The 60,948-nt window shown below is 42.3% G+C and overlaps 2 protein-coding genes and 1 long non-coding RNA gene across 4 annotated transcripts; all 3 read right to left on the minus strand.

Annotated features, from left to right (window-relative positions):
• Positions 1–32,398: 32,398 nt before the first annotated feature.
• LOC134574551 (oocyte zinc finger protein XlCOF7.1-like) lies at positions 32,399–46,632 on the minus strand. The gene is made up of 4 exons (XM_063433672.1): positions 46,402–46,632; positions 45,149–45,337; positions 44,944–45,067; positions 32,399–34,454 (listed from the first exon to the last, which is right to left on the minus strand). The coding sequence occupies exons 1-4, from the start codon at positions 46,477–46,479 to the stop codon at positions 32,899–32,901; spliced, it is 1,947 nt and encodes a 648-aa protein (XP_063289742.1). The 5' UTR covers positions 46,480–46,632; the 3' UTR covers positions 32,399–32,898.
• A 1,478-nt stretch (positions 46,633–48,110) lies between these two features.
• LOC134574594 (uncharacterized) lies at positions 48,111–48,932 on the minus strand. Its single transcript, XR_010085465.1, has 3 exons — positions 48,816–48,932; positions 48,664–48,702; positions 48,111–48,626 (listed from the first exon to the last, which is right to left on the minus strand). It is a non-coding gene; the product is annotated as an uncharacterized LOC134574594 (long non-coding RNA).
• A 2,621-nt stretch (positions 48,933–51,553) lies between these two features.
• LOC134574546 (oocyte zinc finger protein XlCOF7.1-like) lies at positions 51,554–60,650 on the minus strand. Of its 2 annotated transcripts, XM_063433666.1 has the most exons (5): positions 60,586–60,650; positions 59,056–59,190; positions 56,562–56,708; positions 56,354–56,480; positions 51,554–53,925 (listed from the first exon to the last, which is right to left on the minus strand). In XM_063433666.1, the coding sequence occupies exons 2-5, from the start codon at positions 59,131–59,133 to the stop codon at positions 52,196–52,198; spliced, it is 2,082 nt and encodes a 693-aa protein (XP_063289736.1). In that variant the 5' UTR covers positions 59,134–59,190; positions 60,586–60,650; the 3' UTR covers positions 51,554–52,195. The 2 variants fall into 2 exon arrangements, with proteins under 2 accessions (XP_063289736.1, XP_063289737.1); XM_063433667.1 differs by lacking the exon at positions 60,586–60,650 and having other exon boundaries at positions 58,616–59,137.
• Between the last annotated feature and the right edge of the window lie 298 nt (positions 60,651–60,948).

Genomic DNA, 60,948 nt, shown 5'->3' on the forward strand with positions numbered 1-60,948 from the left:
AAACATTCGTTTGAAGGTTCCTTCTATGAAATTCGCTCCTCGTTACATTGGCCCTTACAGGGTTCTGACTCGAATTAACCCAGTTGCGTATCGCCTAGCTCTTCCAGCTGCCTTACGCATTCCTAACTCCTTTCATGTTTCTTTACTGAAACCGCTAGTCTGTAACAGATTTTCCTCCACTATATCCTCTCCTCGCTCTGTTCAGGTTGAGGGTCAGGAGGAGTATGAAATCAACTCCATCATCGATTCTCGAATCTCCCGGGGGAAGTTACAATATCTTATTGACTGGAAGGGATATGGCCCTGAGGAGAGGACTTGGGTACCTCAGGAGGATGTACATGCTCCTCGCCTCCGCAGGGCTTTTCACTCCCGTTTTCCATCTCGTCCCGGTTCCTTCAGCCCGGTGGGCGTTTCTGAGAGGGGGGGTACTGTCAGGGTGTAACCGTGGGCGGTTCCCTTATTTACCTCTATAATGTCTTAAAGCATAGAACTTAGCAGGGCTAACCATACAGATATCTTAGCCATAATGTTATATAGTTAGTAAGAGATCCTCTATTTAACATATGTAAATAATTGAGAATACAATATAAAATAAGGATTGTCTTGGAAGCAATAGTTTTGTCTTTTAGATATTTATTATATAAAAATATAAATATAGACATATAAAATCCATTATAGCAGAGTTTATAAGATGAAATTAAATGCTTGCAAATATCATTAATAGGTTAACATACCCTTCTGAACATGTCATCATGTCAGCCTCTCAGTCATTTTAAGATGGAGCAGCGTCTGTCTCCAAGTCTCTCCTCTGTTTCTTAACATTTTAAAAGTACACCTATTTATACCTTAAGTGTCGTCATTTTAGAGTCACCATAGTTCATATATGAAAAAGTAACTTGTCTACTTTAAATCAATTTAGGACCTCCCTTAATTTGGCAAAGATACAAGGCAATAACTAAAGGGTGCATACGTCATGGAAATTTTCCTGACTTAATTCAAGATGGCATCTTAAAGTCTGAATAGCTTATCTGTTGTTTATACTAAGACGTAAGTGCACAGTCGTGGGAGATTCACGGATTTGGGGAAGTTCCATTAACTTGGGGTTACCACAGTATATTGTGTACTGAAAGAGTCGTAGTATAGCCTTGAAGCTTGTTTATGCATTATTGTTATTGTAATTCGTCTGGGACAAAATGGCACAAACATATTATGCACTGAGGTTATTGCTTAAAGAAACATCTATGAAAAACAATATGTTCCATTTCTAACACCTTGTCAGTTTGCAATATCTCTTATAGACAAAGTACACAGTTTAAAGGGACTCTATAGTCACCATATAAAAGCAAGAAAGACAGGTCCCCCAGCCTTCCTTCTTGCTTTTATATGAACTTTCATTCATTAAAAAAAAAAAAATCGGTGTTTTTATATTAAAAACTTACCTCCGTTCCAGCGCCGAGCTCCCCGCTAGGCCGCGCCCCCTTTTTCGTCAAAATGACGAAATCGCGGGGCCCAATGGGACGGCTTCGCGCTGGACCAATCGCGTTCTTCATAGAGCGGCATTGAATGCCGCCCTATGAAGAACCTGAGCGCTTTACCGCGCATGTGCGCGGAATGCGCGTTCGCGAGCTGAGCTGTCTGACTGACAGCTCAGCTCGCTTTCTAAAATTATCAATAATAATTTAGGGCCCCCACCCGCCCTGTGCGGCGGGTGGGGGCCCTAAAATTATAAATGAGGGGGGGGACCTACTGTCCGCCCCCCGGCCCCCACCCCTGTGCGGCGGGTGGGGGCCCTAAAATTATCAATGAGGGGGGGACCTACTGTCCCCCCCCCGGCCCCCACCCCTGTGCGGCGGGTGGGGGCCCTAAAATTATCAATGAGGGGGGGGACCTACTGTCCCCCCCCGGCCCCCACCCCTGTGCGGCGGGTGGGGGCCCTAAAATTATCAATGAGGGGGGGACCTACTGTCCCCCCCCCGGCCCCCACCCCTGAGCGGCGGGTGGGGGCCCTACAATTATCAATAAGGGGGGGGACCTACTGCCCCCCCCCCGGCCCCCACCCCTGAGCGGCGGGTGGGGGCCCTAAAATGATCAGTAAGGGGGGGGGACCTACTGTCCCCCCCCGGCCCCCACCCCTGTGCGGCGGGTGGGGGCCCTAAAATGATCAATAAGGGGGGGGACCTACTGTCCCCCCCCCCGGCCCCCACCCCTGAGCGGCGGGTGGGGGCCCTAAAATGATCAATAAGGGGGGGGACCTACTGTCCCCCCCCCCGGCCCCCACCCCTGAGCGGCGGGTGGGGGCCCTAAAATGATCAATAGGGGGGGGACCTACTGTCCCCCCCCCGGCCCCCACCCCTGAGCGGCGGGTGGGGGCCCTAAAATGATCAATAAGGGGGGGGGACCTATTGTCCCCCCCCGGCCCCCACCCCTGAGCGGTGGGTGGGGGCCCTAAATACAAAGGGGGGGGGACCCTAGTTAACCCTCCCCCCCCCCAAAAAAAATATCTCCCTACCTACCCCCCTCACCCTAAAAATAATGAGGGGGGACCATTAACTAAAAACCTGTAAAAAAATGAGATAAAATCAACTTACCATTCGATGTTTTCTTTCTTCTAAAATCTTCTTTCTTCAGCCCCAAAAAAGGCCAAATAAAAATCCATAATAACCGACGCAATTAAAAAAAAAAAAAAAAAAAACCGAGCGCAAAAAAAAATAATGACACAGAGCAATGTGATTGGATGGCTTGAAATCCATCCAATCACAGTGCTCTGTGTCATTTTACAAGCGTGGGAAAATTCCAAAGAACTTTCCCACGCTTGTAAAATGACAAAGAGCACTGTGATTGGATGGATTTCAAGCCATCCAATCACATTGCTCTGTGTCATTTTACAAGCGTGGGAAAATTCCAAAGAACTTTCCCACGCTTGTAAAATGACAAAGAGCACTCTGATTGGCTTAAACCCACCAATCAGAGTGTTCTTAGCCTAATTGCAGGGCGGGGCAAGGCTTTATAAGCCTTCCCCCGCCCTGCGGAGCTCAGTCTGCGCGGAGCCCTCCATGGGTGAAGATGGATTATTTTTTTTGCGCTCGGGTTTTTTTTTTTTTTTTTTTTATTGCGTCGGTTATTATGGATTTTTATTTGGCCTTTTTTGGGGCTGAAGAAAGAAGATTTTAGAAGAAAGAAAACATCAAATGGTAAGTTGATTTTATCTCATTTTTTTACAGGTTTTTAGTTAATGGTCCCCCCTCATTATTTTTAGGGTGAGGGGGGTAGGTAGGGAGATAAGTTTTTTTTTTTTTGTGGGGGGGGGGGGGGGTTAACTAGGGTCCCCACCCCCTTTGTATTTAGGGCCCCCACCCGCCGCACAGGGGTGGGGGCCGGGGGGGGACAGTAGGTCCCCCCCCTATTGTGAATTTTAGGGCCCCCACCCACCGCTCAGGGGTGGGGGCCGGGGGGGGGGCAGTAGGTCCCCCCCCTTATTGTGAATTTTAGGGCCCCCACCCGCCGCACAGGGGTGGGGGCCGGGGGGGGGACAGTAGGTCCCCCCCCTATTGTGAATTTTAGGGCCCCCACCCACCGCTCAGGGGTGGGGGCCGGGGGGGGGGGCAGTAGGTCCCCCCCCTTATTGTGAATTTTAGGGCCCCCACCCGCCGCACAGGGGTGGGGGCCGGGGGGGGACAGTAGGTCCCCCCCTTATTGTGAATTTTAGGGCCCCCACCCGCCGCACAGGGGTGGGGGCCGGGGGGGGACAGTAGGTCCCCCCCCTATTGTGAATTTTAGGGCCCCCACCCACTGCTCAGGGGTGGGGGCCGGGGGGGGGGCAGTAGGTCCCCCCCCTTATTGTGAATTTTAGGGCCCCCACCCGCCGCACAGGGGTGGGGGCCGGGGGGGGACAGTAGGTCCCCCCCTTATTGTGAATTTTAGGGCCCCCACCCGCCGCACAGGGGTGGGGGCCGGGGGGGGGGCCAGTATGTCCCCCCCTTATTTTTTATTTTAAGGCCCCCACCCACCGCACAGGGGTGGGGGCCGGGGGGGGACAATAGGTCCCCCCTTATTGATAATTTTAGTGCCCCCACCGGCCGCACAGGGGTGGGGGCCGGGGGGGCAGTATGTGCCACCCTTATTTTTAGGGCCCCCACTCACCGCTCAGGGGTGGGGGCCGGGGGGGGGGAGGAGAGTAGGTCCGTCCCCCCCCCCCCCCCCCCTTCAACCACTATTGTGGCCAGACAGCATCCCTGTGGGTTCGGGCTTCAGCTGTCAGCTGAAGCCACGCCCACAGCAGTGCTGACAGGCTGTCAGCACACAAAGCGCGTTCACAGTGCTTTGTGTGCTGATAGCCCGTCTGATGCATTCACCCAGAATGCATCGGACGAGAGGCCTTTTTAGGGCCTCTGAACTCGGAAGTCCCTCTGGTGGCCGTCTGATTGACTGCAACAAGAGGTGTTCCAAGCTTCCAATGTAAACACTGCATTTTCTCAGAAAATACAGTGCTTACAAGAAAAAGGCTCCGGGTAGCTGTAGCACTCACCTAAACAACCTCATTAAGCTGAAGTTGTTCAGGTGACTATAGTGTCCCTTTAAGAAATACAACATTTCATTCTAAAACTTGTAATATTTGCATTTGCCCATAACACCCTCTCCATTAAACTGTGGACATTGTAGACCATTTCTTCCTTAAATTAGTGAACCAAAGTTCTCCAACAGTCTAGGTTTTTTGTGCTCCCAGCATCTTTGATCATTGTTGTAACAGTAAAATATCCGTAGTGTGATCTTTTCCTGTAAAGGTGGTTGATTAAAATGAGCAAAGCTTTTGTCTAGGAAAGAATTGAAAAGAACACAAAGTTCCAGAGTAAGATATTCGGATACGAATTGTAATCCAAAGTTAAAAGTAGTAATTGTATTTGTAATCCAAAGTCTTTAAAGGCCTGTAGAAGTTTACATTCCTTAGATACATTGCTGGAGGTTGTGTTTGTAGAATACCCGGGTATTTGTTGTAGAGTATAGGTTGTAGAGTCCAGCTTTCCAAATATTTGGCTAGAATTGGTTGCAGATATTGAATCGGCATCATCTGTTATCACCGTGGTGATGGTGTTGGTATTTGTCTTTGTCTTTGCTTTTTTTGTTTTGTTTTTTCATGAAATATCTTTACACCGATTATGATGTGTATAGATTGGATACTCTCCGATATTCTTTTACGGAATAAATTAATTGACAGCATTTCCAAGACATTGTCTTAAGTGACATGGTTCCCATTATAGTAAATGTTATGTTGATACAGCAATCGAAGTGGATTCTCAAGAACGCCTCTTTTTGCTGTACTGGAATCTTTGTAACATCTCAGTGATAGACATCTCAATGACATCAGGTGCTGTTGTGCTAAAAATGTTAACAGGTAAAATCTGTGGAAAAATCTTTACATTTGTTATACTTTGTATAATAATGATAGATGAAATAGTAACATAGTTAATCTTTCTAGTGTTTTGTTTTAAAGATAAACACCCTTGTATATGATTTAGAGATATAAGGATAATTCGAAGCAGCAACGTATTTACCGCCTTTGTTCACAATGGTATGTAAAATTACATTCTCTTTAAATGTTAAAAAACTCTTTTATTCAAAATCTCTCAATATATTTAGAATAGTTGCTAATTGGAAATATGACGTTAATTATCTTTCTTGGTCCTGTTAGGTAGAAGACAACCTATTCCCTAAGTTACAATTAGTAAATATAATAACTATAGTTATTAGTGGCTTAAAATACCAGAAACACCCAAATATTGAATTTTTTTTTTTTTTTTTTTTACCAAGATCTGACAGCCATTGTGGAAAGTCACGTTCGTAAGATTGGATGCTTAACAATGAGAATCTTAATTTTTTAAATATATTTACCAGCGGCTGTTGGGTGTAACTTAAGATGATTTGGATATTTATTATTTCTAAAAGTGAGTTAAGAAAGCACTCAGATACAATATTGAAGGTATTTATATTTTAACACTACCTTTGTATAGGTGGCTTTATGTACCTTTAACCATCACAAACCAAATAACATTTCCTTGGTATTTGAAAAACCGATAAAATATTTGATTATGTGTATTTTAATATATATACATAGAGTGGTATGGATGTTGAATTTATATCTTTGACATCTTTTCACCAGTTTGCAATAGGTGACCTAAATGATCAATTTCCAAAATCATCATGTATCTCACTCCATTGGCTGGCCTTAGCTATGGCAGACTGAATATGTTTATCATTATAAATAAACTTTATGATAGGTGAAGTAAAGTTTCTGCCTGTCTTTCAGTTAAATTTTAACTGTTGAAGTACTTCACTTATATTAATTATACCACTCTGCAAACTTATACGGATAACGAGTAGTTTCTGATTTAATAAGAACAGTTCACATTTTCTTCTAAGGTTTAAACGTTATTGCAGTTGTTATTGTAATCATATGATCTTTAACTATCATGATTCAATTATTTATCTGGGTAATTAGCTGTTATGCTCTCATACTTTATCTAATATATTTGTTTGTAGGCCATACTGCAGCTGCATTTGGCATTTTAGCAATAATTTCCAATTGCGTTTCAGATATTCACAAAGTCTATCCACCTTTGTAATTAACACATTATGTGTTTATTTGATACCATTAATTATAGTATCTGTATTATATTACACGTTGTCACTGACACATTTCTGATACAGGGAAACAAATAGCATGATTGCTTTAGTAATTATAATTTTTCTGTCCATGCACCACATTCCTGGAAGTCCAGAATATAGCAAAAATCCTTTGTCGTTTGATTCTATGGAGCCATTTAACGTTTTGATTGGTATAGTTATACCAAAAGAGCAAGGAGTACATCGGTAGATCACATCTGCAACAGAACCATGACAGATTCCTTGTTGTATCAATGTCTCTGTGTTTATGTTTACAGGAGTTCTTTGCTTTGCAAGTATGTAAATAATATGTAGAGTTTAAGAAAAGCTGCAAATCGTGCTTTAGTACAAGTGTCCCATGATGTCAGGTTTCTGAAAGATTTTGCTGGCCTTTTATATTCCATTCTGTTGGCAGGGCATCTGCTCTTAGTAGGCCTGTGTTGTTATTATTTATTAATTGCATCAAGGTTTCTTTCGTTAATTGATATGTTTCTTCCGAATTCAAATTCATATGCCACCAAATGTCATTGTAAAGTTCATTGTTACAGAATATTGTTCCAGCATGGTTTTCACTCCAGTACGAAATCTATATTCCTCTTCTTCTGCTCCTTCCTATTAACCACGTTTTCTGAGTTGTAGGCAACAATCTGTGTCTTGTACTGTGAGGCGCTTTGATAGTCAATCAGGTTTTCTCAGTACCATGTTCCATCTTGAGAAACAGCTGGGTGTTGACAATTATCAGCCTTTATTTCTTTTTCCGGTCATCTTCTGTCTGGATAATAGCAATGTCCAGAATTAACATAGCACTTCTTTTCAGCATAAGAAGGCTGTTTGCGGTAGTCATTCAATGATAAACTATATTGCATAGTCTTTTCTTACATCACCTTCATAGGTGCATCCAAAGTCTTTCACAAGCATCTTTTTCTGTTTTCAGCATGCTTTGCCATCATCGTTGAGTCCATTATTAGGATTTTAAATAGTCCAATCACATCTCTCTCATGTATAATCGGTTTTTGGAATGATCTCAGTAGGTTCCTTGTAAAATACCAGTGTATTCATTTCACTGTGAGCTGTGTCTCTCCTTTTGAGAAGGTTCTTGGAGGTAGTCCTCACGATCAAAGAACTTGTATAGTGTGCAGTCCAATTCAGTTCAGGTGCTTCCTGCTTGTTAACATAATCCCAATGCAGTTTTAAAACGACAGCTAGGGTTGATGTTATGATAATGCTGCAGATTGTAAGAAGGAGACACCATAACCAATTTTCTAGCATCCTTTTGCTTCCATCTTTGCATTTCTTTCTTACTGTATAAGATAATTCAGGTTCAGTCTCTGTTTTCTCCAGTCTTTCTTATAATGATGTTGATGATTAATTTTTCATACATTCCATGTTCACTGGAATCTGTCTGTTCATCCTTCTCCTTCACATTTGCAGGTTCAGATGTCAGATCACGATTCAGTCTGTTACGTGGCTATGATTCTGGTGACTTTTCTGTCGTCCTCTATTTGTTTTATCTTGTCATCTTTAACAGCATTCACTGTGTCAGCAGTCAGTGGTTCTGTGAACGTCCTGTTAGTAAAATATCAAAACTTACTGTTCTCTGTTGGCTCTGATTGTTCTCTGTAGTAAAAGTTCTCGGAGTCACCCTCTCCAGGACAAACTGGCCAACAGTAAGAAAAAGTTGGTGGTGCATGGTGAGATGGGCTGAAAAAAAAAATCCCCTAAATTTCTCTAATAGAACCAATGTTCTAAGCTCTCCCTGGTGCAGAGATATGTTTGTCAGTGAAAAACATGTAACATTTCATATGGTGTTTCACCATTTGTATCATCAGGTATGTTGTGAATGCTCACATGTACCATAGGAATAAATAGATACCACTGTAAGTAACCCAAATGTGGTTGCCCAGTTTTAGGTTTCCTTTGCAGTAACTGCAGGACCACCATCCAAATGGATGGTCCTGGGATTATCAAATGCATACTAAGGAAGTGAGACTAGAAAACGTGGCATCAGAGGTTGCACTTCGCACAGGATATATCCAAGTAAACCTGGTACATGCATCAACACATACAAAAGCATATTCATAACCATGAGATGTTGATAACTTCCAATGTATAGTAATTCAAAAAGTACGTTAGATATTAATATTTCAATAAACAGTACATCAGTAATGTGGCAATAAGCAAATGCTTATGATTACTAAATACATGAATTACAGTATTTCCCATATTGGACCACCAATATTCCTTTTCAGGAGTCAGAAGTACATTACCTCTCTCTATAAGAGCTTGTCCTAGCCATGAAAAAGCTTTTGGGCAAGTCTATCTTTCCTCTATAGGAAGAACAATCAACATATTACCTTCAATGGTTATTATGTAATTAACCCCTCTAAACGATAGGAGTATTTATGCGGATACCAGGTGGATAAGGTCTGGATATCCTTGCAAGCATAAACTCTGCATCATGACTGAGAGATAGGGTATGCTTTTGTGATCCAGTGACCACAGACACATTGCATCAAAGTGCCTGTTAACGGACAACTATATGAGGAGAGGGCCCATGCTTTGTTATAAGCATGTCCATACACGTATTACAATGCCAGGCTTTCAATTGTTTCCACAAAGCAACATGCAGTTGTGGATATAAACACACGACGTAGCGTAAGAAAAACTATTTGAACACCAGACTGAGACTCGAGATCAGTGGACCAAAATAGATAAATGAAATCCTATCAATTAATATACTTTCTCTAAATTACTTTATCCTCTGTATTAACTATGAAATATTAAAGTTAAAACAATAACATTTAAAAGCCAACTTTTAGTGTGCATAGGAATTACAAGGCCGTTCGTAGCGTGAGATAAAGAACAGCTTTTTTAAAATCCGAATAGTCTGTGAACACAAAATGACCTTGCGCTGAAAATTCACTTGCAGGGGAAAAGAAAAACAACTTTTTTTCTTTAGTAATTTAATTAATTAATTAATTAAACGTAGTTAGAACTTCCCTCAAAGTCCCAATTACTTTGCAAGAAACATGTCGTCCTTAAATACTTGGTAAGTCTATTAAACAGTGAAATAGCATTTTCTACTCTGTATATTAGTTTGTCACAGCTATACTGTGCATTATAACAAACTATTTTATAAGTGTTGTGCAAACTGTTCGTTAAAAGCCAGTGATCTAGCGAGATATAGAACATTTATTTATTTATTCTTTAAAGCTCTGACCTCAATCGGTAAAGCAATATTGTAATGGTGTCCATTGCAATCTGCTATCTATACTTGTTGCTCTCAAAAATTCTGAATATGTTCAGAGATTTCTCGGGCAATAATAAATCCCCCACTTCTCATTAATGCTAAACCTGCCTGTTGTAAACGGATTCGGTATATTTCTTGACATAAGTACTTGTACTTAAATCTGTTTAACAAAGCTGTTTATATTGTGGTAAAAATATATATATTTATTATTATTATTATTTATTTTATTTTTATTTTATTTTAAGTGTGAAATCTGATTCCTCTTAGGATGAGCACCCCTCCTCAGCCCCCCAGTTTCAGAGACCCCTTTGGAGGTGACCACAGAAAAGTATAGATTCTATAAAATAGATGTGAGGGGGCTTTGGACAGCAAAGTCACTTTAATTATACTTTTCATATAGCAGATATGTGATATGCAATGGGATTTAATATATCAGAGTAGTATCACTTTAATTGACACTGCATTATTCTTTATGCATTATGATTTTTCTTAATTTTTAATGTCTGTTTAGAATATTGCTGGCTTTGCATTATCACATTAATTTTGCAGTATATATATTCACAATGCTCTTACAACATATTATTAAAATTAGCCTCCTTCAGTATTAGCACTATCTACCACTGGAATTAGTGTAAGATACACCAATATGTGGTGGAACTGAATCCCCATATATGAGATTTGAAACTGTATTTTTATTTCTACGCTGTGCCCTAATCTGTATTTATATACATAATTGTGGCAGCATATAGCTTTTAAAGAAGCAATTATTTCCCCCATCATGTGTGGTTGACTGTGGACTTTTTAAAACCTACTTTTTATTTATTTATTTATTTTTAAATCTGTTTCTGGCTCTGAGGGAGCAGGCTGCTGAATGCATGTAAATGCTCTTATTACCTAGTCTATATACATTTATTTATAAACAACATTGGTGTATTTATTTTATTTTATGTGTTATGAAAACCTAGTTTATAAAATTCACTGAGATTACATGTGTCTGATCTGATTAGAGTCAGTAGTACAATATCATTGTTCTAATTTCCTTACTGCTAGCAATACAGGTACAGTGGGATAGTACCACTTATTTAAGTAAGCTTTACCTTTTAAAATTGGTGGATTTTAATCCTGCCATTGCAATAGACTAAAGACTGTACCTGAGTAAGCAAAGTCATTATGTGCAGGAATTGTGCACTTTAAATAGTAGAATACTTATGCTATTCTAGTGAATTGGGCTGGCTGCTTAACACATCATTTAGTATATTTTGGTTACATTTAAAGCTGTAAATGTATTTAACATTTTATTTAAATAAGCCTTTAATAATTTCAGTTTAAAAGTTATCAGAGATCCTGTATAGTTACAATTTTATTTTGCCCTGATTTATCTTACATATATATTATTTTTAATCATTTCATAAATATTTATTTTTGCAGAGCATTTAGGGAAGCAAAGGATGTATAACCACCGGTTGCATTTTTTCTAGGAGGGTAGTATAATTTCAACTCTGTTTAGGAACAAATATGAGCTAGTTAGCATATATTATATAAAATATATGCTGCAGTGTACTGCATTGTAAACTAAAAATAAAAGGTGAAATTATTACTTGAACCGGGTGTTTTAGTACTGGCTTGCTAGCTATGCCGTAAGGCGAAACGATTATGCTTAAGTTGGTGACTGGTGAGGCCCTGCTAGTGCCAAGTGGCTTGAGAGGCTCTATCTATGCGTTGGCGCGATGGAATTTTTTATATGGCCACTGGTCGTGGTGGCCGATTGATGGCCTCTCGGTGAATTTACTCAGGAAAAGGGAAGGGAGTGACTGGTGAGGCCCTCTCTATGAAACATGCGAGGCGACTAGCTCACGAGTGGCTCGAGGGGTGCATGCCTCTGAGTATGAGGCGGGGTGTTGGCCTCGCGGGACTGCTAATACGAAGCAAAAATGCGGAGAAGGAGGTATTACCGTTATTGGCCCCTATGACCCTAACTGCCAGTACTTTATCTATTATTTGGGGATACTATTTGGAAATACTGTGAGCAGGTTTACGTACCTGGTAGTATAAATAAAGATTTCTAGACAATCCGTTTTAGGTGGCAGTAGGTACCTGCAACTAAATAGATGGAAACCGTATGAAAATAATTACAATGCATGAATCATTCTTATTGGTTATCTGTTTGCCCCGGGGAGATCCGTGGGGGTGATGTTTGTAGGGTGTCCGAGATTTCCACTATCTCTATGTATAAGTGGTATTTACGTAATGATTGGCTATTTATATACTATACATGTGTTCGTAACTTTTATCATTGTAAATTGTTTTTAGGGTCATTGTACAGACCTGTAACATGCTGATGCATGTATGCCATATGTTATGGAAAGTGATTTGATCATGTTCTACCTTATACTTCTAGACCCTCATATCATTTAACCCAAAATCAATTTCCCAAATTCCTGGCATGTGACGTAACATTCATTGTGTAGTTGGATTGAGTATGTATGACCTAATTAAGTAACGACTAATTGATTTGTCGTGCCATGTAGCCCAACTGTAATGTTTTATAGAGAATGTTTCCCTGGCGTATGTAAAGTATGAGTTTATTAGTCAGGATTTGTATGTGCTAAAATATGATAGATTTAAATCATTTATGCCCTGTAGGGTTTTGCATGTATGACAATCCTTATGCTGTTATGTAGAATGGCCTGTAGGTGGCAAAGTAGGTTTGTACAGAACGATTTGTGAAGTGATGAAAAAGTGTGGTAGTGATTTAATCAGTGATGCAATTGTAACGTGACAAAATGGATTATGAAGTTTAATGATAACAAATATGAAGCTGTGGTATGTATACCTAACTAAATAGAGGTTAAAAATGTAGTTGGAACAAGGGAATCACGTGATCGGCGCTAAGCCCCATGGGGTACAGTAGTGGTGTATGTGATTGCGCTGTGAAATGTAATTGAAAATGAAAGGGGGGGATGTGATCGGGCATCTGTATGGAGGAATTATGGGAAATGTAGTTCCGGCATGGACATTTTTTTTTTTTTTTTTTTGAGCCGCCCGGTGTTTGCTATGCTCACTCCAACAGGTATGGGAGAAATTTTAACCGTTATGTGACCTTAGTTTATATATATTTTGTGAATATGTGCAAAGTGATGACTTAGTAGTACAGATGTCTGATACTGCTTGTCGGGCAACAGGGGTTTGTGAACGAGGGTAGTTTTGTATGTAACTACCGGTGGGACAGTTAGATTCCGTGTGTACGGTGTAACCGTAAGGAATAGTGTGTGTATTTTAACATGCCCTTATGGTAGTTTACTGACCCGAGTATGCTTAATGTGAGCCCGGTCCGTGTGCAGAAAACATTTATTTATTAATCCGTAAAATCCGGACCGGGAATGTGACTTGAAATAATTTAAACCGTAAAGTGCGGACCTGGCCCGTTACCGATGCCGTGGGACTGTTGCCAGGCGGAACGGGTAGGTCAACTTACGGTATGCGAGTGCCTGAGGTGTAATCTGCGGCGATGAACAGGAGATTTAGAAGCTGGTCGGACGGAAACCTGTTGCTGGGTTCCAGGACACAGTTTCAGCGTGGAAGACCTCGTGGGAACACAGAGAAAATCCAAAATGGCGACTGGATGAACCGGAAGAGCATTCAGATGCTGACCTTGATCGATAAGGAGTCAGGTAAGAGGTGTAGCTTATATAGGGGGTTAAGTTAACTTAAGCCCCTCCCACAAATACAGGCCAAACGGCCTTAATACATATACATATTATATATATGTAACGTCATTCTAAGTGTATTTTAATACTAATATATTTACGTATATTAATATTAAAATACACTTTGTATGACGTTACATATATATACAATATATATTAATTATATATATAAATATATTTCTATTTTATTTTAAACATGTTTAAAAAAAATGTTTTTACACTACTCACCAGCAGGGCCAGCTATAGGGGGCCATGTGATTGCCCTGATTTGCCAAGGGAGGGCTGCCTGGGCTGTCAGGCAGCCCTCCAGAAGAGGATCGCGGCGGAGGTAAGTACATCCGATCTCCAGGGGCTCAAAGCCGTTACGGCGTTCTAGGTCGCCACAATGGCTTTAAAGCCCACTTAATGCGGGACGGCATAGAACGCCATAACTGCGTTAAGGGGTTAAAGACACAGTGTTTAAATATATGACAGGTATAAGGTCAGACAGAGTTGGAATGTAACAAGGTATTAAAGGGAATCTCCAGTGCCAGGAAAACGATCCGTTTTCCTGGCACTGGAGGGTCCCTCTCCCACCCACCAATCCCCGGTTACTGAAGGGGTGATAACCCCTTCAGTCACTTACCTGAGGCAGCGGTGATGTCCCTCGCTGCTGTCTCCTCTTCCGCGATGCTCCTCCTCTCCATTGCGTCGGCCGGTGGGCGAGACTGATCCCGCCCACCGGCGAGGAGACCTAATGCGCATGCGCAGCAATTATTTCAAAAATTATTTCAATGCTTTCTTATGGGGATTTGAGCGACGCTGGAGGTCCTCACACAGCGTGAGGACGTCCAGCGACGCTCTAGCACAGGTTTCCTGTGCTATGGACCAGGAAGTGACCTCTAATGGCTGTCTAGTAGACAGCCGCTAGAGGTGGAGTTAACCCTGCAAGGTAATTATTGCAGTTTATAAAAAAACTGCAATAATTACACTTGCAGGGTTAGGAGTAGTGGGAGTTGGCACCCAGACCACTCCAATGGGCAGAAGTGGTCTGGGTGCCTGGAGTGTCCCTTTAAGGGTTTAACTGGTGTTCTAGGAGGGGGGAGGGGAGGAATAAAACAGGGGTTTTCTTCACAATTTAAAGCTACAGGATGCTCCAATATAATTTAAAGGGGCAGACAGAGTACAATAAAATTCAATATGCCCAAATAACGTTTTTAAAGGGCAAAATCTTTAATGGGCCATAGTCACAGGGCAGGAGGCTGGCAATTAGTCCTCTCCAGGCACAAGTGGCAAAGGGCACCTCGTCACACACATCATGGGGCAAGGATTCTGGTTGGCAATCCTCTCCAGGTATGGAAATTTCTTCCGCATGACGCGTGGTTGAGGTTATCTGTGGTCCATCTAATTGCAGTTTTGACACTAACTTCCTCTACATGATGTTCAAAAGTTGTGTAACCAGCTGTTTTGGCATTAGGGTTGATGACGGTCTCTTATTCATCAATAGTTCCCACATATGTTTCATGTAGCCCCTCTCATTGGGTCTGCTGTTGTAGTGGCATTAAAGCAGGTCTAGGTTCTCACTTCGTGTCCAGGAATAGTTTGTTCCAGTAAACCACTTGTTATCAGATTTCCCTAGTATCTGACCTGGACCTTGTAATTCCTGTCGATGTCTGAGCCGGCATGACTTTCTTTGTTCGTGTTACTCTCATATTATTGAGGTGGGCAGGATATATATAATTAGGTGTCTTGCCAAGGGACACCGACTGGTTTTATTGGTCGGACCAGGATTCGAACCTGGGGTTCCCGATTCTAAGGTGACATTATCGCTATGCTAACCAGTAAATATATATATATAATTTTTTTTTTTTATTTACAATTCAGTATAATGCATTAGAAACTATGAGTCCGATCCAGATAATGTCATACAATAGTTGATATTTTACTTTGTGCTGATTAGTATTAATTTCACACTGAAACATACACACATACATACGGTACTGGAAATATAAAACAATAAGCCTTTGTTATTGCTGAATGGTTACACTAATTGATGATGTTCATGTGCACCCCCATACAGTGTATTATTTCGACAAGTATAAAATTTAGATATCTATGGGGTATATTTGAAGCAACACAATCACCTGAAGAATGAAATATAAAACAAATATTTTAAAAATGTACAGCCTGCAATAAAATAGATACTTTGGGAATTTTTAACATGAGGACTTTAAACACAACTTTATACTAAACCGTGAGAGTAATTGGTCAGTGTTATAATTGTTTACATTTTGTTTATTGATATTTAGAGTTATTCACATAAGTGATCAAGAGACATATATGTTTGCACAAGTCATGGCCTATCGCTAAACTAATGTATATTTCCAGGATTATTTCAAAGGACTTCGTAAATGCACACTTATCTAAAAGAATTGGTTAATGCAAAGTTGGAGTGTTTACCTATGTTTGACTGTGAATGGCAAAAAACGATCCGTGTACTTGTTTTACATTTGATACTGATAAATTATTTTATTTTATGAATAACAGCCCTGCTACGTGATTTTTTTTTGAGGGGGGAATGTATGTATATATATATATATATATATATTTATATTTATATATACAAGTGTAGTGGCCCTCACCCTTTCAATGAATAAGTAAAAAAAACTGCCTTGGTGCAATCCCACGCTGGGTATGTAAAGCAAGAAGGAAACAGATGCACTCTCAGGTCTTTGTGGAAAAAACTCGATATTATTTAATAACAGGTAACATACATCTGATCAGATGTATGTTACCTGTTATTAAATAATATCGAGTTTTTTCTACAAAGACCTGAGAGTGCATCTCTTTCCTTCTTGCTATATATATATATATATGTATATATATATATATATATATATATATATATATATATATATATATATATATATATATATATATATGCAAAATCTGTCACTCTACCTTTAAATTAGCTTTGATACCGGAGAAACTGACGGAAGCGAAGCACAGAGAGATGGACACAGGTTTCTTCAGGAAGGAAGAGATTCTTTATTGGATCACCGATCGGGACTCAGAGGGACTAGCGTCACCAAGATACAACAAGTTCTGAGCCCCGGACAATAGTGCAGGCTCCTTATATAGGCACATAACTCCTCCCATATTAAGCTCCACCCGCACATTCTCTTAACCAATCAACACAAATAAGAATTAACTTCCTGTTTGACCGCATGGCTTGTCCAGCACAATGGAGGAGGGGAATACCATATCCTGTATTCTTGCACATGCTCCGTACACTACTGATCGTATCTTGCCTCGTGCAACCTACTGATCGATACGTCAGCATATGCACGTACACATGCCACGTGGTAATCTCGGCCTACTAAATTTATTTTTACCGAGATTCCACCACATTCCCCCCTTTGATGCCTCTTGATATTTTACAATTACTTGAGGCATCACTTAACCTTAGTTTGCTTACACCGCAAGTTACCTTGAACCAGACCAGACTTATCTTATGATGTGAATCTTCAACATTCATCTTCCTGCATTGGTTCTCCTTGATCTAGAGCCTTATATTTATAAATTGCCATTATCTGTGCAGCACCCTTCCTCTCTGCTATATTTTCTATCAGACTTTGCACAGACCTAACTACTAAGGGTATAAGACACGGTAGGAGTAGACACAACATTAAAATCAGTAGGACTCCACCTACCACTGCCTTAAGCCCTCCAAACCACTCATACCAGCTACCAAACCAACTACTTGGATTGTACCCTTTCCATACCTGAGTAGGCACATGCGCTAGTTTAACCATATGGCTAGTAAGCTCAGCTATTGCTTGCCCTTCGTCATCTATTTGAAGACAGCAATTGCTCAGGTTAAACTTCCCACATACACCTCCCTCTACTGCCAAAAGGTAATCCAAGGCTAATCTATTTTGGTATACTGCTGTCCTCATCCTGGTATTATGCTTCGCTAGAAGATTGAGCGCTTGTGATGTCTCGTTAGTAATAATCTCAACCACCGCCTGTAATCTTATAATACGGTTGAGCATATAAATAGGGGTTCTATAACCAAAGGTACCATCTTCTGCCCACGTGGCTGGCCCATAATAATCTATAATACGCTGGGGAGGCCATTCATTATCTTCCCAGGTGCCTATCTCTATGGGTCCCCTTTTCTTCCTATGATTCACATCATACACTTTAACACCTAAAGTCTCACCTGTTTCAATAGGTAACAAGAAGAAGGATGGTTTGAGCATACCCAACACACATGCCCCTTCCCAGTCCTGTGGCAACTCCGAATAGGCTTTCTTACCACAGATCCAGTACAAATTTGCTGGGGCTCTCCAGGTAGATGTGATGGATAGGTCAAACCACACATCCTTTAACCCCTTAAGGACCAAACTTCTGGAATAAAAGGGAATCTTGACATGTCACACATGTCATGTGTCCTTAAGGGGTTAAATTGGCGTATCTAGCAAACGGGTTAGATGGTTCTGAGACATTTGAAGCCGACCACCAAGTTGTATTCTTTGTATCATCATCATAAGCTTTTTGCCCTAGACAAGTTAATTCTCCTACAGAAGTATTATACATTATTCCTTTCCTTGCTATGCAAACATAACCTATGATGGAGGTCTTTAATCTCCACTCAGATTTACCTCTAACACTCATATGATAATCGGCTTGTGAAGATATTAATTGTTCAACTGCCTCAGAACCGGACATTACCTCCTTTGCTTCCCAAGGCCATTGGTCTCCCATGTTAGTACCTCCACACACATAGCAGTTGGTAACATTAAGACTACCGGCAATACTTTCGGCTAAATCGATGAACAGGTTTTTAGCATTATGGGAAATCTTATTATCTATACTCATCTCTTCGTAAATGGAATGATATACTTGATGAGTTTGGGAGGATACCGTATCAGTCTCTATCCCTATAAACAATACTGTCCCAGGATCTAAACCCGTCCCGTATATTTGAAACCCAAATAAATTTCCATACTTGTCTAAGAACTTGTCGGGGTTATTTATAAGTATATGGACTGGGTTGCATTCCATAGACTTACAATATGGGCTAGTAGGCAACTTAGTCACTATCATGTCCTTGTCTACTGTCTGTCCCCAAGTTGCCCACCCCACACAAGACCAATATGGGCAAAAGTTATAATCTCTATTTGGGCATCTAGGACTCACATATTTATTTTTACTACTGGGACAAATATATTTATCATTAGACCCATACGTCCTCTCCCATCTAAGATCCCCACATACATTCCACGGCTTTCTACCACTTGATATCGCCTTACATGCATCAAATAGCAGAACACCCGAAGAATGTACGGATTCTAACACCGTCTTATTAATTAGGGTCCCCTGAGGATCTCCATTCCTGAGAGTCAACCAAATTGTACGAGGTTGATACTCCGGACTGAAGCACTTAGGTTCTCCTACTCCTAAATGGCACACACTATATTCTATATTAAGGTATCTACATCTTGATACATCTCCTTTACACTCGTATTGTGAATGCCAAATTAGGGTTTGGGAAATATGATTACCTGTTCTCGTAGTCTTAATGCATACCTCACAGCTAGGAGTGTCGGTACCTCTACCTTCCTGAATATAAAAACACACATAAATAAACACTATCAAAAACACATCTTTCGCCGTCATCCTCAGTCTTCGTCCGTGCGAAGGCACCTCAGCTTCCAGGATGTAAGGGCTGCAGGGAATGGAGTTCTGCTCGTCTTCACAGGAGTCCCTTCGAGACTTTCCTGGCTTATACACTATATGTCGGTGAGCGGACAGGCTTTATTATGGCCGTCTAAAAACACTCACTTCACCAAATCCCTGTAACAATAAAATTTGTAATCCACAAAAGTTCCTTGTTACTCCGACTGAGTAGTGCGTTTTAACCGGATCTTGCAGGGATTCTCTGGATCTGCTGTAACTTGCCAAGAATCGACTGCTGCTGGTTTAACCCTGAAGTGATGTATCCACGGAGTCACTTCGGCTACTTTTATCGCTGTAGGGGTAGACAAAAGAACAACATAAGGACCTCTCCACTTGGGCCCTAACGGTACATTATTCCACTCTTTAATCCACACTTGATCTCCTGGATGATAACTATGAACAGGGGGATAAATATTCACAGGTAATCTATCTTGTACCCATTTCTGTACCTCCTCCATAGTCTTACCCAACTCTACAACCTGCTGCCGGGTAATTCCTTCTCCCAACTGACTCAAATCCCCCCTTAAGTTACCAAGTACGGGAGGTGGTCGCCCATACAGGATTTCAAAAGGAGAGAGGCCCATCCTTCTGGTAGGGGTACTGCGGATTCGCAATAGAGCTATGGGTAAGAGAACGTTCCACTTAAGTTGGGTTTCCTGACACATTTTAGCCAACTGGTTCTTAATAGTTCTATTCATTCTCTCTACCTTACCAGAGCTCTGGGGTCTATATGCAGTATGAAGCCTCCACTTTATACCAAGCATATGAGTCAGTTGTTGTAGGCACTGATGAACAAAAGCTGGAACATTGTCCGATCCTATAGAACAGGGTAGTCCATATCGGGGTATTATTTCTCGTAGCAGGAATCTCACAACTTCTCCTGCTTTCTCTGTACGAGTAGGACATGCTTCTACCCAGCCTGAATAGGTGCACACAATTACCAGCAGGTAACAATGTCCACCCGATTTAGGCATCACTGTAAAGTCTATTTGTAGATCGGACATGGGGAGTCCCCCCATAAACTGGACTCCTGGTGGCTTTACTGGTCCTTGTCTTGCATTATTTCTAGCACACGTTACACATCTGCGTACAATGGCCTGAGTCAAGTTGGACAATCTTGGTATGTAGAAATGTTTCCTGAGAGATTCTTCTGTACTGTCTCTCCCAGAATGTGTCCCGTTGTGATAATTTTGGACAATTTCTACCGCTAGTGATGCTGGTATGACTATTCTTCCATCTTCTAGCTGATACCACTTGTTCTCCAAATACTTTCCCGGTTCAGTCTTTAACCACTCCTCTTCTTGAGCTGTATAAACTGGAGTCCATTGAGACAGTGGAGTTGGTATTAGAGCAGCTATATGCCCTACGTACTCCTGTCTTCCTGATTCAGCGGCACGCTTAGCTGTACTATCTGCCATCCGATTTCCCTTGGTTACATTACCATCTCCTCTCAGATGCGCTCGACAATGTATGATACCGACTTCTTTCGGCTCCCACACTGCTTCCAATAGTTGTAGGATTTCAGCTGCATACTTGATTTCTTTGCCTTCTGAATTCAGTAGTCCTCTTTCTTTATACAAAGCTCCGTGGGCATGAGTGGTTAAAAACGCATACTTGGAGTCCGTATAGATGTTCACTCTTAAACCTTCAGCCAATTGTAACGCTCGTGTTAGTGCTATTAATTCTGCCTTTTGTGCTGATGTTCCTTTCGCCAGTGGCCGAGCTTCTATCACCTTGTCTATTGTTGTTACTGCATATCCTGCATAGCGGATCCCTTCTTTCACATAACTACTGCCGTCGGTGTAATATTGAACATCGGGGTTCTGGATGGGAAAATCACGAAGATCTGGTCTACTTGAAAATACTTCATCCATTACTTCCAAACAATCATGTTGACTTTCAGTAGGTTGTGGCAAAAGGGTAGCTGGATTTAAGGTATTTACAGTCTCTAAATGCACTCTTGGGTTTTCACACAACATTGCTTGATACTTGGTCATACGGCTGTTACTAAACCAATGATTTCCTTTGTAATCCAACAACGTCTGTACTGCATGTGGGACTCGTACATAAAGTTCTTGACCCAGAGTGAGTTTATCGGCTTCAGCTACTAGCAGGGCGGCTGCAGCTACGGCTCTTAGACAAGGTGGAAGTCCGCTGGCCACTGCATCCAATTGCTTAGACATGTAGGCAACAGGTCTTTGCCATGATCCCAAGTACTGTGTCAATACTCCCACAGCCATTCTTCTTTGCTCATGTACATACAGGTAGAATGGTCGTGTGTGATCAGGTAGACCTAATGCTGGGGCACTCATCAAAGCCTTCTTCACATCTTCAAATGCCGTTTGTTGTTCTTGAGTCCATAAGAAGGGGTCGTGCTCTGTACCTTTGATAGCTGCATACAGAGGCTTTGCCAGTATCGCGTAGCTGGGAATCCATATCCTACAGAAGCCTGCTGCCCCCAAGAATTCTCGCACTTGTCTTCTATTCTTGGGTATCGGTATTTGGCAGACAGCTTCTTTTCTCTCTGGCCCCATAATTCTTTGACCTTCAGAGATATGGAATCCCAGATATTTGACAGTTGGCAAACACAACTGAGCCTTCTTTCTAGACACCTTGTATCCTGCCTTCCAGAGAATGTGTAGTAGATCGTGCGTCGCTTGCTGACATATTTCTTTTGTAACTGCTGCTATCAACAAGTCATCTACATATTGTAACAATACACACTCTCCTGGGATGGACTCGAAATCCAGTAGATCTTGACTTAGAGCTGAACCAAATAGGGTAGGTGAATTTTTAAACCCTTGGGGCAGTCTTGTCCAGGTCATTTGGCGTTTTGAGCCCGTTACAGCGTTTTCCCATTGAAAAGCGAAGATACATTGACTTTCTGCGGCAATTCGGAGGCAAAAGAAGGCATCTTTGAGATCTAAGACTGTGAAGTAAGTAGCCCCGCCCGGAATTAAAGCAAGCAGGTTATATGGATTGGGTACAACTGGATGTATACCAACAACCGCATCATTGACTGCTCTCAAGTCCTGCACAGGTCGATACTCATCTGTACCGGGCTTTTGAACAGGCAGCAATGGGGTGTTCCAGGGGGAAGTACAGAATTTTAGGATACCATACCGTATGAACTTATCCAGATAAGATTGGATGTTCTTCTTAGCCTTCTGCGGGATGTGGTATTGTCTTAGGCTCACTGGATAAACCCCAAGTTTTAGTTCGATTTTAATAGGTGGAATATTGCGGGCCAGTCCTGGTGGGTTGTTCTCTGCCCAAACTCCTGGTATGTTGAATAAGGATTCATCACTCCTAGGGTTTTGGATAGTCAACGCTGTATAAAGTCGCCACTCTTCTTCCTTTGGTACGGATAATGTCATAATACCTGAAGGTCCATTAAACTTTAAGGATGTTGTTCCATTTGGTAGGAACGTAATCTGCGCTTGTAACTTAGATAGCATATCACGTCCCAGCAATTGGACTGGACATTCAGGCATATAAAGGAATTGATGTTTTACTACGTGGCCTCCCAATGTACAGAGTCGACTTTTAAGAACCGGTTTTTCAGCACTTCTTCCAGTTGCTCCTATCACAGTAATAGTCCTTCCAGATGGAGGAGCAACTAGATTAGTCACCACTGAATGTTCAGCACCAGTGTCGATCATGAACGCACTCCTTTTTCCCCCTATTGATACATCGACCATAGGCTCCGCTCGACCAAGGGGGATGGAGCCCGGTCGGTATCAATAGTCCTCCATGACCGTGTCAGCCAATCCTACAAAGTCCCTACCTTCTCTATCGCGGGACCTTTGCGCTGCTGGGAAATACCTGTCTTCCCTAACACTTCCTCTGTTCCCATTACTCCCTCTATTACCATTACTCCCTCCGGGGCCTCCTCTACCTCTCGCTCTGCCTCTAAAGTTTCCATAACCTGTCCTAGGTCTGTCTCTCTCAGACTGTTCTCTTCGCGGACACTCATTTCTCCAATGCCCTTCTTCCTTACAGTATGCACACTGATTTCTACTTAGAGGTTCCTCATTCCATCTACTATCGCCTCTATCTGGGCCCCGTCTATCTACGCCTGCGATCGCTACCGCTAGCATATCAGCCTTTTTACGCATCTTGCGTTCTTCCTCTTTCTTACTTTCTGTTTCCCTATTCATATATACCTTATTCGCTACCTCCATTAGTTGGGTGATGGACATACCTGCAAACCCTTCTAACTTTTGTAGCTTGCGCTTAATATCTCCGTAAGCTTGGCTGACAAAGGCGGAGTTCACCATTCGGGAATTATCTGCGTCTTCCGGATTAAAGGGGGTATACAAGCGGTATGCCTCCAATAATCGGTCATAAAAGACACTGGGCGCTTCATCGCTTTTCTGAATCACCTCAACTGTCTTCGACATATTAATGGCTTTCTTTCCTCCGGCTTTCATGCCAGCAATTATAGCGTCTCTATAGGCCCTGAGTTGGACCATATCAGCACCGTTTACATTCCAGTCGGGATCGGTGTTGGGATAATGTGTTGCGGCCCATGCTGCTGGATTGGCTTGGTTCAAAGTACGGGCTTTATCCTCTAGCGCTTTAATGGCCGCTTGATTTATTCTTGTCCTTTCCTCATTGTTAAACAAAGTCATTAATAACTGCTGGCAATCAGCCCATGTCGGGTTATGTGTCTGTACTATTGAGGTGAACAGATCAGTCATAGCTTGTGGTTTCTCGGTATACGAGGAATTGTGGGTCTTCCAGTTTAAGAGATCGGTTGTAGTGAATGGGACATATACAAAGACTGGGTCAGCATGTGCCATTTGACCTGCGGCATCGATATAGGCTGACCCGGGATTCAGGCGAAGAGGCATCTGGTAATGTCTTAATTGTTGGGTACCGGTCAGTTGTCGGGTTTGTATGGGGCTACGTAGAGGGGCGTCAGTCATGGGTTCCAGTCGGGGAGAGATAGGGCATGAGGATGTGGGAGCTTGGTTTTGGGAAAAGGTAGTGAATAAAACACTTCGAGTCGAGCTAGAAGAAGCTTGACCGTAAGTCTGAAGTGGCGCCAAATCAGGGTATTCGGATCTAATGGGGGTTGGCTAAGGTTCCGGAAGGGGAGATTTAGTACGAGAGGGGGTGGATTCTGTACTGGAGGAGGAAGCGGAAGTGGATGAGGGCAATGAGGGGAGGGGTGCAGGACTTCCTGCATTTGCGTCACTTCCTCTTAAAGGAAAGTAAGGGGGTGGCAAAGGGATCTCGGACTCAGGGGGCGTGTCCAAAATGGGCCTAACACCAGTCCTAGTGGACAAACAAGTCCTAGCCACCATGAGGCGACATTGCTCCTCGTGGCATGTCTGAATCCATTTTGGCGAGTCATTTACGACCTGTCTCCAACAATCAATATAAGGAAACTGGCCGTAAAGTTCAGGCCTACCCGATACAGCCAAGTGTAAGCGCTGCACCAGAGTTGGATCCAAACTGCCACGTGGCGGCCATGCCGCAACCAAAGTAGGCCACTCCCTAGTACACAAAGTGACCAAACGTACAGGAGACATTTTAACCCCAAAATCACATTTTGTAAATCCCTTTTTAAAATTCTTCACCATACAACCTAAGGGATCCGGAATCGTTGACTGCGACGCACCCATACTTAACAATGGAACGTCGTCGACAACGAATACTATACACGCGTACTATTCAACAGTCACACCCGTTTCCTCTGGCAACAGCACCACGTGGTACGGTTACCAAGTGAAACGTACACTAACAATAAACACTCAGGGAATTCCCGTACACACACAGCTGTTACACCAGTCACTATATAATCAATATTATGCCCTTTGGCGAAACTATACAGTCACCCACGCTATAATTCTCTATATATGAATTACCCGTCTATAACACACCCCAGTAACATCGTCTTTTACAAATAGCGGTTACAGTACGGTTAGCATAGGTCAAAGCACAAGTTAAGGTCACAATACAATTATTAGTGGTTGTGGTGTTAAACATGCAATAGACGACAATGATTAGTACTTATATACAGTGTCAGTAAATATACAGGGTTATGGTACCGTGCACTATAATACAGCAACACACTATTAACACTCTCGCTAGACGGCTGAGCTCGCGCTATCTAACAAGATATACACTTTACTAAACAATCTTTATCACATTTACAATTCCCAACTAAACTATTGGCCAGTACCTTGAATGGACTACCTAAAACTATATACACCCGTTTTGGTTAGCCACACTGCCCAATCACCACATATAGCGAGCTAGAGGACCGAATTTACACAGACGCCTCTTAGTCGCACTATCAAAAGTCTAGTGGGTTCCAAATTTACACGCCTTCCCACTTAGCCCAGATAGGTTGAGAGCTAGCGAACCGAATTTACACAGACGCCGCTTAGTCTCCCGGTCCCTCCGACCTAGCGAACAAAATATACACCCTAGAACGCTAGTCTAGACAAGACACCGGTGTCCGGCTAGGGCTATTTACACCAGAGCCCCGCCTGACTAACAAAATCAAACGGTCTGACTAAAGAGCGTTCGATCGAGCGGTGCGCCTTCGCTCCTTCCCTCCGACAGAGGGGGCAGATACACAGATTTAAACCCCTTTGGGCCTACCGCACAATCGGTATACCCCTAGTGGGTCTGCCGTCTAAAACAGCAGTTGTCTTACCTCCTCGTTCCTGAACCTGAGTTCACACTCATCGACGGGGACACCCCAGCACTTCTTACGTAGAGGCCGATGATCTCCTGGACAACAGACCAGTGGCGCCGAGACGAAGGGAGGTCCACGCAGAAGTTCAGGGGTGCAGCCGTAGAGAACGTGGGCAAAGATAGACCGTCTCACGCCTCTGCCTCTCAGCTACCGTTGAACGATGAGCTTCCCGGCCAATGCACCAAATGATACCGGAGAAACTGACGGAAGCGAAGCACAGAGAGATGGACACAGGTTTCTTCAGGAAGGAAGAGATTCTTTATTGGATCACCGATCGGGACTCAGAGGGACTAGCGTCACCAAGATACAACAAGTTCTGAGCCCCGGACAATAGTGCAGGCTCCTTATATAGGCACATAACTCCTCCCATATTAAGCTCCACCCGCACATTCTCTTAACCAATCAACACAAATAAGAATTAACTTCCTGTTTGACCGCATGGCTTGTCCAGCACAATGGAGGAGGGGAATACCATATCCTGTATTCTTGCACATGCTCCGTACACTACTGATCGTATCTTGCCTCGTGCAACCAACTGATCGATACGTCAGCATATGCACGTACACATGCCACGTGGTAATCTCGGCCTACTAAATTTATTTTTACCGAGATTCCACCACAGCTTCACAATGACCTCGGTGCTGCACAGCGTAAGTATATATGAAAAAGGATGAAGAGAGCACTCCAGAGGATATTTTCAATCAATTTTTATATGTGATGAAGAGTGATCCTCTTCATCACATATAAAAATTGATTGAAAATTTCCTCTGGAGTGCTCTCTTCATCCTTTTTCATATATATATATATATATATATATATATACACACACACCCCCCCCCCCCCCCCCCCCCCCCCCACACACACACACACACACATTTTGGGTTCACTAGGTAGCCATGGCCTGGATCAGGTAATGCAATAGCATCTAAGGACATCTAAGAATTTATGTCATTCTTCTTTTACCCCCCAAAATATTTAGTAATTATTGTAAAACATGTCAAGGATTGTATACACAGATTTTAGAAGAATTACAAAAGAGTAGATCCAAAAGGCAACATGCCATGTTTAGTGTTGTGTGCATGCGGACCTGTAGTGGCACATTCTCTGCAATTCATGTAGTCAGATATGCAGTAGAAATTGGTGGTACTGTTGTACAGCTGGTGGGAAATACCTATGAGTTACCGGTGCCTAGATCCAAGGCTTACATGCAAACTTCAATCAAGGGGGAACCCTCTGTCTTCCCTATTCTGGCCTCTCTGCCTGCTCTGCTCTGTCCTGCTATCTGCTGACTCTGCTCTGTTAAACTCTCTGCCCGCTCTGTCCTTCTCTCGGTCTGCTCTATTCTGTCCTCTCAGCTCTGTCTTGCTATCTGCTGACTCTGCTCTATTCTGTCCTGCTATCTGCCGACTCTGCTCTGTTAAACTCTGTCATCTCTGCTCTGTTAAACCCTCTGTCTGCCCTATTCTGTCCTCTCTGCCTGCTCTGCTCTGCTCTGTCCTGCTCTCCCCTCAGCCCTGCAATCTCCTGATGCAAAGAGGCCGCAGCATCTTTTCCGACTGAGACCCTGCCTCTCACCTGTAAAGGACTACCACAGAGAAGGTAGAAAGGAACGTTGCTAAGCTATTATTACGTGTGTATTTACAGACCCACAGTCCACATACAGCAACATCCGGACACGTCCACATGTATATATTTACAAAGACACAACAATGCAAACATAACACACATTTGCATATAGACATAGGAGTCACTGTGAACGCACCTCCTATCTCCTGTATGCTGATAGCACGTTTGAGGTCTTACGTCAAACGTGGATGAATGCGAATTATGGTGGCTCGAAAGTCCCTCTGGTGGCAGTCTGAGTGACTGCAACTGGAGGTATTCCTAGCATCCAATGTAAACACTGTATTTTCTCAGAAAATACAGTGTTTACATGAGAGACTGCAGGGAGCTATAGTTCTCACCTGAACAACTGCATTAAGCTGAAGTTGTTCAGGTGACTAAAAAGTGTCCCTTTAATATACAAGTAAGCACAAAGTAGGGTTGCCCGAGAAGTTAGGTGTGCTAGAAGTACCAAGTATGTAGGAGTCATTTCTCATGGTTCCCTCAAAATAGATATTAGGAATATGCGTTCTTTGTCGGATAGTCGAGACTAAGGGGTGCGTAGCATATAGTGGAGTGTGGATGCGTAGGTAAGTAACCCCGGTATTTGGGGTTTAGAATGGCGTGTAGAGACTTGTATCTGAGATTGTGTGTGTGTAGTGTTAGGATTGTCGCTTGGTAAGCATGTGTACAAGGGAGTGTTTTCTCTATGGTGTTGTAGTGTACCCCTAACCAAGGGAGTTGCAGGAGCTGGGGGTGGGGGTGGGGAGGGGGAGTGAGGGAAAGTAAAGTCCATCAGTCGCTAGTTGGCTGCCATGTGGATTTTCGTCTTTATGTCACATGACTATCGTGTTAGCCAGTCGCCAGCGAGCATACTATTAGAAACAAACTTAACGTGGCTCCCTCGTGTGTGACTATTAAGGTTCCAGGTGGTCCCCACTTGAATGCTATCCTCACTGCTCGCAGTTTCGAAAGCTCCCAGAGTTTTGCGCCATAGAAGCGTAGCTCGGGTGAGGTCTTGAAAGAAGGACAGGGATGCACCTTGAAGGTCAGTGGCGTTTTGCCTCTCAGGGCAGGCATGATCTAACTTTTATCCTTGAAGTTCAAGCAGCAGAGGATAACTTTCCTGGTCAGGTTAGCTGGCACTAGTTGGGCACCTGTTTGGCTACAGGGTGAGGTAGAATTGTTGCTAGTAGTCTCCAGATATAGTGTCGTAGCTCTTCTGTGGAGAGCGTGGTTGGGATGCCTGCGCTGTCGGTCCACCATTGTTGTCATTTGGAGTGTCAGGATCATCTGATGGTTGTGAAGTTGCTGAATGAGGCTTGCATGTCAGAGATGTCACTCCTCACTTCTGTCATGTCTTCTTCGGAAGCTCTGACACGGTCTGTGACCGCCTGGATCTCAGTTTTGATGAGCATTAAGTCAGCTGTCCAGACCTTTTGGATGTCCGCCAGCAGGTCCTCTCTATGGTAACTATAAGCCTGTCCTTCCTCTCTATGGTAACTAGACAAAGCTCTGTCCTCTCTATGGTAGCTAGAAGCCTGTACTTTCTATCATAACCAGTTATGATTCTCTTGTTTGGTCAAAGGGGATAAGACTGTGAAAAGGGGGTGGATTCCAGCTATCTTAGTCTTGTCTCTAAGCAAAAATATAAGGGGAATATTTTCTGTTTTTGTTTTTATTTTTCAATAAAAGATAAAATGAATCTTTGTTACCTACCTGACTTCGTGTGGTTATTCAAACTTGTGAAGAGTGAAGGGGATTTTATCCATTGAATTTTCTTTGATATCCTGAATCATCTTGTTCGCATGGACCAAAACCGCGAATAGACTTTACAGCACTTAGCCGTGCTTCTATGGAACTGTTTTGGGCATGAAATCCTGCGTGCGCCTGGGCAAAACTATGACATCCATTGAATTTCTGAACCCCTGATCTGATTTGGATATGTTGGTCACCCAGATCAGGGCTATCAGGGGATGTAAGATTTGTAGGGATATGTTGTGTTTTGGGGTACTTATTGAACTTTGTAAAAATGCATGTGTTTTTTTCTGCCTGGGGATAATTAAAGGAACATTATAGTCACCTAAATTACTCTAGCTAAATAAAGCAGTTTTAGTGTATAGATCATTCCCCTGCAATTTCACTGTTCAATTCACTGCCATTTAGGAGTTAAATCACTTTGTTTCTGTTTATGCAGACCTAGCCACACCTCCCCTGGCTATGATTGACAGAGCCTGCATGAAAAAAAAAACCTGGTTTCCCTTTCAAACAGATGTAATTTACCTTAAATAATTGTATCTCAATCTCTAAATTGAACTTTAAAATCACATACAGGAGGCTCTTGCAGGGTCTAGCAAGCTATTAGCATAGCAGGGGATAAGAAAATCTTACTGAAACAGAACTTGCAATAAAGAAAGCCTAAATAGGGCTCTCTTTACAGGAAGTGTTTATGGAAGGCTGTGCAAGTCACATGCAGGGAGGTGTGACTAGGGTTCATAAACAAAGGGATTTAACTCCTAAATGGCAGAGGATTGAGCAGTGAGGCTGCAGGGGCATGTTCTATACACCAAAACTGCTTCATTAAGCTAAAGTTGTTCAGGTGACTATAGTGTCCCTTTAAGGTCGCTTTTAGTAGTGGGACCTGATCTGTTGAAGAGCTTGGGAGTCTGAGGGACAGGTGGTGCCTCCTGCATCTGGCACTCCGTTGTGGTATGTGGCACAACGCCGTGCGGGTCATCTGTAAGAGTCGGTTTGGGTTGCGTGGGTCATGGAAAACATGGCCCCGATGTCCCTGCCCTCAGCCGTGGCTTCTGTGAGCGTTTGGCTCATAGCCGGCATACGTTCTAGCTGGCTGGGTGACATGGTTGTTGGTCCCAGCGAGCCCGCCGAGAATGGTTTCCAGCCCGCAGATTGCTGCCAGGAAGTAGGACTTGACCTTGCAGCGCAGCTTCGGCTGTTTCGTTGGTTGGAAGAAAGGCATTTAGCGATGCAGCCCCACTTGGAGGATCTGATGATCGGTTCGGGCAGGGAGGCAATTGTCGATTTTGTAAGGTATCCATATGAGCTCTCGATAATGGTGTCTGAACAAGCTGCTTGCTCTGCCTCCCTCAATTTGTATTCTAATATTGGATGTTTTAATGGAGCAACTGAGTGGAAAGGACAAGTAAGAATTCATGGGTGGAAAATCATTAAAAAAAAATATATATAAATCCCCCTACACACTTTTCTCTGCCATAAGTACAATTTCCTATCCTCAAGTCGTCACAGATGATCTCTTGTTGTCTGTAAGGTTTCTGTGTAAAGCAATATTAGTAGTAGATTTATTGTGCAGTGATGCAAAATTTGATGAAGCCTTGTAAAGTAAAACAAGAAATAGATTGTATAGATTATAACAAGTCAAACAACAGGTCTGTCTACCCGTTTCAAACAAAGAATGACACAAATTAGCATTTTTAAGAGCTTTTATAATGGGTTGAGGGATTTCTGTGACTGGATACACCCTTAATAATAGGTTAGGGACATTTTCCTTAAGGTTTACAAGTCTTAGGATTACTTGGTAGGGGGGTGGGAGGGGAGAAGATATAGTAAAAATTAGTGACACATATACTATACAATGACATCAGCAACCTAAAGCACGGACTACCCAGGAATTAGAGAATAGACAAGGATATAGCTGAACTAAAAACAATTTGCAGGGTTATTCATAAAAATATGCAGATAAAAAAAAACACATACATTTAGGGCTATTTGGAGAATGTTTTTACATTATTTTTTTTTAGTCTTAAAAATGCCATTTGGATTTGAGTTTCCATTAATTCTGAGTGTAGTGAATACAGAATGAACATGTGACATTTGGCATCAATACCTAACTTTTCACTTCATAATGTCATATTAGATCTTGTTCAGTCAGCGTTATTCACAAAAGTGAGAATTCAAAGCAAATGTCAAATTTAAGGTCAAAATGGCTGAACTGGAAAAAAAGGCAGTTTGGCTTATCTGGCCTTAAATTTTAAATTCACTTTGAATTTTCACTTGTGACATCATCAAATTGATTAACAATCTAATTCCAACACTGTCTGACCCAAGGTGCATGTATATCCCTGAAGGATCCTGCCTTATACTGAAGGTAGAGGTGAGGTTTTCTCATTTTATTTTTTAAATATACTTCTTTTAACAATAAATCCATTTCCTTTCAAAACTTGATGAAAGGATTGTTATATTAAAAGATGGTGTTAAGGTCACAGCTCTCCTTTAAGCATTCTTCCAAATAAGCAATAAAAAAAAAACAAGCCCTTACCTTTGTTTGTCTTTTTGCAGCATATGCCCAGGCTTTTCCCAAACCACAAATGGCAAATCCTGTTTATCATATTGCTTTTAGAAGGAACACTGTAGTATCGCATACTATTGCATAGCTGGGTTTTTATAAGCTGTAAGCCGTAATGTCATCATGCTGTGCAGATGTGCTAGCTCAGATAAAGTAATTCATGTCTTGCAAAATAGAATATAAAAGGATATCATTTTTAATTAGTGGGGTAATAGTTGCTTGATCCAAGGAGACAACGGACAGCTATTTTGGGGTCAAGAAGAGATTTTTTCCCCTAGTTTGTTGCACAATTGAAAGCGCTTCAGACTGGGGTTAGTTTGCCTTCGTTTGGATCAACAGCAAAAACATATGTGAGGAAGGCTGAACTTGATGGACACATGTCCCTTTTCAACTTTGTAAATATGAAATTTAAAATATAATTTTAAAGAATTTTGTTTTATTTAGCACAGAAACATTTTCACTACCGGTCAGTGAAAACATTCAATTCTGGACAGTTAAATATTCTGAATACAAAGAATGGTAACAAACATTTAAACAGTCTTTGTCGTGCCTTACATAACCATATCTTTTTATATCTGGTAATACTTCCTGGTGTACAATTCGTTACAGGAAACAACTATCACATATCTAGATTGATCAACATTTAGAAAGAATGTTTCTTCAATTCTAATCATCGTTGGATGTATCTAGCTGTGAATTCCTTGCACCTGACAAAGAATCATTTCGCCTTGGGTCATTCCGTGAATCAAGAGTTCAAACATGTTGCAAAGGTATTATTTCAATGTACCCACAAAGTAACTCTTAGCAGATAAACTCTGGACACTGTTTTCTTATACATGACAGAGTCCCATCAAAACGTAATATAACTTATCTGGCAATAATTAACAAAATAAAATAAATAAAACAAAGATCTCCTCCATCAGGTGTGAATCCTCTGATGTTTTACAAGATCTGCCTGTGCACAATACCGTTTCCCACACACGGAACATGAGAATGGTTTCTCTCCCGTATGGCTTTTGAGATGCTTGCTAAGATGTGCACTTTGGGTAAAGCATCTCCCACATACAAAACAAGCAAATGGTTTTTCCCCTGTGTGAATCCTTTGATGCCTGCTAAGCTCTGTTTGAGTATTAAAACATTTCCCACACACAGAACAAGGGAACTGATGTTCTCTTGTGTGAATCTTATGATGGGCAGCAAGACTTATTTTACTAGGGAATGATGTTCCACATTCAAAACACGTAAAGATCTTCTCTCCTGTGTGAAGCCTCTGATGCCGAAGAAGATGAGAACTTTGCGTAAAACGTTTTCCACACTCTGTGCATGAGAATGGCTTCTCTCCGGTGTGAGTTCTCTTATGTCTAACAAGATCTGATTGAGTAGTAAAAGATTTCGCGCAGACAGAGCAGGAGAAGGGCTTATCTCCCATATGACTCCTCTGATGGGTAATTAGACTTGATTTATCAGTAAGCCATTTCCCACAGGCTGAACATGAAAATAACTTTGTTCCTGTGTGGCTCCTGTAATGTCTGATCAGACGTGCCTTACAAGAGAAGTTTCTCCCGCATTCTGGACAAGCCAACATTTTTTCTTTGTGAGCCGTCTGATGTTTAAAAAGATCAAAGTTATTAGGAAAACATTTCTGACATTCTGAGCAGTTATACATCCCCTCTACAGTGTGGGTATGAAACTGGTTATTAACAATTTCTCCACACTCACTGAATTTCATTACTCTAAAGCTCATAACTGGTGTTGACGTGTTGTCATTATTTTCCACACCTTCTTTGTTATACATTGTGTCCTCCGTATCTGCATGATCTGTGGATTCATAAAGGTCAGTGTCTGTGACAATCACTTCTTCCCAAGAGTCTGATTCCTCTTTAATATGAGTAGAGGGATAGTCCGTCTGTGTGGGTTTCATGGGTAAGTGAATGTCAGGGTCTGCGAATGGTCTGTCTTTCCATGGTGTTGACTCTTCTTTAACACAAACAGACAAATGCTCTGTTTTCAAACGTTCCGTGGGAGTATACAATAGATTGTTTTCTTCACACAAAGCAGATTCTTTAAGAAGATCAGATGTATATTCTGTTGGTCTGGGTACATGCCTGTCAATATCTGTCAGATTATTTTCTACAATTAATAAAGATTCTTCCTTGGAATTGGCAGATGAATATTTTGAGGCTGGAAAATTGTCAGTGAGTTTACGGTCTTTACGGGAGGTCAATTCATCCTTAATGTGAGTAGAAGAAGATTCCGTCTGCTTACGTTCTCTGGCTGTGTAAGAGTTTGGGAGAATTTCTTCTTGACATGAGGCAGAGTCCTCTTTATTATGATCAGTATATACGAAGGGTGTACATTTTTTGGCTGTACAACGGTCAGTGATGGCGAGACATCCTGGATCATTTTTAGTGCTAGGTTTATCTTCATTTAAAGCATCAGGTGACACTGGAAATGTACGTCTGGAAATTGATTCATCTGTCGGAAAGAATTTTCCAAAGGATCAGTGTTACAAAGATATACATATAAACAGATGATACTAAACAGCTTCTGTATATAAATAATTTGGAAACGTTTCTAACATTATTAAATCATTTTGAAATCTTTTTAAAAGCGAGGCCTAAGTTATGTCTTGAGAAAAGTCCTACAGAGGACTGAAAGGTCATATTTTCTGGGGTATGACTGCACAATAAACTGACCACAAATTACCCATGAAGTTCTTTGAGTGCACCTTCCTTGATATTTATATTTTGGCATAAATGATTTGCACACAGGCAAGACTGGAAGAGTGATGTACCTACGTGCATTTAAACATAAAGATGGCAGCCTGGCGTTGTGGGTGGAGCGATCCAGCTTTAACATGCCAAGCCCACTTCTGGCTGTCGATCGAATCTTGGTTTGCAATAGTTTCCAAGGGCCCATACTTTAGTTTTACGCCCTAAAACCGTCACTGAGAGGCCTACACCCCACCATATCATTCAGTAGCCCACCACCACATGGCCTAAATCAAAGAAACTGCCTCTATAAGCCACTTGGAATCTAGCAGGGCTTCACCAGACACCAGACTAGTTCATTTTTTTGTCTCTTGGCATTAGTTAGCCAGTCAGTTAGTTCACGCTATTTACCAACGTGGGGGTGTGGAGGCCCTGATTAGAATAAGTCTATTTTCTTCTCCCATAGAAGGTCTGCTTCAGGCCAAGGCAATGCTTTCTCCTTCCCTAGCACCAAAGCCAGACCTGGCATACCTATCAAAAAAAAGTCTGCAAGTCTAAGCTATATGAGGTCCTGGACAGTCTCTAAAAACACTGCTGAACAAAGAAGGCGAAACATCCCATTGTCGGCTATGGCCAGTAAAGCAAAGCTACATCGCCTAATGCAATCACAATCAGATGAACTAAGACCTAGTACAAGCTGGCGAGGGAACAGTGCCAGCAGTATGGCATAGATGCATGATATGCGATCATCCATTTCGACTTCAATTAACTCTAAAAATAATAGACTTGGGCAGTTAGCCAAATTGGCTGATTCTATCTCCTGTTGCTCCTCCTACAAGTCTTTCTCAGGGTAATAGTTTCGCTATTACTTATTCTAACACGGCAACCCCTTTTACTTAAATTAGAGGGAAAAGATGTCAACTGGTAAAAAGTTGTCTATACCACAGTTTGTTCTGGCTTTTGGTCTGTTCGGAAATGTTATTGGTTCCAGTTTTCCCCCAACGTCGAGGAGAACTAGATCCCTACATGCAAATACGTGCAAATTTTATGCTAAACCTGCTGCAGCACTAGCACAGTTCAATTTTAGAACTGATTGGACTCCGTTAGATACTGAACTATTTTGCAGGTGCTTTGCTAGGTTAAAAACTCCCACATGAGCAGTCTGCGCATCCACTACCCACTCCAGTAACTTGTGTACCAATAAGGCCAGTCTCCCTACTACTAGTCTGCTACCTCCTGCCTCTTAAGCTAGGCCCGAACAAAAGAGCTGAGGGACAAGTGAGGCCAGCCTATTGTTTTTCTAGTCAGAACCTAAATCTGTAATTACTTTAACTCTGGTAGTCGTGGCTTTAGTGCCTGCAGATCCTTGCATGTGTGCCCTCTTTGTTTTGGAGCACATATGAGAACTATATGCCAAACTGGTTACAGCCCAATCAATGACCAACTCCAGTAAATATAGACAGGCTTAAGCAGCTCCTAGTTTATCAACCAGCACCTCAGTTAACAGCATTTCTGGTCTTGGGTTTTTCACAAGGTTTATCTCATTGCCTACCAGCATCCTTGAATGTATAAACCTACAGTCTGCTGTCAAAGACTATGCACTGGTAGACATACTGAATTGCTAAAGAATTCGACACATGTCCATAATTTCTGTCCTCCCCTTACACTTGCTGGCATATTAATCTGGTTGGTATAGCTACTGGCAATTCAAATAATAAAAAAAAGTTTGATCATTAATTTGTCATTTTTCCTTAGTACCTACCTTAAAATTTCCAATTTTTCTTTCAATACCTTACAGCAGTCAATGCCAGTCAAGCTATTATAAATGCAGGGCCTGGAGCTTGACATTAGTAAAGCTTTTAAGTATTTCACAATACTTCCTTCACGGTTGCACCTGCACAGTATGAAGTGGAACAGCAAATATTATTTTGCCACTTAACAGCATGTAACATCATTAACAAAGGCCGTTCCCAGTACCCGACTATCATGAGGTTTGTTAGCGGATAGCCGTAACACACCAGTTTTACCTTGTCTGCACTCACATCCTGGGGCTTCACAATTAGGCTGCTAGCACCCTCGTGTTTTAAAATTTCAGACCTTTTCCATAAAATACCCTACGGCATCAAGACAAGCTTCAGGAGACACCAGCCTTCCATGATCTGGTTCTGGATTAGACATACTCATGTCTCACATCAGGACGTTAGCTTGTGCAGCATTATCTACCAAGACATGAACAACTGATGATAAGTTTATTTTCTAGAAATCAGCTATCTAGCTTTCTATGGTTACCTCCACCCCAGGGAATTCACGGTCGCCAAAATCTCAAATACAGATAAAATGTCTCAAGATACAAGATTTACAGCAAATTGAGAACCGCTATTTCATCTCACTCCAACACACAAAGACAAACAACCAAAATTCCATTATATCCCACCAATTATCATTGATATCCAGTAAAATACTGGATCGATTTCTCCCCTCCTTAAGGGACAAACCTCCTCACTCCCCTCTTTTCACTTTAAACGGCCACCCATTTACGAATTCCAAATTTGTGTTCTGCATCAAGACACTCCTGAAATTATGGTTGAACCCCTTATTCAGGTAATTTATTTCGAACAGGAGGAGCCTCAGCAGCTTCAAGTCAAAACATACCTGTACATATTATTTAAAAATTAGGCAGATGGTGTCACGCCAAGGGTGCATAATTCATTGTTGCACAATAGACTATTGCCATTTAATGTAATTTGTGTACTGCATATGAATATGAATTGGCCACTTGGTTGCAAGGTCAGATGACAGAAGGGGTAATGTAAATGGTATGGGAATGTGAAAGGGGGCAAATGGTTACAACATTGATTGATCCTTTGATTAATCAAAGGCTCTGTAAGGTGTGAGAAGTCACACATAAGTGGCCTGGAAGTCTAGTTCCAATGTAAACTAACTGCCTTCAGCCAAGTGGCCTCTACCTCTTAATTGACAAGTTAATGTCTTTGATATGTTAATGATGATTAGCCTTGTGTTCAAGTATAATATCCAAAAGAAACATTAATATGTAGCCACAGAATAATAATGAAGCCTCCTTTTTAACTTATTTAGAATGGGACAAGCACCATCTTCTAAACAAGCCCAAACAGGATTTGCATAACTTAACCATATGGGAAGGGATTGGGATGTCCGCTATATTGGGTCACAAGTAAGAAGTATGTCATATCTATGGAATGGAGAAATGGAAACAAATTCATAGATGCAATTATTATTTCTGTGTCAAGTAAAACAGAGGAGATAGAAGAAGAACTTTATATTTTGATGGATGTGGGTGGGTCTGGAAAATAAGGGGGTGGTCACTTATGGTCTCTATAGATACACATTAACTCCACCTCTATGCCAGGCTTGGTAATCCACAGGGCATATATCCAATGATACTGAAATGTGTATTGGACTTGCTTGGAGGCCAGAATCTAATTCTAAGTGAGTCACCACCTTTCTTATCAGAGACCCCCTGGGGCAGAAGTTTTACCTGAAGAGACTAGTGTTTTGCAATTGCTTGGATAGTGTGCCAAGTTGTATTTGGAGAGTTTTTATTATTAAGTTACGGGGGGGACCAAGGCACCCCATTTATAAATTGTCTTGGTGGTGGCAGTGCTAAAATAGTAATATTTATATTATTATGGTTAAGTGTGGGTGGTGTTAAGCGGGATTTTATCATTATTTCCAGTCAAGTGCAGACAAATAGTGAACTTTAACCCTTTCACCACCACAACTACATCATGCACACTCTTGAAGTAGGGTGCGTTCGTATCTGATGGAAATCACTGCATTCTGTAGGTACAAACCAAGACCATATTGGGAGGGATGGATCAGCACTGTAGAAATCTAACTAGAGGGAGTAAGAGAGAGGTTGGCAGCTAACCCCAAGAGTAGGGATCTCTCTTTTCCTACTAATGGAAATAAAACTGAAAAAATAAAAAATAAAAAAAAGAGCGAGCTAGGGGTAGCGTTACAATTTTTATATGTACAGTGATATATACAGTATGTATTATATAATAAACAAATATATAGTTAAACGTCATAAATGGTAAAAAAATAAATAAAATAAAAAGTCCAAGAGATAATGCAGATATGCACTTATCAGAAGTATTTTTCTGGGTAATTCCTCAATGGGCATAGCAGGGTGGGTTCAGCAGTGGAGTCCGTATGAAACAACAGAAAGGAACAATAGGGTAGTATGTTCTTACAGGGGAAAATAAAAGGAAATTATATATTCCTACTCGTGTTTTGTGGAGCTATAACTAGCTCCAGTATGAATGGCATACAGTGGTACAATCCCCACTTGCAAGAATACGTGAGAATTAAGTCTTTGTAGTAGGTGGACCATAAAAATAAAAAGAAACAACAACAATAGTGCTCACTGAATAAAATGCCAGGAGTAAGGATAAATGGAAACGTACTCAAATTTGCCAGAGCAAGCGAACTGCTCTATGGATCAGACGTGGGTGGTATAATCCCCACCAAGGAGGTCTTTGGAGTAGTACTCACTGGAGATAAAAAGCAGGTGCCAGACAGTATGAGGAAAAATAAAATCCAAATAAAGTAGTAGTGATAATAAAAATGTAGGGAAAAAAAAAGTGTAAAATAAGCCAAAGTATCTTTATTCACACAATAAAAAAAAAAAAAACACAGGTTAACCCCTGAGGGACGCGGGACGGAAATTTTCCGTCACCACAGTACTCCTCTTAAGGACGCAGGACGGAAAATTCCACCCAATACTAAAGAGTTACCTTTTTTTTTTTTTTTTTAAATCCTCAAGGGTTTAATTTAGATACTTAAATATTTGTAAAATATTTATTTATTTAGGGCAGGTAGATGTTAGTGGGGAAATTGGGGGATTTACTGTTAGGCTAGTTAGGGGTTAAAAGTAAAAAAAAAAAAAAAAAAAAAAAAAACTTTTTAAAAAGTTTAATTAAAGTTTTAAAATAGTATAAAAAAGTTAAAAGTAAAAAAAAAAAAAAAAAAATGCATATTACCCCTACACTTGGTACAGGCTAACGAAAAAAGTATACAACGCTAAGGTTTAAAATATGCCTTTTGAAACACCCTGGGGTGTCTTCTTTAGGAAATGGTATGCCTTTGTGAAGAAATTGGAAAACACAACCTACTAAAAAAAATTTAAAGTGGGGCATGGAGCCAGCATGAAAATTCAAACTTAAATGGCTGTCTCAAACGTGCCCCTTCAACATTGTCATATACCTGGTAAAGGTACATACGGGGGTATTGCTGTACTTAGATGACATAGTTGAGCAACATATGATGTATTATACTGCTGTAGCACACAAAAGGTTTTCAAAATATATATTACAGACTCATTGCGTGTCAAAATTGCATTAAAAAAAAAATGCTTATTACCACTACACTTGGTACAAGCTAGCGGAAACATTATCCCACGCTACGGTTCAAAATATGTCTTTTAAAATACCCGAGGGTGTCTTCTTTAAGAAATGGTATGCCTTTATTGGGTAGTTGGAATAATTAACCTACAAAAAAAACAAAAAACAACAAACTCCAAAGTGGGGTAATGACAACACGTAAATATTCAAAGTTTGAAAAAAACTGCAATGGCTGTGTCTGAAATGTGCCCCTTCAACAACCACAATACCTGGCAAAGGTACATACGGGGAAATGGCTGTACTCTGACAACATAGCTGAGCAACATATGAAGTATTATAAAGCCGTAGCACACATAAGGTTTGCAAAATATACAGAACAAACTCACTGTGTGTCAAAAAGGCAGGAAAAAAAAAATGCGTATTTCCACTACAATGTGCCTTTTGAAATACCCTTGTGTGTCTTTAGTAGTTGGAAAAGTAGCCTGCTAACATATTTCAAAATAGAATACGGACGCATTAAAACCCTCCATGAAAATTCACACTTAAAAACTTGAACTTGTCACGTCTCTTTTACAGCACTGTAACTTCACAAATTAGTGTCTAGGTCATACATTGGGCATATTGTTTTACTCATACTTGGGGGGAATTTATGAAAGTAGCACCTATCAAATGTACGAAATACCCAGCTAAAATGCAACATGTATGTAAAAAAAATATATATATTTTTTTTTAATTCTCACCACAAAAAATGACATAAATTGGTGAAAAAAAATTGTATAATATATGGTTAATAAGATACCCTGAAGTGTCTGCTTTCTCAAATAGAAGGCCTTCATGGGGTTATTTGAACAGCCAAATGGCTATAATGCCACAAAATCAGACATATGACCATCTCTGAAAATTCCAACTATAGAAACTGACATAGAATGGTCTCCTATATGGCATTGTAGCTTCACAGAATAGTGGCAAAAGTATACATGGAAAACCCATGCGGACGACACCAACCTCCTTACTATGTCGGGCGTCAGCTCACAGATGGAAAAAAAGGGCATCGCCACCACACCACAGCTGCAATCCGTGAGCACCCAGAGGGAAATCCACAGCATGGCCAGGACACTCACTCCCTGCTACCCATGCAAAGCAGGTATCGGTTAGCGATGGGACTACCCCAGCACATAAGAACCCACCATGGTGATGGCCCTCCTCACTGAGACTGTTTAAGCGACCAGGGTGATAACCTAAACGTAGCGATTTAGCTCTATTAAAGCAACGTTTTCAGACCTAGCATAACTGTAACATTATAATCTAACTGTATTAACATGTCTATATACATAGCGTTGTAAACCTGCATTACTTATATCGTTACCAGAATAGCTAAGTTACAGGTCATGCAGCACCACAGGCTAAACGTACCATTAAAGTTAATTTATTATAAATGTTTTTTATTATTTTTGCAACTTGCTCTCTCAATACCATGCTATAAACTTAAGCGTAGATAACGTTGTCATATAGTTATCCAGTCTAGCATGTTAATTGCCAACTGTTGAAGTCTCATAACCTGTTTTTTTTTCATGAACAAAAATGGTACGGTTTAAACTGCCAGACTTTGCAATGCAAAAAGGAAAAAAATAAAAAATATGTGACCTGTTCCAGCAGTATATGCCTGCATGTTATGCCTACTATCCCTGCTTTCCAGGTGATCGCTCCATTAGATGTTAACTCATGTAGGAGACTATAAGCAAATATAACACGCCTGCGGTTATCTTTTTATTGCGCTTCATAAATATTGCGTTTGAATTTAGCTTGAAACAAAGATGCGCTTGCTGTTTTAGCATAATTTTCACTACATGTCAAAATTGTTACAACGTACCAAAAAAAAAAAAAAAAAAAAAGTGCAGTTTTTGAGTACCACATTGTCAATACTGGTGCTTAATCCATGTGTGCTGTTGTGGCACTTGATATATGCTTGTAACTCCTCATGCACAAAAAAATAAAGAATAAAAAAAAAAAAAAAAAAATTGTACAATGGGGGTATCATTGTACTCAGCAGATGTAGGTGAACACAATATGGGGTTCTGCACAGGGATAGCACACACCAGCTTTACGAAATACACATTACAAAAACCTTGTTATATGTGTATATACCAAAATAGAGAAAAAAAATTAATTTTACTCCAATATTTAGCAGAGATTGACGGTGAAATGGCTACGTAAAAAGTGTGAAAATAACCTTGAGAAAAATAGCCTGTGGTGTCTACTTTATATAAATATATACTTTTGTGTGGCAATTTTGTTTTCTGTGACGGGTATTAAACTTCCAAGACAAACATACCAACTTCTAAAATTGTTTCACGCCCACCCCCATTACTTAGCATTTTTGTTGTAATATATGAGAATTTATATATGTATATGTCACATCAAATTATAGCCGTTTTTGTCGTCTAAAAAAAAACCAGTATATAATATGTGTTGGTACAATAAATGAGAGCGATGCAAATTGCAGTTTAACACAAACATCAAAAAATGCAAACATTGCTTGTGTCCTTAAAGGTATGTCCAGCTTCTGAAGTTGTGCCTTTAAGGGGTTAAAACAGCATAAATAGTAACCACAACGCGTTTCACCTCTAGGGCTTCTTCAAGTGGAGATAAAACCAAACAAACCATGACCAGTTTCCGAATAAAGCCACCTTTTAATGATCCTACTATGCAAACACATGTACTGAAATGAATTCTTCTGCATCTCAAAAGATAATTTTTTTCCTTTAAATTTACAAACATTGCTTCAATAAAGTCTACTCACTACTTTGACTCAGAGTGCACAGGAGTTGGTTTGTGATATACTGAATGACAGAGAACCAGGCAGTTTACTGGGCAGCCGGTGTGGGACGGCGACAGTAGAGGACCCGGGGAGCTCTAACCTGCAGCTCCGTGGTGTTCATCTTGCAAGGTCAAAGTGTTGCCGTGGTTACCATTGCTGGATATCGCGAGAGTGAACTCGAGCCCCACAGGCTAGAGTTCACTCACCACTAGGTACACCAGGGATTGCAGCACGATTCTCCTCCCCCCCCACCCCCACCCCCTCTCTCAAACACACACACACACTGCACCCCACTAGATCCCTATATACAGTCTGAATTCTCCCCACACACACACACACACACACAAACACACACTAGATTTCCTATACACACTATGGGTTCTTCAAACACACTAGATTGCTATACACACAAACACACACGGCACCTAGGGCCGGCGCCACCGTTACTCGAGCTAGGCATTCGCTTAGGGCGCCGGCCTGCTGGGGGCGCCTAACGGGATGTTTCCTGATGGGTCCCCCTGTCTGGGGTCGCAGGGCTGGGCAAGCGGCTCTTGAGCCGCCCCCCAGCGCCGGGCCGATCCTCAAGGCGTCCGAAGGTGGGGGAGCAGAGAGAAACCCTGTCACAGGGGGCCCACCCCCAAAGCTGTATTCGGTAAGGCAGAGCAGGAACCTGCTTATCTTGATGACAGGTACCTGCTCTGCCAAAAAATGCCAGTGATCGGTCCTGAGGAGAGGGGGGGGGAAGGACAAGCCAGGCGGCGAGGGAGGCTCTTCTTACAGCCCCGCACTCCTCCCTCGCGCCGCGCCCTCCTTCCTCCCGCCCGCCCAGGCATATTAAACAGTGGGCGGGAGGAGTGAGGAATTGTCTCACACTGGACCCCAGGGAGGCGAGTGTTTGACTGTCAGTGAGTGTGTGTTTGTCACGTATTCATCCGCTTATAAAAATGTGGTTAATGACATTTACTGTCCACACAGGAATAGTTGTGCCGAGCAGCAACCTCATCCACAGAAGGGTTAATGCTGAGCAGCAATTATTCAAATGAAAACCTGGTAACTGACTTTGGGGTCAAAGGTCGGTTACAGCCTATCAGATCTAGAGGAGGGGTATTTAGGCCCAGTTCTCATCCTGCTCAGTGCCCTGTCGTGGTTTCCCTTGTGGTTGTCCGAGAGCGTGTTCCTGTTTATAGTTTTCTACCTGTTTTTTTTACTTTGGCTTTGTTTATTGACTTCTCTATATTTTGGTATCCTGACTCCTGGCTTTCCTCATCGCTGCGTCCCTTTCTGTGTTCCCTGACCTCGGCTAGTATTTTGACTATGCTATGTACGTTAAATCCGGCCATTCTAAGGACCGGTAATACGTTATTTGTCATCCGTGCTATACAGTTCTACGTGCTGGATCATACAGTAATCCTGACAGTGTGTCAGTGAGTGTCTGCCTGTGTGTGAGTGTGTGTATCAGTGAGTGTCTGCTTGTGTGTGTGTCAGTGAGTGTTTGACTGTCAGTGAGTATGTGTATCAGTGAGTGAGTATGTATGTCAGTGTGTGTGTCTGTCAGTGAGTATGTCGGTCAGTGAGTGTGTGCGTGCCTGTCAGTGAGTGTGTAACATGACGGGGCAGCAAAATGGATCTTTGCCTAGGGCGGCAGAAATTCTTGCATCGGCCCTGACTGCACTACCTACACACACACACACACACACACACACACACACTATATTTTTTTCCCAGTCCGGCCCTTCAGAGAACAGCTTAAGAATCCTGCTTCAGCAACAAAGCCAGCATGTCAGTGTCATAATGGAGGTGTGTCCTGCTTGCAGAAGCTTCCCCAATCATGGACACATTTATTAGGGTGCTGTAAGAAAATAGGAAGGATCGCACAAAAATCCTGTGTGGTGGAGCCATTGTAATTTTGTGCAGCTGAAGAATATGGACTGCCTTCAACTTGGGAAAAGATGCACTATTCCAAATATGGGCCAATTGGTAAATATAGCAACATGTGTTATGTTTATAGTGTTTCTATGGTTTAAGAAGCATTTTGTGCATCATTCTTTTACCTAATGAGAGGGTGGGTTGGCGGTTCTTCATTGTCATAGCCTGGTGAAAATCCTCGTGGTCTTCCAAATACTCCCACTCCTTCATGGAGAGATGGACAGTGACATCCTCACACCTTATAGGAACCTGACACACACAATGATACAGTCACCATCCAGCCACATCCTTTGGTTTTACTGTATAATGTCCCATTCCCAGCAGCCTCACCTCTCCAGTCAGCAGCTGGATGATCTGATTGGTCAGTTCCAGGATCTTCTGGTCATTGTTTCTCTCGTGTATCAGTAAGTGAGATGGAGGCACCATGCTGGCGCTGTGGGTCCGATAGGATCCTCCTGACACAAAAGGGCCATTGCAGTTTGTGACACCGTTACCAGGCTTCTTCACAATGATATAATCCTACACATTGACAAAGAAATTTAAAGCAGAAAAAAGTGTTGTATACACACTGAAAGTATATATCACAGAGCTGACCGCAGCAGGCAAATACTAACTAGGCTTTACAAGGCCAATTAAAGGGGTAATCCAAGCATCATAACCACAACAGCCTGCTGTAGTAGTTATGATATGAGGAGTACCCTGGTAATCAGGCAATACGTTTTACATTGGTTTGCCCTCTTACCTGGGTCCCTGCCAGGTTCTGAAACTGCCTGCTGCTTTGGTAACATAATTCGGATTCTGCAAAGCTGCTGAAGCCAAATGCAATGCTAATGTCATTCATTGGTTAAGAGTATCAGATGACCGCTCTCAGCCAATGACTGACATTCTTTGCATGGAAATTTGCACAGAATTGACATTAGGCAGACTCTAGTTTCGGGCTGACTGATGACACACCAATAACAGTGCCATAGATTCAGTTAAACCATATTCCCAAAACGATGTGGTGCACTCAGATGATTTTCAAAATCGGTGTGATAAGTTTAATTGACTTCACGAAAAATACAAAGACACAATCAACGTTCCGATCCCTGAGGGTCTCTCTCAAGATCAATTGTGTAGTGTATGAGAAATTATTATATAGACAAAAAATTTAAGTGACTTTCCCAATCCTTGTGACTACCTATCTGATCCAACCCAGAAGTGCTCATGCAGGATACGTGACACCCGTGACACATGCATTAGGACAACGCCATAGCAAAGCATATGGTGTATGAACTGACGCTGGATGTCGTCATGCATAGCGTGAGGACATCTAGCATCAGTTAGGCGACCAAGAGTCTGGTAGACAGCCACTAGAGGTGGATTTAACCAGTAAAAGGTAATTATTGCAGTTTCGATTAAATTGACAGAGACAGTAAACTCAGACACCTTTAATGGTCTGAGTCCTACAGTGTCCCTTCAAGGAGATTTCACCCCAAGTGCTAAATTATTCACACTAAGAATAATAAAGGTATGTGATTCTTTGCCGGAAAAGGTTGTTTTTTTTCCGGGTGTATTTTTTTTTGTTAACCAAAATCTCTCACCTTTCCAGTCAGCAGATAGAGGATATCCAGGGTTAGACTCAGGATCTTCTCAGTCATCAGTTTTCTGTCCTTATTCATTATAACTACGCAGTAGTTAGATGCACGTGGAATCGCTGATGAAAAACGCTCTTCGAACGGAAACTTTGCAATTAATGAGAAAACATTTACTTTACATTTAGCAGTCAACCAAAACAAGATTGCAAAAGAAAAAAAAATGAATACAACATATTTCAATGCATTGTATAAATAATAAATGTAAAAATATTAGAAAAAGTTTAAAGATACCTATTATGATGTCCCTTGTTGTCAATTTAAAAAAATGTGGGCAGACCTCACCTACCCAAAAATGAGATACACTAATCATAAACATACCTTGTGGTCTATGGTTACTGATCTCATAATCCTCTGCCCTACAGGAGACTATGGGATACATGGTGTATTTCCAAAGACCAGTTACAATCATAAGGATGATTAAAACAACTCCATAAACGGAGACCAGCCATGAAAAAAAATATTTTCTATCAGCATCCCTTCTACAAAGCAAACCATATCCCAGCAGATGTTGTATATCGTCACCCAGCACTGAGTACACCGACAGCCAGGGTGCACACTCTCCAGCACCGAGTACACCGACAGCCAGGGTGCACACTCTCCAGCACAGAGTACACCGACAGCCAGGGTGCACACTCTCCAGCACAGAGTACACCGACAGCCAGGGTGCACACTCTCCAGCACAGAGTACACCGACAGCCAGGGTGCACACTCTCCAGCACAGAGTACACCGACAGCCAGGGTGCACACTCTCCAGCACCGAGTACACCGACAGCCAGGGTGCACACTCTCCAGCACCGAGTACACCGACAGCCAGGGTGCACACTCTCCAGCACAGAGTACACCGACAGCCAGGGTGCACACTCTCCAGCACAGAGTACACCGACAGCCAGGGTGCACACTCTCCAGCACAGAGTACACCGACAGCCAGGGTGCACACTCTCCAGCACAGAGTAAACCGACAGCCAGGGTGCACACTCTCCAGCACAGAGTACACCGACAGCCAGGGTGCACACTCTCCAGAACAGAGTACACCGACAGCCAGGGTGCACACTCTCCAGCATAGAGTACACCGACAGCCAGGGTGCACACTCTCCAGCACCGAGTACACCGACAGCCAGGGTGCACACTCTCCAGCACCGAGTACACCGACAGCCAGGGTGCACACTCTCCAGCACCGAGTACACCGACAGCCAGGGTGCACACTCTCCAGCACAGAGTACACCGACAGCCAGGGTGCACACTCTCCAGCACAGAGTACACCGACAGCCAGGGTGCACACTCTCCAGCACCGAGTACACCGACAGCCAGGGTGCACACTCTCCAGCACAGAGTACACCGACAGCCAGGGTGCACACTCTCCAGCACAGAGTACACCGACAGCCAGGGTGCACACTCTCCAGCACAGAGTACACCGACAGCCAGGGTGCACACTCTCCAGCACAGAGTACACCGACAGCCAGGGTGCACACTCTCCAGCACAGAGTACACCGACAGCCAGGGTGCACACTCTCCAGCACAGAGTACACCGACAGCCAGGGTGCACACTCTCCAGCACAGAGTACACCGACAGCCAGGGTGCACACTCTCCAGCACAGAGTACACCGACAGCCAGGGTGCACACTCTCCAGCACAGAGTACACCGACAGCCAGGGTGCACACTCTCCAGCACAGAGTACACCGACAGCCAGGGTGCACACTCTCCAGCACAGAGTACACCGACAGCCAGGGTGCACACTCTCCAGCACCGAGTACACTGACAGCCAGGGTGCACACTCTCCAGCACTGAGTACACTGACAGCCAGGGTGCACACTCCCCAGCACTGAGTACACTGACAGCCAGAGTGCACACTCTCCAGCACTGAGTACACTGACAGCCAGAGTGCACACTCTCCAGCACTGAGTACACTGACAGCCTGAGTGCACACTCTCCAGCACTGAGTACACTGACAGCCTGAGTGCACACTCTCCAGCACTGAGTACACTGACAGCCAGGGTGCACACTCTCCAGCACTGAGTACACTGACAGCCAGGGTGCACACTCTCCAGCACTGAGTACACTGACAGCCTGAGTGCACACTCTCCAGCACTGAGTACACTGACAGCCTGGGTGCACACTCCCCAGCACTGAGTACACTGACAGCCAGGGTGCACACTCTCCAGCACTGAGTACACTGACAGCCAGGGTGCACACTCTCCAGCACTGAGTACACTGACAGCCTGGGTGCACACTCCCCAGCACTGAGTACACTGACAGCCAGGGTGCACACTCTCCAGCACTGAGTACACTGACAGCCAGGGTGCACACTCTCCAGCACTGAGTACACTGACAGCCAGGGTACACACTCTCCAGCACTGAGTACACTGACAGCCTGAGTGCACACTCTCCAGCACTGAGTACACTGACAGCCAGGGTGCACACTCCCCAGCACTGAGTACACTGACACTCTACCTGCTGGTCCTCCCAGCGCTCTGGGGACAGGGGGTATCTCTCCGTGTGACCTGCCGGCCTCTACATCCATTAACTGCACGGGAGACCGACCAGGGGCTGCGCATGCGCACATATCCAGGCAAGTCTCCCTTACCATAGAGACGGAGAATGGGCTATATAGTCTCAGTCCAGGTGTGAGACCATAGAGCGGGAGTACTGGCTATACAGGCCGGCGGCCATGATTGATTTGGGCAAGCTGTCTTATTCCCACACTCAGGATAGACAGAGGGTGTCTGCACGCAGGGTAACCCTCAATATATCACTTCCTTCCCAGAGCCCAGTGTTACCTAAATAAAGTATATTATTAGCAGCAATGTAAACAGGGCTGAGTGTGCTGGGAAACACTGAGACATGTCTATTGTGAGATAACACTGTGTGTGTCCATTGCTGGTATTATTATTATCATTATTAATTATTATTATTATCGTTATTTATATAAAGCAATCATTGTGCACTGCTGGTATTATTATTATTATTATCGTTATTTATATAAAGCAATCATTGTGCACTGCTGGTATTATTATTATTATTATCATTATTTATATAAAGCAATCATTGTGCACTGCTGGTATTATTATCATTGTCTGCAGCCCTTTACATGGGAAATAACACAGTGTTTTAGACCAAACCAAATGTTTGCTTGAATATCTGCCCCTGTTCAGATTGTTTGAAATTAGGTGCGTGCGCACTGAAGTAAATCACACTGAGAACAAGTTTCAGATGAATGAAAAACTTCGGAATGTTTACTTAGAGGGGCGGCGAGCCCCTTATAAAGCACAAAATACATCATATGCAAAACATGAGATAACACGAAAAGTACATTTTTAATTGGTCACGTGTTAAGTGTCTTATCTAATGCACTTCCTCCAAAGTGTGATGTCACCATCATCCCAGGATTTTACTCCGGATGGAGACGTCATCTTGTTACACGAGGTGTTTCGGTCAATGGGAGGGGGTGCTCTAGCAGCCATTTTGAGTACATGATGAACACAGGTGTACACAGTAAATAGGCATTTTACCTACATTAATTTCTATCCATAACAGTAGTGATTGACAAAGTGCTGACATTATACCCAGCACTGTACCTGTCCATTGCAGGACACAGTCAGGTTGGTCCAGGTCATGGTAGGAAAGGTAGATTAGGTAGAGGCAGGTATAGGGTGATTTTTACAGTATTTATGGGCACTAGTGGCAGAAAAATACCATAATATGATTGGTTAGCGTTAATTTCAAGCGGTACAAGAAGCCTATATAGGGCAGCATTGAGGATAAACCTCATCACTTAGCTTACTGGGACAAGCATCCCACCCTCCAAGTCATGTGGGCACCCAGACCACTTATAATGCTAAACAAGAGCCTCCAGCAGTCCATTAACTCTGTGCTGCATCTGCACGAGGATGCATTACCCTTGGCAGCAACGGGCAGCTGTGGTTGGTTGAGAGTGTCAGTTTACTGCAGTTAGCCAATCACAGTGCTCATTGCATGATTCGGTATGGCTGCAAAGTGTTGTGTAATCTCTGCTATAGCCACAGCTCTAGTGGGGGGCAAGGCTACGGGAAGCAACACTCATTTAGTGTTAAACTGCTAAAAATGGTTTAACACTGACTGGAGAGACTACGATCACCAAATCAATGAAATGGTTATAGTGCCTACGGTGTCCTAGAACCATAGATAAAGCGTAGGGTTATGCCCTGCATTTTTTTTTTTAAAGTGGGAATGGTAATTTCAAATACAGTTGTTTGTGGCACTGTAACATTAGAAATATTAAGGTATACTTACCAGGAGGTCAGTCCCCCATATCCCACCGACCTCGTATTACTTTTACTGCTGGACCGCATTCTAGATTTGGTTTTCTCCATCGGCTTTTCTAACTCTTAGATCATTTTTGCCAAAAAGGTGTTTTTATCTGTGTCCCAGTATGGTTTTATTTATTTCACTGCTTATCAATCTAAGTATGTATTGTATATAATAAATCCAGCTCAGTATCTATCATTCCTCCTAGATTGTAAACTCATTTGAGCAGAATACCACGTTATTTTGTCTGTCAGATGCAGCAATATGAGAGCCAGTAATGGAAATTATTGTTCAGAGCACTATATTGAAATATTTTAACTCAGAACAGGACATCGTTCCTACTATGTAACGGCTATGACAATGGCCTGGAGGTGTGAGGACATCCTACTTCTATGTGACGGCTATAACAATGGACAGTCGTATAGAAGACTCTTGTTTATGCAAAAACGAAAAATGATCTAAAGAAGTTGCAGTGTATGTTACCGAGACTTTCATATCTGTTATTGTACATGAAGTTCAGGGAAGGGGTGGACCTGGCAAATATTAATGGAAAATCACATTACCAATATGTAGGAACTATCACTATGGTTGAATGAAAGGCAAAATTAATCCAGCTAAATATAGAAGAGGACAGGAGAATAGAAATTTAAGAAAACTCATGTTAGAAGGTCGACCTAAATTAAACCAAAAGCCCGAGTGCAGGTTTTTTAACATTGACTTAACAATATAATATGAAATAATCTTTAATTAAGAATGAACTGCAATACTTGAAGATATCAAAAAAAAGACAAGTCAATCATCCTCATTACCAAAATATAGGTAGAAAATAGTTTATTGAACGTATGAGACCATGTTTGGTTTAGTGGTCTGGAAAGGGAGAGCAGCTTATAACCCTCTCAGAAAAAATGCATATTTTAAATAGGTGACAAAAAGGAATGGTTTGGAACAGTTTAATAAGAATGTTTGATATAACAGAACAATACCTCGAAATGACCAAAGAACATGGACCAGTAGTGGCTGGAATTTCAAGCAGGTTTGAAGGACCCTTTCTTCACTGCTTTTTCCAAAAGTAAAGGTTAAATGCAGGTCTGATGTCAATGTTACAATCCAAATAAACTATAAAAGATTCCTGAATTAGCACGTTGCTCCAGAACAATATACTTGTGATATATTTGTTTCTGGATCAATGTATTCACTGTATTCAGAAAGGTGTAGCATTCCGTAGATGATGAGGTAAGAATACATAGCAGTCAATAAATCACGAATACTTAGGAAGATGCTGAAGACTCTGAAAATACACAAATTTTATCTTTTATTTATGTCAGCACAACCAGAGTTTCCATTCGATGAAAACCTGAGGCATTTTGGAGGGTTTTAAAATTAGAACGGCATCTCTAACTTCAGAATCCTGGGATATTTACCAGAACATTTGTCATATGAAGACACAAGAATGGGTTCTCACGTATGGCTTTTCTGATGTCTGATAAGGTGTGAACTTTGTGTAAAACATTTCCCGCATACTAAACAAGAGAATGGCTTTTCACCTGTATGAACTCTCTGATGTCTCACAAGATCAGACTGGGTGCTAAAACATTTGCTACACATAGAGCAGGAGAATGGCTTCTCTCCCGTATGGATCAGCTGATGTGTAACAAAGCTTGCTTGAGTGGAGAAGCATTTCCCACATTCAGAGCATATTACTGGTGTCTCTTTTGTGTGAATTTTCTGATGTTTTAGGAACTCTGATTTAGTTGTAAAAAATTTGCTGCACTCAGAACATGAGAATGACGGCTCTGCAACGTGGCTTCGCTGATGTGTAAGATACCTGGTTTTACTTTTAAAACATTTCCCACATTCGGAACATATTAATGGGGTTTCTCTTGAGTGAATTCTTCGATGTTTAACAAGTTCTGAATGAGCTGTAAAAATTTTCCCACATACAGAACAGGAGAACAGATCTTCTGCTGTGTGAATCCTCTGATGGGCAATAAGACTTACGTTATCTGGGAATGATGTCATACAAACCAAACACGTGAAATTTTTCTTTCCCGTGTGACATTTATGATGCCTTGCGAGATGCGAGCTTTGGGTAAAACATCTCCCACACTGTGCACATGAGAATGGCTTCTCACCAGTGTGAATCCTTTGATGTCTAACGAGGTCTGACTGAGTAGTAAACGATTTCCCGCACAAAGCACAGCAGAATGGTTTATCTCCGATGTGAGTTCTCTGGTGGGTAATCAAGCTTGATTTATCAGTAAAACATTTCTCACATGCAGAACAAGAGAGTAGTTTCATTCCAGTGTGGACTCTGTAATGTATAACAAGACGTGTCTTACACGAGAATTGCTTACCACATTCAGAACAGGTCAGCTTTGTTTTTTTGTGAACTTTCTGATGTTTAGTAAGATCTGAGCTGCTCACAAAACATTCTTGACACTCAGAACAGGTGTACATCTCCTCCGCAGTTTGTGTACTTTCAAACTCCCCACATTTCACTTCTGTACTTTCTGTGTTATCAGTAAATAAAATATCCTCTTCCGGTGTACATTCAGCAGGCATAGAGCTGCTGGAGTCGGTGACATTCTTTTCGTGCCATGAGTCCAACTGCATCTTAAAACGTGTAGATGTATACTCTGTCTGTGTATCAAGGTCAGTTTCTGCTAGACTTCCATCTTCAGGTGAGAATGATTCCTCCTTAATATGAACATTAATGTAGTCTCTTTTTGCATCTCTTGTGGATGGATCAATGTCAGTGGCTTCCAGATTTTCCTCTTCAGAAGAGACAGATTCCCTCTTAGTTGGATTAGCCATATAATCTGTCTGTGTGAAAACATCCAGGTTTTTGAGATTTTGTCCTTTACTGTATACAGATTCTTCAGAAGTGTGATTAAAATCATATTGTACAGGGGTAGTATCATTGAGTAGGGCATTGCCCTCACATGAGGTTGGTTCCTTGGTAGTCCGAACCAATACACTGTTTGTCTTTGCATGTTTTGATTTTGTATAAAGGTCAGTGTCTGCAATGTTTTCTTCAGACGGGGCTGATTCCTCACTCAGCTTCTTCACGGATAGCCTCGGTCTCTTCCTTTGTCCACCAATTCTAAAGCGATTTTGCTTATAATTCTTTTTAGTACCAGGACTATCTTCATTTACAAAGTTGGATGAATTCATGCTTGTGTAACATTCTTCAGATGGATTTGTTAATGATTGGAAAAAAGTGTAAAGCCAAGAAAATTAGTATTAAATCGTTATACAACAATACTAAAGCTTAGTGCTATCAAAATGTTTATCAAAGTTAAGCTTTATATGATTAAAAATGAATTGCTTAGTTTTCTTGTTTTGTATTTTTGCTGTTTAACCGCTTAAAGGGATTCTCCAGTGCCAGGAAAACAAACCCGGTTTCCTGGCACTAGAGAATCCTGGAAATCCCCCCATCCCACATCGCTGAAGGTGTTAAAACCCATTTAGACACTTACCTGAATCCAGGCTCCGCCCACGCTCCTCTCCTGCGGGCGGGGGAGACCTAATGTGCATGCGCGGCAATAACCGCGCGTGCATTAGAACTTCCCATAGGAAAGCCTTATTCAATGCTTTCCTATGGGGATTCCGGAGGCGCTGGAGGTCCTCATGCATAGCGTGAGGACGTCCAGTGTCATTTAGACCAGTGATCTTCCACCACTGGCCCGCAAGAATTTATTGCCGGTCCGCGAAAGCTTTCACCCGACTATACCGTTGGGTGAAAGCTTTCACAGACCGGCAATAAATTGCAGCGAGATATTTCCCTGGTGCTATGAACTTATGATCATAGCACCAGGGAAAGGTGCCTCACTCTCCCCTGCCGAAAAAAATATATTTAAAACAAACACACACACACACACACACCCATTGCACCCCCCCATACACACACGGCACCTCTCAAACACACAATGCATCCCTCACACATACCATTGTTTTTTTTTTTCTGTCTGATGATGGTCCGCAAAATATTTCTCCTCTTTTCGCCAGGCCGCGGGTGTTAAAAGGTTGAGAACACGGCTTTAGATGACCAAAAGTCGTCTAAGATCCCAGAAGTCCCACTAGTGGCAGTCTGGTAGACAGCCACTAAATGAGGACTTAACCCTGCAAGATAATTACACTTGCAGGATTAACCCTTTCCACTCGGATAAAATGTCAGTATCGGTCACCAAATTTATTTATAGAAAGCACTTCGTGGGTGCGTTTTTTTCAAGTTGCCTTTATCCGAAACGTTATGTCCCTCTAGGTGAGCCGTACGATCGTCAAACTTGTATGCTACTCATATGTCCCACCATGTGGGACATAAGATCAGAATGAGAAAATTAAAATATCCCACCCTGTGGGACAGTCGAGGGGAAAAGGTTAAGGGTGATGGGAGTTGGCGCCCAGACCACTTCAATGATCTGAAGTGGTCTGGGTGCCTACAGTGTCCCTTTAAGGATGCATGATGAAATTTTTCTGTCATGTTGATCCTTCACTTAAGGACGCAAATCGGAAAATTTCCGTTAAGCAGTATTTACCAGCAGGGTCTGTTTTCCTACTGGTAACTGGGAACCCCAGGAACCATTAACTTCCTGGGGCTCCCCCGCTGCCATCTCATGCCAGAATTAGTGGCCCCAGACTGACCACCAATGCTCTGTTTATGGAGCTCAAAGTGAGCACTGCACACTGGCATTTAAATGGGGGATTTAAATCCCCATGGTGCAATGCAATGGGAATAGAGTTAAATCCCTACTCACACCAGGGAGTCCAAGGTATCAATCGATATCTGAGGATCCTCTCTGTGAGCTGGGGCCATTTCTGTGGCCCAAGACTCACAGGTGAGCTGCATGCAAAGTGAGATCCGCATACAGCTCTATAAATGGGGATTTAAAATGGACAGTAATGTAGCGTGAGCAGGATTAAATCTCTGCTCACACCAGGAAACCCAGGTATCAATAGATATCCGAGGATCCACTCTGTCAGCTGGGGCCATTTTTGTGGCCTCGTAAATTTTGATGAGCTGCATGCAGTGCTGAAAGTCAGCACTGCATGTAGCCCTTTGACTCTATGGAAAACAATGCAGTTGAGCGATCAGGCATCTCTATGTGGAGAGGCCGATTGGTCAGGGTGGTGTTTGGCTTCACCACTAATTCACCATCTCAGCCTATCCAGTGCTTTCCTAAGACAAATCATTGTGATTTGCTGAGATCATCAATTCTGATGATGTCAGCCAAGGAGGCGGATAGGGGGCAGAGCCAGCGCCAGTGGACCCGCGCTGCACTGGAAAAAAAGCAGAGTTTTTTTTTCTAAATTTAAAGTGGCAAGGGGGCTAAACTTTTGTGTTTCTGACGCTATAATGTTCCTTTAATTTCAGGCACAGCATGTGGAGCACACCACCATTTTAATTTTTAGTCACAGTGACATTTTATAGAGTATAAACTTATTAGGATTGAAAGTTTGACATTGGAAGTACTTGGGTGGAAAAATATTAGTAATGTTTTGGAAAAGCTTGTAAAAGACCACATCAGTGAGTGTTATTTAGGAATATGTGTGAAGTATGTCTTATTAATCAGTGTCTCGTAAAATGTAAACACATTATGTGGATCAGTATCTTACCCAGTGAGCTGAAGGGATGGTGATTCTTCTCTGTCATTTCAGGTTTGCAAAGATCACTGTGCACTTCCACATCCTCCGGCTCCTCCGTGGACAGATGGACTTCAACATCTTCACACCTTACAGGAACCTGACACACACAATGATACAGTTACCATCCAGACACATCCCTTGGTTTTACCGTGTAATGTCCCATTCCCAGCAGCCTCACCTCTCCAGTCAGCAGCTGGATGATCTGATTGGTCAGTTCCAGGATCTTTTCATGAGGCACCGTGCTGCGGCTCTGGGTACTATGAGATCCTCCTGACACAAGGAGATGGCTGTTGTGTGTGATAGACTTCTTTACAATCTTATAATCCTATAGAAAGACAGGAAATTAAAAGGAGAACATACAGTTTCATATACCTGTATACTCAAAGCCACTTTATAGGATAGCACTGTCCAAACTCGGTCTTCCAGGTATACTTCACTTTTGACGACACTTCTTGGCATAACTCAGTACACAACTTTGGATGTTTAAAAGGGAGAATTTAAATATTCCAACTCTCAAGCAACTGGAGTTGTAGGACCGTATATTGATGAGTTTGGTTCATACAGGACTGAGCTGGAATTTAAAGTTAAAGAGTGCCTACTGCTTCTATTAGCCCAGTGGAGCTGACAGAAGAGGAAGAAAACCTCCATGGCTCTTGGATGACAGCCAGGGAAGTGGTTCTGCCCCCAATTATAAAAGTGCAGACTATTAAAATTAGCACTTTTATAAATATTCACAAATGTGACAAACTCCAGACACTTAACAAAAAAACCAAGCTGAACTGCTTTGTGCGTGTGGAGTATCCCTTTAAGGTCAGTAGCAGTTGGCTAATAACAATAACAAATAATTAAAGGAGCACTATAGTGTCAGGAACACAAATATGTATCCTGATCCGCTAGTGTTAAAAACCACAATTTAGGTGGCTTGCCTCACCTTAACCCCCTTAAAAAGTAATAACATTTACCTTATTTCAACCTTCACGTGGGCCCTTACTAAAATGACTAATGAATTATTTTCCGCTAAATTTAAACATAATTTCTCCACTTTAATTCTCCTCAACCTTTCTGTCAACACTGTTGACCATTTGCTCCTTCTTCAAACCATCCACTTAAAGGACCACTCTAGGCACCCGGACCACTTCAGCTTAATGAGGTGGTCTGGGTGCCAGGTCCTTCTAGGGTTAACCCATTTTTTCATAAACATAGCAGTTTCAGAGAAACTGCTATGTTTATGAATGGGTTAAGCCTTCCCCCTATGTCCTCTAGTGGCTGTCTCATTGACAGCCACTAGAGGCGCTTGCGTGCTTCTCACTGTGATTTTCACAGTGAGAGCACGCCAGCGTCCATAGGAAAGCATTATGAATGCTTTCCTATGTGACCGGCTGAATGCGCGCGCAGCTCTTGCCGCGCGTGCGCATTCAGCCGACGGGGAGGAGAAGAGGAGGAGAGCAGAAGGAGATCTCTCCGCCCAGCGCTGGAAAAAGGTAAGATTTAACCCCTTTCCCCTTTCCAGAGCCGGGCGGGAGGGGGTCCCTGAGGGTGGGGGCACCCTCAGGGCACTCTAGTGCCAGGAAAACGAGTATGCTTTCCTGGCACTAGAGTGGTCCTTTAACTGTATTTTCCAAGTTTTCTCAACACTCATTCAGTGTCTCGTTCTTTGGCCCTACGTTCTCCCCGCTACCCATCTAACTTGGATTCTAACTTGGAGTCCAACAAGGCTTAACACTTGTTCCATTTTACACTACCAGTTTCACTTACCACAATAGCTCCTTTGGTATCAGTGACATTTATATGCTGACAACATCCAGATTTATCACTACTCCCGATCTCTCTCCAACCCACCTGTAACATATCACTAATTAGCTTTCTTCTCTCTCTAATTGTATGTCTTCCATTTTTTGAAAACTGAACTTCTTCCACTTTAAATATTCCATCTCTACTTCTCTCCCTGTAGGTCAATGGAACATCTATCAAGCCAACCGCAAGCCCGCTGCCTTAGAGTTAACTCCTATTGATCATAATGCATCAAAGTTACTGCCTGCTATTTCCCACCATGACTACTGTAAATCATCAGCCTTCCAAATACCTGCATTAGCCCCACTTAAATCTGCAAGAAATACTGCAAGGCATTTATTCCTCACTCATGTGTACTCTCACACCCATGTCCGAACTTACATTGGTTTCCTGTCCCCTTCCAAAACCAATTCATTGACTCTAACTTACAAAAACCCTCACCTCTCCAGTCAGCAGGTAGATGATCTCCATAATGACATTACCCAGAATCCCTCACCTCTCCAGCCAGCAGGTAGATGATCTCCATAATGACATTACCCAGAATCCCTCACCTCTCCAGTCAGCAGGTAGATGATCTCCATTCTGACATTACCCAGAATCCCTCACCTCTCCAGTCAGCAGGTAGATGATCTCCATACTGACATTACCCAGAATCCCTCACCTCTCCAGTCAGCAGGTAGATGATCTCCATACTGACATTACCCAGAATCCCTCACCTCTCCAGTCAGCAGGTAGATGATCTCCATACTGACATTACCCAGAATCCCTCACCTCTCCAGTCAGCAGGTAGATGATCTCCATACTGACATTACCCAGAATCCCTCACCTCTCCAGTCAGCAGGTAGATGATCTCCATAATGACATTACCCAGAATCCCTCACCTCTCCAGTCAGCAGGTAGATGATCTCCAGAGTGAGATTCAGGATCCTCTCAGTCACCTGATTCTTGTCCTTGGTCATTATGACAAAGTCACTCAAATCCTTGGAGAACGTAGCACTTTATGGAATGAACTCCAACTAAAATGATTAAAATAAGAAGCATTCAAATTCACTGCCAGGTCTTCATAAAAAACGAATAACAATCCATTTATGGATCTTCGATCCCAATACCCATACTGCTCTTTGTTATTACTCTTTCTCTGTCTCTCACCTGAAGGACAATTTCATAATTCTCCCAACCTAAATAAACCTTCAATCGTTCACTGGCTTGACACTGTACACATAACTGAAAAGAAACATGCGTCCATCAAGTTAAGCCTCTCTCACACTTCTTTTTGCTGTTGATCCAAAAAAAGGCAAAAATCCAGTATGAAGCGCTTCTAATTGTGCAACAAACTAGGGGGGAAAAAATCCTTCTTGACCCCAGAATGGCAGTCAGATATCGCCTTGGACCAAGAAGCTGCGATGCGAACATTTCATCACATTTCACAGAATAAGGTTATCGTCTATATTGGGCTATTTAAATTTAAAACAAAGGTTATATTTTTATACAGTTTTGTTTATATATTGTGTATGCACTATTAGTACATGGGACGATGTGAAACCAGAAGATTAATATCACGGGGTTTATACGCTAAACACCAAATTGTACTAACCACATCATTTGCTTGCGCAATTCTTTTCCTAAATGTAACTATAATTTGCTGTTAAGTGAAGACGTCTCTATGTGCAAGTCTTGCAGAGTTACTCACAAAACTGGGAATTTGTGCAGAATTGCAAATTTAAGGCAGAAAATAACCAAGTATGAAATATAAGAGTCAGCAAACATTTCCAGTTAGACTAATTTATCGAACCCCTTTGTATCTTGGCGTGACTTTACCCGGGTAAAGTCTAACTCTTGTAAAATAGCTTCCTCCAATACCTGGGAATGGCGCCTGGGTACTCTTACCATCATAACCACTACAGAGGGCTGCAATGGTTAGAGAAACCCTAAAGATAAGGCGAAGTATGAGAAATTCTGGGAAGTGACAGGTGTGCACTATACAGTATATAAACTTACTAAACTTTATTTCTTCCAATAACAGTATTTGAAGTTTGCCATGATAACTAGGACTGGAATGAAGCTAGAGACAGTGAGCAGGGGAGTGGGAGAGGAACATTTAGATAAGGGGCTCAGAAGCAAGTCCAGGGGCTGGTTATATCCCTCCTGTAAGAAGAAGATATCAGAGCCCTGACTATAATAACACAGATATGAAGTTATATCCCTCACACAGCAATGAAAACACTAGCAAGCTGCAGACTATCTCACATTAAATCTCCTAAAGCTGCAGCACATCTCGCCAAACTCTGGGCTCCTCCCCCATCCAGCACTGCAGAGCATATCACCCAGACTGACAGAGGATCTGCAGAGCATCTGACTGCTACCTTCCCACCTACAGAGCATCACACCTCTCGCTATTAATGACACATTACCTGCCAGCCTGCTGCCCCAGCACAGTCCCAGCACTCACTTCCTGCACAGTTGATATTTCTCCTTCCGCTATCATAAATGTACATTTCCGCTCTGCACAGGATGTTATCCAGGAGCATCACGGGAAATGTAGTTCTGCCTGCTCCGCCTCGTACAACTGGGAGGCTGTGCTCGCCCAGTGACGTGCTTTGTAGTGGGCGCGTGCATTGCTATGGGTTAGACAGGAAAGTCGGCAGCCATGTTTGATAAGGGCAACCCTGGAATTCATACTAATATTAACTAAACTAATAAACTGCATGACATAACAGATTGTGGAATGAGGATACCAGTGATGTATTTACATAGATTTCTACCTATCCTTTATT

The sequence above is a fragment of the Pelobates fuscus genome, chromosome 10, assembly GCF_036172605.1.
Source record: "Pelobates fuscus isolate aPelFus1 chromosome 10, aPelFus1.pri, whole genome shotgun sequence".
In the NCBI taxonomy this organism is placed as follows: Eukaryota; Metazoa; Chordata; class Amphibia; order Anura; family Pelobatidae; genus Pelobates; species Pelobates fuscus.

Coding starts and splice junctions, on each gene's coding strand:
- LOC134574551 (XM_063433672.1), bottom strand. CDS start 46,479: ATGAATAAGGACAGAAAACTGATGACTGAGAAGATCCTGAGTCTAACC. Junction 45,338..46,401: donor TCTATCTGCTGACTGGAAAG/GTGAGAGATTTT, acceptor GTCAATGTGTAG/GATTATATCATTGTGAAGAA. Junction 45,068..45,148: donor TCCAGCTGCTGACTGGAGAG/GTGAGGCTGCTG, acceptor TGTGTGTGTCAG/GTTCCTATAAGGTGTGAGGA.
- LOC134574546 (XM_063433666.1), bottom strand. CDS start 59,133: ATGACCAAGGACAAGAATCAGGTGACTGAGAGGATCCTGAATCTCACT. Junction 56,481..56,561: donor TCCAGCTGCTGACTGGAGAG/GTGAGGCTGCTG, acceptor TGTGTGTGTCAG/GTTCCTGTAAGGTGTGAAGA. Junction 53,926..56,353: donor CCATCCCTTCAGCTCACTGG/GTAAGATACTGA, acceptor ATCCATCTGAAG/AATGTTACACAAGCATGAAT.